This window comes from Rattus norvegicus, chromosome 18, assembly GCF_036323735.1.
Source record: "Rattus norvegicus strain BN/NHsdMcwi chromosome 18, GRCr8, whole genome shotgun sequence".
Lineage (NCBI taxonomy): Eukaryota > Metazoa > Chordata > Mammalia > Rodentia > Muridae > Rattus > Rattus norvegicus.
The window spans coordinates 85,996,179-86,057,126 of NC_086036.1; the positions used below are offsets into that span (position 1 = coordinate 85,996,179).

General features: G+C 37.5%; 1 protein-coding gene and 1 non-coding gene across 3 annotated transcripts; both read left to right on the forward strand.

Annotated features, from left to right (window-relative positions):
- Positions 1-20,388: 20,388 nt before the first annotated feature.
- On the forward strand, positions 20,389-20,518 carry LOC120098384 (small nucleolar RNA SNORA17). The gene has a single exon (XR_005496568.1). It is a non-coding gene; the product is annotated as a small nucleolar RNA SNORA17 (small nucleolar RNA).
- Positions 20,519-24,958: 4,440 nt separating this feature from the next.
- On the forward strand, positions 24,959-57,847 carry Tmx3 (thioredoxin-related transmembrane protein 3). Of its 2 annotated transcripts, XM_039097376.2 has the most exons (17): positions 24,985-25,137; positions 25,795-25,896; positions 26,009-26,063; positions 29,036-29,075; positions 31,009-31,132; positions 32,579-32,624; positions 33,879-33,959; positions 36,491-36,590; positions 37,241-37,318; positions 39,705-39,771; positions 43,072-43,170; positions 44,978-45,035; positions 45,210-45,263; positions 46,499-46,555; positions 51,627-51,756; positions 53,069-53,137; positions 54,151-56,406. In XM_039097376.2, exons 5-17 carry the CDS (start codon positions 31,075-31,077, stop codon positions 54,406-54,408), a joined length of 1,155 nt encoding a protein of 384 aa, XP_038953304.1. In that variant the 5' UTR covers positions 24,985-25,137; positions 25,795-25,896; positions 26,009-26,063; positions 29,036-29,075; positions 31,009-31,074; the 3' UTR covers positions 54,409-56,406. The 2 variants fall into 2 exon arrangements, with proteins under 2 accessions (NP_001387727.1, XP_038953304.1); NM_001400798.1 differs by lacking the exon at positions 25,795-25,896 and having other exon boundaries at positions 24,959-25,137; positions 54,151-57,847.
- The last annotated feature ends 3,101 nt before the right edge of the window (positions 57,848-60,948 follow it).

Here is a 60,948-nt window from a genome sequence, read left to right on the forward strand (position 1 = left end):
AACAATCACTATTGCTTAATATCTCTTAACATCAATGGACTCAATTCCCCAATAAAAAGATATAGACTAACAGGCTGGATACAGAAAGAAGACCGAGCACTTTGCTGCATACAGGAAACACACCTCAGTGTCAAAGACAGACACTACCTCAGAGTAAAAGGCTGGAAAACAATTTTCCAAGCAAACGGTTCCAAGAAACAAGCTGGAGTAGCCATTCTAATAGTAAATAACTGACTTTCAACCAAAACTCATCAAAAGAGATAAGGAAGGACATTTTGTATTCATCAAAGGGAAAAAAAACACAAAGATAAACTCTCAATCCTGAATATCTATGCTCCAAATGCAAGGGCACCTACATAGACAAAAGAAACCTTACTAAAGCTCAAATCACATATTGTACCTCAGACGATAATAGTGGGAGACTCCAACACCCCACTCCAATCAATGAACAGATCATGGAAACAGAAACTAAACAGAGACATAGAGAAACTAACAGAAGTTATGAATCAAGTGGCCATTTCCTCAATGTAGGGAATGCCAAGGCATTGAGGTGTGAGTGGGTGGGTGAGAGTGGGAGCATCCTCATAGAAGCAGGGGAAGGGGGAAGGGAATACAGGAGAGGGTTGGAAAGGGGATAACATTTGAAATGTAAATACATAAAATATCCAAGATAATTTTTAGAAAAATAGGCTTGGCACTGTATAATATCTTTTATTTCAATTAGGTGAGTTCCTATAATCTGGAAAGCAGTTTATCTTTTATCATCATTGCTTCTTCAAAAACTGGCTTGGTGAGAGCATTACTAAGTGGTGGAAATTTCCATTTATTACATGGTCTCTTCCTCTTTTTGAATTTTAAATTTGAAGACAAGGTTGCATAAGCTAACCTGAAGATCCTTTCCCTGTTGCCACTTGTGGGTTAAAACTGAGAAGTAGGGGCTGGAAAGATGGCTCAGTGGTTAAGAGCACTGACTACTCTTCCAGAGGTCCTGAGTTCGATTCCCAGCAACCACACAGTGACTCACAACCATCTGTAATGAGATCTGATGCCCTCTTCTGATGTGTCTGAAGACAGCTACAGTATATACATATACATAAAATAAACAAATCTTTAAAAAGAAACTGAGAAATATTTTTGATGTAATTTTAAAACTTTTTTCCTCCGGAAGTTTTATACATACCTTCAAGTTGAAATGAATTTTTAATTTTTGATCAGTAATATCTAAATTCCAATGAATATTCCAAGTTGAATAAAGGTAAGGAAATATTCAAATTTGATAAACACTACAATAAGTTTATATTGTGCATTGAAAATAGGTATTCAAATGACCATGTTACAATCTTCTTGAGAGAGATGTATTTAAATATAGTAGTGAATAAAATGTTTTTATTTTTTGTATTTCAAATCTATTATATCAAAAAGATACAGAATATTAAAATACAACCCAGAGATTTGCTTTCAGGAGCATTTAAGGAATTGCATTGTTGTAATATTTCTGTATACCTTCGTAAGTAGCATATATGTATGAAATTTCCTGTATAAACTTAAGACAAAGTTGAGTTACTGGTGTGTTTCCAACTCTGCTGTCATGAATAATCAGACTGACTATCACTACCAAACCCAAACCATCAATTTCATGACATCTGGATAAATAGCAAGTTTGCTTGTCTTTAATGACAATCCTAAATCGTAGCAATATACCTAAATCTCTTCTTTACTTTTCTTTCTCAAACAAGAGTATATAAGAATAATTTTGTTTGTTCAATCTTGTTAGTTGTCAGATTGTTGAGTCATTTCCTAGTATATATTATACTAAATTTAAAATGGTACATCATGAATAGTCTATTTTAATTTAGCTGAGTGAGTTTATGAAGTAACACTGATCTATAAGTGATTCTCTGGGTTTTTTTTCTTCAGTAAATATATGAACAAGTATTTTCATGTAATTTAAGAAACAAATTACTTCTTGTTAACTTTGGGGGACTTGTTCTAAAATTGACATCTAATTATTTTTTCAGACAACTTTAAACGTATGAGATTTCTTTTTAGCATTCTTGATTCTAGCTATCTAATGAAAGAAATTTTTGCACATTCATCATCATGCATGATGTATTTCTTTTTTTTTTTTACAGCACTAATGAAAAAGTGGGTTTTATTCTCTTTTTTTCCATCTTTATTAAATTGGGTATTTCTTCTTTACATTTCAAATGTTATTCCCTTTTCCCGGTTTCCATGCCAACATCCCCCTAACCCCTCCCCCTCCCCTTCTGTATGGGTGTTCCCCTCCCCATCCTCCCCACATTACCGCCCTCCCCCCAACAATCACGTTCACTGGGGGTTCAGTCTTGGCAAGACCAAGGGCTTCCCCTTCCACTGGTGCCCTTACTGGGCTATTCATTGCTACCTATGAGGTCAGAGTCCAGGGTCAGTCGATGTATAGTTTTTGGGTAGTGGCTTAGTCACTGGAAGCTCTGGGTGCTTGGCATTGTTGTTCATATGGGGTCTCAAGCCCCTTCAGCCCTTTTAGTCCTTTCTCTGATTCCTTCAATGGGGGTCCTGTTCTCAGTTCAGTGGTTTAATGATGGCATTTGCCTATGTATTTGCCGTATTCGGGCTGTGTCTCTCAGGAGAGATCTACATCCGGTTACTGTCAGCCTGCACTTCTTTGCTTCATCCATCTTGTCTAATTGGGTGGCTGTATATGTATGGGCCACATGTGGGGCAAGCTCTGAATGGGTGTTCCTTCTGCCTCTGTTCTAAACTTTGCCTCCCTATTCCCTCCCAAGGGTATTCTTGTTCCCCTTTTAAGGAAGGAGTGAAGCATCTGCATTTTGGCATCCTTCTTGAGTTTCGTGTGTTCTGTGTATTTAGGGTAATTCGAGCATTTGGGCTAATAGCCACTTATCAATGAGTGCATACCATGTGTGTTTTTCTGTGATTGGGTTTCCTCACTCAGGATGATATTTTCCAGTTCCATCCATTTGCCTATGAATTTCATAAAGTCATTGTTTTTGATAGCTGAGTAGTATTCCATTGTGTAGATGTACCACATTTTCTGTATCCATTCCTCTGTTGAAGGGCATCTGGGTTCTTTCCAGCTTCTGGGTATTATAAATAAGGCTGCTATGAACATAGTGGAGCATGTGTCTTTGTTATATGGGCATCTTTTGGGTATATGCCCAAGAGAGGTATAGCTGGGTTCTCAGGTAGTTCAATGTCCAATTTTCTGAGGAACCTCCAGACTGACTTCCAGAATGGTTGTACCAGTCTTCAATCCCACCAACAATGGAGGAGTGTTCCTCTTTCTCCACATCCTCGCCAGCAGAATGATATATTTCTTAATCAAGGTGTCAGTGAGTTCTGTCATCTATGGCAGCCACCATGTATTAGTGATTCAGCAAGATTACTATTTGGTTTTAATAGAAAATAATATAAACTATCACTGGTTTGTTTTTAAAAAGAAAGAAATTGATACCAATGACAGGAGCATTGCTGTGACAAGTCTGGCCATGTGTTACTTAAAGGAATAGGGAAGACTTTTGGGACTTTGGACTAGAAAAGTTGTTGAACCCAGAAATTAATGGGGCATCCTGATAGTGCTATGGGTACATTGCAGACAAGAGTGCTAAGGGCAATGTAGTTCAAAAGGTTTTAGAGGGGAAGAGGTAAATGTCTGATAGACCATTCTTGGGTTATGTTGGCAAAGAATGTGGCCACTTTTCTGTATTTATCCAAAAAAAAATCTGCCAGAGGCTAAGTTGAAAATTTTTGGATTGAGATCATTCATTTGTTTGGAAGAGGAGATTTCATCATAGCCTAGTGTTAAGTATTATGCAGACCAAAATGAAAAGGAACAAGTAGTATGAAGAGAAATACAAAATGTACAGTTTGAAGAGAAAAAAGAATGTCAAAAAATGTAATGTTGAAACCAAGTCCTGTGTTCAGGAGATAAAAATTTAAAGAAAAGACTGATTCAAAATGGAAGTAAAGAAGAAGCAATCTAGACCAGAAGTCTCAACTAACCTGAATCCCCGAGATCCCTCAAACACTGAGCCACCAACCAGGCAGCATACACCAGCTGATATGAGGCCCCAACACATATACAGCAGAGGACTTCCAGGTCTGGACTCAGTCAGAGAACATGAACCCAACCCTCAAGAGACTGGAGGCTCCAGGAAGTGGGAACATCCTCATGAAAGATGGTGGTTGTGGTGGTTGATGGGGAGAGGAAATGAGAATGTAGTCAGTGGCTATAAATGATATGTTATGTAAGATAAATATTTCTAAAGATCCTCTTTAAGACATAGAGCCTACAGTTAGTGAAGATGAGTAATGAACTTAAAGTAGCATCTCTGGCAGTCTTAAAAGTTCGTGCTCTAAAAAAGAAGTAGTCATAAATTAATAAATACATGATGATGGCTTCATTGATATTTGCATATATACAATTTATTCAATTATATACGTTAAATCAATATGTTAGTTTTTCAAAAGATTACAATCTAATAATGATATATAATTGGTGAAATTGAAGACAAATATCAGATAATTTACAAGGAAAATTTTGTAGCATTGTACTATAAAATTAGACAATTAAAAGGAAAAGTGTAATAAAATATTTCATATGAAAGTAATGTTATGCTTTTTGAATGATCCAAGAAGATAGGTTATTCCTCATTCTAATACAATACTATAATTGTTCATCTGTAATTATATCATGAGACAATTTTCTGTCCCTTTGTGAATCTAGATTGGATTATGAAGAAGTATCTCACATTGGTTAGCAGCCATTTAAGGTTCTTTTCTCAGATAAAGTTAATACATCTTCAACAGTCCTTTGAAATTTATTTTTGATAGAAGAGGACTCTCGCTCCCAAACCCCATGGGAGAGAGACCTCACCGCCTGATCAGGTGGGCACTCCTGAGGCTGCACAGCGGAGGAGACCACCAACACTGCCCACCCCTGCCCACATCCCTGGCCCAAGAGGCAACTGTATAAGGCCTCTGGATTCCCGTAGGGGAGGGCCCGGGAGCGGCAGGACCCCTGTGCCTGAGACACCGCCGGAACCTGAAGGAAACAGACCGGATAAACAGTTCTCTGCACCCAAATCCCGTGGGAGGGAGAGCTGAACCTTCAGAGAGGCAGACATGCCTGGGAAACCAGAAGAGACTGCACTCTGTGCACATCCAGACGCCAGAGGAAAACACCAAACGCCATCTGGAACCCTGGTGCACGGAGGCTCCCAGAAAGAGCGGTGCAGATCTTCCCGGTTGCTGCCGCCGCGGAGAGCACTTGGGCAGTACCCCACGAGCAAGCTTGAGCCTTGGAACCATGGGTAGGACCAACTTTTCCCCTGCAAGAAACCTGCCTGGTGAACTCAGGACACACAGAGGCAAAATTCCTCTAGGACCGGGCACTTCCTGTGTTTACCGGAAGTCACACACCCGCAGATCCCGGCCCGCAGCAGCTCTCTGCTCCCAGAACCCATGGGAGAGAGACCTCACCGCCTGATCAGGTGGGCACTCCTGAGGCTGCAGAGCGGAGGAGACCACCAGCACTGCCCACCCCTGCCCACATCCCTGGCCCAAGAGGAAACTGTATAAGGCCTCTGGATTCCCGTAGGGGAGGGCCCGGGAGCGGCAGGACCCCTGTGCCTGAGACACTGCCGGAACCTGAAGGAAACAGACCAGATAAACAGTTCTCTGCACCCAAATCCCGTGGGAGGGAGAGCTAAACCTTCAGAGAGGTGGACACGCCTGGGAAACCAGAAGAGACTGCACTCTGTGCACATCCAGACGCCAGAGGAAAACACCAAACGTCATCTGTAACACTGGTGCACGGAGGCTCCCGGAAAGAGCGGCGCAGATCTTCCCGGTTGCTGCCGCCGCGGAGAGGACTTAGGCAGTACCCCACGAGCAAACTTGAGCCTTGGAGCCACAGGTAGGACCAACTTTTCCCCTGCAGGAAACCTGCCTGGTGAACTCAAGACACAGGCCCACAGGAACAGCTGAAGACCTGTAGAGAGAAAAAACTACACGCCCGAAAGCGGAACACTCTGTCCCCATAACTGGCTGAAAGAAAACAGGAAAGCAGGTCTACAGCACTCCTGACACACAGGCTTATAGGACGGTCTGGCCACAGTCAGAGATAGCAGAACAAAGTAGCACTGGAGATGGTCTGATGGCGAGAGGCAAGCGCAGGAACCCAAGCAACAGAAACCAAGACTACATGGCATCATCGGAGCCCAGTTCTCCCACCAAGGCAAACATGGAATACCCGGGCACACCAGAAAAGCAAGATCTAGTTTCAAAATCATATTTGATCATGATGCTGGGGGACTTCAAGAAAGACATAAAGAACTCCCTTGGACAACAAGTGGAAGCCTACAGAGAGGAATCGCAAAAATCCCTGAAAGAATTCCAGGAAGGCACAATCAAACAGTTGAGGGAATTGAAAATGGAAATAGAAGCAATCAAGAAAGAACACATGGAAACAACCCTGGACATAGAAAATCAAAAGAGAAGACAGGGGGCTGTAGATACGAGCTTCACCAACAGAATACAAGAGACGGAAGGGAGAGTCTCGGGAGCAGAGGATTCCATAGAAATCATTGACTCAACTGTCAAAGATAATGTAAAGCAGAAAAAGCTACTGGTCCAAAACATACAGGAAATCCAGGACTCAATGAGAAGATCAAACCTGAGGATAATAGGTATAGAAGAGAGTGAAGACTCCCAGCTCAAAGGACCAGTAAATATCTTCAACAAAATCATAGAAGAAAACTTCCCTAACCTAAAAAAAGAGATACCCATAGGCATACAAGAAGCCTACAGAACTCCAAATAGATTGGACCAGAAAAGAAACACCTCCCGTCACATAATTGTCAAAACACCAAACGCACAAAATAAGGAGAGAATATTGAAAGCAGTAAGGGAAAAAGGTCAAGTAACATATAAAGGCAGACCTATCAGAATCACACCAGACTTCTCGCCAGAAACTATGAAGGCCAGAGGATCCTGGACAGATGTCATACAGACCCTAAGAGAACACAAATGCCAGCCCAGGTTACTGTATCCTGCAAAACTCTCAATTAACATAGATGGAGAAACCAAGATATTCCATGACAAAACCAAATTTACACAATATCTTTCTACAAATCCAGCACTACAAAGGATAATAAAGGGTAAAGCCCAACATAAGGAGGCAAGCTATACCCTAGAAGAAGCAAGAAACTAATCATCTTGGCAACAAAACAAAGAGAAGAAAAGCACACAAACATAACCTCACATCCAAATATGAATATAACAGGAAGCAATAATCACTATTCCTTAATATCTCTCAACATCAATGGCCTCAACTCCCCAATAAAAAGACATAAATTAACAAACTGGATATGCAACAAGGACCCTGCATTCTGCTGCCTACAGGAAACACACCTCAGAGACAAAGACAGACATTACCTCAGAGTGAAAGGCTGGAAAACAACTTTCCAAGCAAATGGTCAGAAGAAGCAAGCTGGAGTAGCCATTCTAATATCAAATAAAATCAATTTTCAATTAAAAGTGATCAAAAAAGATAAGGAAGGACACTTCATATTCATCAAAGGAAAAATACACCAAGATGAACTCTCAATCCTCATCTTCGATTGGTTTATATACAAGTGTGCAATTTCTAGGCTTGAAAGTAAAATGATGCTATCTGGTGCTGGATAGAGGAGCCTTATTTTTTATTATGGCAGCTTGCTATTTTTGTAACATGGTGATTTGGTTGAACACAATAAAGTACAGTAGTAACTGATCTCCCCTTCTTCCTGGATGAGTGAGGAGATGATTAAATGTTGATGTCAGCATCCTTGAGCATATTCAGATGAGCTTCTGCTTCTGTTGAAAAGGATGCTGTGTTTGATTGTGGTCCGAAGCTTTGAAGCACTACTTGGCATCTCCTTCCTTGGAGGTCTCACTGTTTAAACATAACAGATTTGATAGCTTGTTGGTAAGGTGAGGTCCAGCTTGTCTCCACTAGGTCATCTTCATGTGAATCCGGTGGTTATACGGTTTTGTTCTAGGGATATTTCATTTTTTTAATAACGGTTTTAGCTGACATTCATGGAGAGAATGAATCCTTAGAATTGTGCCACTAGTGAAAGGAAATCCTGTCTAGAGTATGTTTCTTTACAAAGCTGTGTCACACCATCCTTTGGGCCCTCTGCTGGAAAAGTAGAATCAAGTCTCAAATAATGCCTTTTAAATTGTATCCTCTAGTATTATAGATGTAGGACAGTACTGTATCATACCTCTGTGGATGTAAAATAGCTTGTACCTGCTTTATGATACGTAGTAGTGACCGTGCTTTATCAGAGCTGTTTTTAATGATGTTGCTCAGAATGTTTTCTTTCCAGATGATGATTGAGAAGCTAATTTAAAAAAAAATGGTGCCAGGTACCACAAGAGTAACAGAACTGTGCTGTTTTCTCGGGTTTTGTTTTTTTACTTTTTTTTTTTTTTAATGAACTGTGCTGGATGTCTCTACAGTTTTGTTCAGATGACTGCAGAACTTGGAAAAGCTGTTGCTGCTGTTGATGCATAACACACTGCTATTATTGGTCTTTTTATATAAATATAAATATATATATACAGATATATAATTTGAATTTTTTGAAACTTTACCTGTGCTGTCAACTTTGGAAAAAAGTATCCCCGTTTACTGTGTTGAGTTGGCACTGTACAGAAATTAACAGCCATATTGGTCTAGAAATGTTGAACTTAAGTTTTTTCCATTTGTACAGGGGTAACACACTGTATTAAATATGTAAGGTCTTATATACGTGGGTTTGATTACAAAAACTAATAAAGTATTCTCTAAATTAAAAAAAGGCACAGAGACACTTGCTAGGGGTGAACAGAGATCTCACGGACTGGAAGAATACAAGAGGTCAGCCAATAAAAAAAAAAACTAGTTCTTAAAACCTGAAAGTATTAGAATTATTTACAAATGGGAGTTTCTCACTAAATTGGCTAGAGTTCTATGGTGTCTCAGAAGTTTCACTCCCAAGTCACCCACAAACCTCTGCAAATTTTATAACAAGTTCAGGTACTGAAGTGTTAAGACTCCATAAGGCAAGTGTCAATCGATATGATTCTTTCAGATAAACTAGCAGAGCTCAGTCAAGTATTAGGAGTTTGAGGTATTTAGGTGCTACTTCCATAAAGTATAAAAATGAATCTAGGCCCCCAAAGAGCTCAAAGCAGAATTCCAATGATGTTTTCATGTGACTCTGGTCCCCAATGCTACACAAAAACTACAAGCAAATAAAGAATGCTAGAAGCAGGAGAAATAATCGTCCACATGGAGGAACACATCCTTTGGCTATCCAGTGAAAACACATACATATGAGTCATATTACACAGGCTCAGCATGTTGTTCTTATACATGTAGAAATCTATAACAATGCACAGTCATGTAACAACAATTAAATACAAAGAAGTGATGAATGTTTAAAAGAGAGGTTTGAAGCTTAACAGCGGCACCACCACCACCCCATGCCACAATGCACATCCTTTTTCCTTGTCTTGTCCTCATTCCTCATTGCTCTTCTCTTGAGAAGAGTGCCTCACTCACTAAACCAGTTTCACAAGAACTCTATCTCCATCATAACTAAGATGTTTCACATTTTCTAAATGAGGATTTCAGGGTTCTACAGTTATTGAAAGAATATAAATCATGAAAAGAAAAATATACCATAAACACAACACAATAATCTACATTATTGCATAATTAAAAGATTCTAACAAAAAAACATGTCTGACTCACTGAATTGGAACTCAGTGATAGAGGTGTGCACACGGCACAGAGACAATAATGAGTTTGACCATAAAGGTAGGAAAGTGCAACATATCAATCTTTGGTAGAGGATATAGCTCCATGGGTTTGGTACTTGCTTACTGTCTTAGTTAGGGTTTTCCTGCTGTGAACATACACCATGACCAAGGCAACTCTTATAAGAACAGCATTTAATTGGGGCTGGCCTACATGTTCAGAGGTTCAGTCCATTATCATCAAGGTAGGAGCACAGCAGCATTCAGGCAGGAATGGTGCAGGAGGAGCTGAGAGTTCATCTTTATCTGAATGCTGCTAGCAAATACTGGCTTCCAAGGCTGGACTCTCAGTGTACGGGATTGTTGTGGGGGGGATGGTAATGGGGGGGGTGGATGAGGAGGGGAACACCCATATAGAAGGGGAAGCTGATGGCCTGGAAACAGGGGAAGGGAATAACATTTGAAATGTAAATAGGAAATACCCAATTTAATAAAAATGGAAGAAAAAAAAAAGAATACTGACTTCCAGGCAGCTAGAATGAGGGTCTTAAACCCCACACCCAGAGTGACCACCTACTCCAACAGGGCCACACCTTCTAATAGTGCCACTCCCTGGGCCAAGCTTATACAAACTACCACACCTACCTTAAACAAAGCTTTGGGTTTGATCTGTAGCACCACATAATAACAAGTGTGAAGGTATTATTAAGAGGTGAAGGTAGAGGAATCATTTGTTAAGGCTATCTGTTTCTACAAAGCAAATTCAAGGCCAACCTGGACTACATAATACTCTATTCTAAAATCTAAAACAAAAACACATAGTCTTATATTAGCTCAGTTAACATTAAAGCACTGTCCAGTAAGAGCTCAGTATATCACAATATCATTGCTCCTTTTGAGAAACAAATAAAAATGTGTGTATTTTCTAAAAGATTAGTCATTGCAGATGTTATTGTGATTCAAATGTTGAATGATGTTACATTCAAGTCATTCTATAAAATGTCACACACTAAATAATTTTGTATTTTTTATTAGTCTGTGCCTAAGGCAGCCTTTGGAATCTACTCACTATATTTGTTTGTTAAACAGTTTTCCAAGAAGCCTAAGAGATCACATAAAAATGAGTTGCTATTTGGGAGTTCTGTGAGAATACTTGGTAAGGTCTATGAATAATTCAGGAATATCACAGTGAACATGCACTTGGTTTTCCTTGCCTTTCTATCAAGCAAGATGGCCAAAAAAACTCCATGCCTGGAAATGCTAGGGTGAAATTTGGATACATCAAAAATCTAGAAATTAGAAAGCTGTTAGTAAATCAGATCATGTACAAAGAGACAAATATAAGGACATCAGACCTAACAGTGAGATGGATGTAAGAAAAGAAGAATGTTTTGATGTCTTTGAGTAATGAATGTTTATTTCTACATAAAATTGAATCTAGACAGAAATGTCCTTTTACTATGACACATAATGTACATTGCTAATAACTCTTGTATCTATCTATAAATCTATTTCTCTATAATCTAAAAATATATCAGAAATGCTTGTAAATAAAAAAGTATTTTCTAAACACTCATGAAGTAAATAAAAATTACTTATTCTGAGACATACAAGAAGTCATCAATCAAATGACCTCATAAAGTATTTGTGCTCTAAAATCCAAATGTTGGAGAAATTAAAAAGAAAGATCATGAAAGCTCGGTCTGAATTTTTAGAAAATATCAGTAGGTTGAGGGAAAAGATGAAATATATATATATATATGAAGTATATATATATATATATATATATATATATACCATACATATGTATTGCCTCTATTTCTGCTAAATTGCCAAAAAAATACAATGGAAAATGTCTGGCAAAATGATGGCTGAAATTATCAAATATTCTTTCAAACATTGTAGCTAAATGACTGTAATCTTTATTCTGATAATATTCTGAAAGGCTTGATATTTATCAAACTATGAGAAGGATGAATAAGGTACTCATTTTTCTAAATGCTGAATTGGAAAGCACTGCTTTAAATCTGAAATAGACTCAAAACTCTGTGGCATTTTTGGATTTCTATTTGTGGTTTAAATATATATGGCACATAAAATGTCTCCTTAGGCAAAGTGATGACAGCAATATTCCCTTGGTATTGTCTTACTGTGGCATTCAAAACATTCTGTAGTGCTGACTAGAAAATGCACTTTTTAGTTTACAGACAGACAGACAGACAGACAGACAGACAGACAGACAGACAGATAGACATGTATCCTGCCCTTTGAACTAACTTCTATGCCGCAAAGATTATAAAGTGCATGCTTACTTACAGAAAAAACAATTGGCTCTTCAAAGTTAGTTCTCTCCTGTCACATCTGTCTCTTAATGAGCCCTAAAAACAGCATCTCTTGAGACAGGTGACTATTCTCTTCTGTTCTTCCCAGAGGACAGGTTTACATCGGCTACCATAGCAACCACTTCTAACTGTGTTCTCTGACTTTTTAAACTTAGCGTGATTTTCTTTGCAAAAATCTTGCTTTGGAAGAGCTTGGCTTTGTTCAAACTCAACTTTAATTCTAAATAAGTAATAGATTCTGTCGTTTATCCCATTTTGCTTGTATATCTGCAACCATTCCTAAAAGATGCAGGCATAACCTCCATGTTAGAACCATTGATGCTGAAGCATGTAATTCTAACGCATCACCATTTTTTTCACTAACAAAAAATAGGTAATTCTAGACTTCAAACTTAGTTTTATGAAAACTTTTAGCAATGAGTCATCACAAAAATGTAAACACAGTATAGCCACTAGTTTCAATGATCAGTTATACAATCACTTACAAGAGTGGTAAATACTCATTTGAGACCATTTTTTGGAGGTTTGTAATTTCCAAAATTTCACTTTACTCATCTATGAAGAAGGGCTACCAGCTCAATACAGTTGAGGTTATAGAGGTTTTTGTCGTTGTTGTTGTTTTGTTTGTTTGTTTGTTTGTTTTTGTAACCTATGCCGTGGTCTTATTCAAATGTGTTTTGTTTCTAGAGTATAAGGATTTTTGCCAAGGCAAACTATTAAGGACATGGCCTCTAAATTTGGTAGTGGTTAATATTTTAAGTAAGATAATTTCCACCACAAAACATCCTCAATGTTTTACTAGGAAAGCACTCTCACACTATATTCCATCAAAATCATGTTTTTCATGCCTCTTTTTAACGAGTTTTTTTTTTCAGACCTATTAGAATTATATTTTATTTCTCAATGGAGAGTCTAAATGCCAGAAGGGCTTGGACAGATGTGCTGCAGATGCCAAGCCCAGATTACTTTACCCAACAAAACTTTTTTTTTAATTTATTTAACTTAATAATAATTCTTTGGTTTCCGGGCAAACATCCCCCTCCCCCCTCCCCTTCCTTATGGGTGTTCCCCTCCCAACCCTCCCCCCATTGCCGCCCTCCCCCCAACAGTCTAGTTCACTGGGGATTCAGTCTTAGCAGGACCCAGGGCTTCCCCTTCCACTGGTGCTCTTACTAGGATATTCATTGCTACCTATGAGGTCAGAGTCCAGGGTCAGTCCATCTATAGTCTTTAGGTATTGGCTTAGTCCCTGGAAGCTCTGGTTGCTTGGCATTGTTGTACATATGGGGTCTCGAGCCCCTTCAAGCTCTTCCAGTTCTTTCTCTGATTCCTTCAACGGGGGTCCTATTCTCAGTTCAGTGGTTTGCTGCTGGCATTCGCCTCTGTATTTGCTGTATTCTGGCTGTGTCTCTCAGGAGCGATCTACATCCGGCTCCTGTCCATTGATGAGAGTGGGGTGTTGAAATCTCCCACTATTATTGTGTGAGGTGCAATGTGTGTTTTGAGCTTTAGTAAGGTTTCTTTTACGTATGTAGGTGCCCTTGTATTTGGGGCATAGATATTTAGGATTGAGAGTTCATCTTGGTGGATTTTTCCTTCGATGAATATGAAGTGTCCTTCCTTATCTTTTTTGATCACTTTTAATTGAAAATTGATTTTATTTGATATTAGAATGGCTACTCCAGCTTGCTTCTTCTGACCATTTGCTTGGAAAGTTGTTTTCCAGCCTTTCACTCTGAGGTAGTGTCTGTCTTTGTCTCTGAGGTGTGTTTCCTGTAGGCAGCAGAATGCAGGGTCCTTGTTGCATATCCAGTTTGTTAATTTATGTCTTTTTATTGGGGAGTTGAGGCCATTGATGTTGAGAGATATTAAGGAATAGTGATTATTGCTTCCTGTTATATTCATATTTGGATGTGAGGTTATGTTTGTGTGCTTTTCTTCTCTTTGTTTTGTTGCCAAGACGATTAGTTTCTTGCTTCTTCTAGGGTATAGCTTGCCTCCTTATGTTGGGCTTTACCCTTTATTATCCTTTGTAGTGCTGGATTTGTAGAAAGATATTGTGTAAATTTGGTTTTGTCATGGAATATCTTGGTTTCTCCATCTATGTTAATTGAGAGTTTTGCTGGATACAGTAACCTGGGCTGGCATTTGTGTTCTCTTAGGGTCTGTATGACATCTGTCCAGGATCTTCTGGCCTTCATAGTTTCTGGCGAGAAGTCTGGTGTGATTCTGATAGGTCTGCCTTTATATGTTACTTGACCTTTTTCCCTTACTGCTTTTAATATTCTTTCTTTATTTTGTGCGTTTGGTGTTTTGACTATTATGTGACGGGAGGTGTTTCTTTTCTGGTCCAATCTATTTGGAGTTCTGTAGGCTTCTTGTATGCCTATGGGTATCTCTTTTTTTAGGTTAGGGAAGTTTTCTTCTATGATTTTGTTGAAGATATTTACTGGTCCTTTGAGCTGGGAGTCTTCACTCTCTTCTATACCTATTATCCTTAGGTTTGATCTTCTCATTGAGTCCTGGATTTCCTGTATGTTTTGGACCAGTAGCTTTTTCTGCTTTACATTATCTTTGACAGTTGAGTCAATGATTTCTATGGAATCTTCTGCTCCCGAGACTCTCTCTTCCATCTCTTGTATTCTGTTGGTGAAGCTTGTATCTACAGCTCCTTGTCTCTTCTTTTGGTTTTCTATATCCAGGGTTGTTTCCATGTGTTCTTTCTTGATTGCTTCTATTTCCATTTTTAATTCCTTCAACTGTTTGATTGTGTTTTCCTGGAATTCTTTCAGGGATTTTTGTGTCTCCTCTCTATGGGTTTCTACTTGTTTATTTATGTTTTCCTGGAATTCTTTCAGGCATTTTTGAGATTCCTCTCTTACTTGTTCTCTAAGGGAGTTCTTCACATCTTTCTTGAAGTCCTCCAGCATCATGATCAAATATGATTTTGAAACTAGATCTTGCTTTTCTGGTGTGTTTGGATATTCCATGTTTATTTTGGTGGGAGAATTGGGCTCCGATGATGCCATGTAATCTTGGTTTCTGTTGCTTGGGTTCCTGCGCTTGCCTCTCGCCATCAGATTATCTCTAGTGTTACTTTGTTCTGCTATTTCTGACCGTGGCTAGACTGTCCTATAAGCCTGTGTGTCAGGAGTGCTGTAGACCTGTTTTCCTGTTTTCTTTCAGCCAGTTATGGGGACAGAGTGTTCTGCTTTCGGGCGTGTAGTTTTTCCTCTCTACAGGTCTTCAGCTGTTCCTGTGGGCCTGTGTCTTGAGTTCACCATGCAGGTCACTTGCAGCAGAAAAGTTGGTCTTACCTGTGGTCCCGAGGCTCAAGTTTGCTCACGGGGTGCTGCCCACGAGCTCTCTGCGGCAGCAGCAACCAGGAAGATATGCGCCGCCCTTTCCGGGAGCTTCAGTGCACTAGGGTTCCAGATGGCGTTTGGTGTTTTCCTCTGGCGTCCGAGATGTGTGTGCAGAGTGCAGTCTCTTCTGGTTTCCCAGGCGTGTCTGCCTCTCTGTAGGTTGAGCTCTCCCTCCCACGGTATTTGGGTGCAGAGAACTGTTTATCCAGTCTGTTTCCTTCAGGTTCCGGCGGTGTCTCAGGCGCAGGGGTCCTGCCGCTCCTGGGCCCTCCCCTACGGGAACCCAGAGGCCTTATACAGTTTCCTCTTGGGCCAGGGATGTGGGCAGGGGTGGGCAGTGTTGGTGGTCTCCTCCGCTGTGCAGCCTCAGGAGTGCCCACCTGACCAGGCGGTGAGGTCTCTCTCCCACGGGGTTTGGGAGCAGAGAGCTGCTCAACGAGTTTTTTTAAACGTTTTCAAACTTCTACAAATAAAATTGTTCTTCCTTTCTTTTTCTAAATATTACAGTAAGAACCCCAAGTCCTGTCAGCTCTTAGTGACCACACAAAACTGCCATGGGCATTTTAAAAAAGAGTTGTAATTTTGACATACTAAAAAAAACAAGATGTGATTCATATTCTTCCAATCCTTTTTTTCTCTCCATGTTTCTTAGTAAACCACAGTTATTGTAAATTCTGGAGAGTTATTCTTAAACTACAACACAAAGACAGAGTTTGTGTTTCTCTGGTCACCTGCTGTCTTTGGTGCCATATTGAGTTACTTAAATGTAGCCAACACTTGGGAATTCACACAAGGATCATAAACAGGGTGTGTTGAGCCTGCATTTCTCTCTGGTCCCATACATCTTTCCCTCAGTATTTACATCTTTTCTCTATAGTTCTTATAAATTGAATGCCTTTTTTATCCCTACATTTTTTATTCAATCTGTAAGAGGGTTATGGTTAAAAAAAATTGAAAGGACAGCCCAAGCCATCACTTGTTGTTGAACTGGCATGACCCTAATCTATAACCTTGTAACTGAGATGGCAATGATGAATTAAAATTATAGATTTATATCTATAGTTTGGGTAGTTGTTTGCAATCCTCCTTAATATGTGGTGGTTAAGGGATAGTTGCGGCCCTAGGCTGATATCTATATGATATCCTGAAACTTAAGGGGAAATTTGAGAATAGAGATGATGTCATATTATCTATGGTCAGTGAAAATTAATATGAATGTCACTTGGTAAAAAGCCTTTGAGAAATGCCACTCTTTCAGAAAATAAGATTTTAAGATATAATTACTATTACTGGGCCACTTGGGGGATCCTCCATAGAAGTACTAGAAATACCCCAACATGCAGGATACTCACAACATTCTGTTTGTTTAGAACACAAATAGAGATCAAGGTATCTTCTAGTAAGCAGTATATTACATCAAAATTAGTTTTCCCATTTTATAAATGTTCACATTTGAGTAACTAAGATGGTATCGAATAGAAAAAGCTTCTCAGGACTCATGCCTTAGGCTCAAGGCTTACATATCCTATCTGATATAAACCATAACATCCAAGCTGGCTGCATCTAGTTTCTAGGGTTCTCTGATTGCCTGAAGGGAGCAGGGTGAACTTAGATCTTTTTAAGACAGGATTCGACAAACATTTTTTAGTAACCTTAATTGTGTCCTCTTCTTAACTTCCTTAGGATTAAATGGAAGAGTGTATATAATTTTACATCTTCATATGTCCTCCTTGGAAGTGACAGGACAATATATTTCTGTGGGGAAGAGGAAAATCCAGCTAAAACTCAGTCAAATAGCCCCTTGTGTGGATGTTTGTAGCCCTCCTGAATCTGGGGGGTGGGGACCGAGGGATGTTGAGGCCTTTGCACAGCTAAGACCCCATTGCCCATACTTGCTAACAAAGAGGCTAGACCTGGGCCCTGTTGACCATCTGCAGCACTGTCTGAAGTATAGCCTGGGATAGAGCATGGCATGAGATGGAGGAACATCCTTGGGTAAACTCTACAAATCCAAAGTTCACTCTTTATCACCGGGCTCCATGTGAATCTGATCAGTGGGCTGTCTGTTGCAGACTTAGGAGACGCTAGAAACTGGGAGATACCTGCTCACTGAAAGAAGGTCTAACTCTTTTGGAATAACAAGCCTAGAACAGGCCCTAGCCTCTGAATGTGTGCCAGATCTCCACTGAGAGAAACTCTAAATCTCATTCTTTACATAAAACCATCTTGAAAAGAAAATGTTCACATGGATGGGGGAAGACTGAGGAAAATGGAGTCTGGAGAAGGAATGCATACAAAAGCAGAACTTTTCTCTAGAAAAGTCAGGCTGGAGAGTGAGTGACTCAGAGAATTTCCACAAAAAGTGATTTTTAGGCTTTCTCTCGGACTGTAGCCCTGTCTGTCCCCTTGGTGCTCTGGGCTCACCCAAAGGAGCTCCTTTGAGTGGTCCTTTCTGGGGTAGACAATCCAGAGCCTCGACTTGGGACAGTCAACTTCAGGGTTCATGCACTTCTGTGGAAGACTTTGCAGCCACTTGAGTTGCTGAAGGAGTTGTTGCTGGGGCTGCCACTGCTTACTGACAAATTTCTTGTGCTACTTGTACTGTATTAACCCAACTATCCTTAATAGAGTATAAGCTTGAGTCTGCATGTTGGAGAGCCTACTAATGTGATCCAGCTTTTCTTCCTTTTCCTCTTGCTGTGGATCTCCTTTCTCTACTACCATTCCTACACAGCAAGGAAAATCCCTTTTAGTGAATCAGTGCACTCTAGTCTTACTGAAGACTCCCTCACTGACTGGAAGATCCAAAAGTTTTCAAATGTACCACCATGTACTCACAGAAGCAGCTCTCTGTTTTACTTCATCAGTTAAATCTCTCTGAGTAGAGCTGGATGTATATCCACCCACATCTATTTATTGTACACATACCGTGTAAGTATTTAGGGTTTTTCTTTTTTAATTTTGGAAAAGTCAGCAATTCAAAAGTTATTTCTCATCCATGGAAATAAATGCTAATGGTAATATTCAGCAAGGCCACAGTGTAAAGGAATAACTCAATATCAAATGACTCAGGTAGGGGGTCTTTGTGCATTGGTCCCCCAATTAGAAAAAAAAGGATATATAGGGATACTCCTTATACTTTCACCATTTGGAACTTGACCCCCTCCCCAATTTTCTCCTTGAAAGGGAGGAGGATTTATGGGGACACACATTGATTATTGATTATCTCCCTCTACAACTGATAGCTGTGTCTTGTATACCATTGTTGACAAGAAATCCATCCCAAAGACCCATACATCTTTAGGTGAATAAGGAGAAATAAAATATTTCATTGTGCCTAGGAATATCAAAGTAGAAACATTTGATATCTAAATAAAAAAATTCTCATAATTATCTTAGAATAGATGATTATGAAATGATTAAGAAACTGCAAGTTACTTAAATGTTTTTAAAAAGTACTTAGTTGAATCTAAAGCATTTGAAATGTTTTTCTTTAATATTAGATATAATCAGTTTTATAATCAAGTTTCTTGAAAAGTATGAGATGTACTAATTTTCATAAAGTCTGTCCTTTTATTGATTGTACTAAGATTTAAAAATTCGAAGAGCATTTGAAAAGCATCTCCCCAAATTCATTTAACAATTGTCACATACCTGAATCAGCAGGATTCTGTAGCAGATGATATTCTGACTATGTAGCATGTAATCAATTTAGGACTTAATGGTTACTAATATAAATAATATAATTGTTCATCCTTATGTTCATTGCAATAACCTAAAAGCAATGATATTTTAAATGGCCCAACTTAATTTGCAAAAGGAACTTACATATAAAAATTTTGGAAAGATGAGTGAGTCCAAAGAAATACTCTAAGAAAATGTGTTGGTTCTTATATAAGAAGCCAAGGTTTTCTTTAAAGGGTTAATGGATTCAGGTTAAGAGAATATGACAAACAAATTATAAGGCTTTGACTAGGATAATATGGGTGTCTTAGGGTTTATATTGCCCCAAGATTGCACCACCCACAATGGAATGGGTCCTCCACCATGGATCACTCACTAATTGAGAAAATGCCTTACAGCTGCATCTGATCTCATAGAGGTATTTTCTCAACTGAGGCACCTTTCTCTCTGATGACTCTAGCTTGTGTCAAGTTGACACCCACAGCCAACCAGTGTAATAGGCATCACACATGCAATGTTTGTGAATAACACAAATATATTGAGTTTACTGTGGTTCTAAGCCCATAATGTGAAAAGAAGTTACATATACATACACATATATCATATGTATATGCATATATATATATATATATATATATATATATATATACACACACATATCAAAGAAGCGCAGAAGCTCAGAACATTTTCTGGGATATATTTTATTACTCAATCCTGTGGAATGTCCATACATTTATTCCAATGATAAAGAACACAGCAGTGACAACTCAGTGTTATATGTATCACTTAGAAGACATTGCATGACTCAATAGAATAACCCCATCACTGTGACATCCATCTTGATGAAATGAATAATACAGTTACTACCAGCAATCATCTTGAAACCAATATGAACTTAAACTTTCAGGAATGTGACCTACTATATGTTTATAAGTCTTTAACATTCAGAAGAAAAGATCATAGACTTTAGTAGTGTTGATCAGTAATGTGCAACTTAATTTCCATAAACTGCATAATCCTTTATGTGTAGAGACAAAGAAGACATGAATTGGACAGTCCACTGTAGAAACTATGAAAAAAGTTATAAAAAATAAGGCTTAAAGTGTTTCTTCATGATTATGAATAAGAATCTAAATTATTTGCTCCCTCTCAAACTTTTATTAGCACTTTCAAGTCCAGAGTGACTTATCCCTAAGTATTGCAGGTCTGGTTGCTGTGTCACATGTGCATCAGAAAGTGGCAGAGAGGAGAGAGGTTATGTCTACACTCAGTGTTGTGATCTATGAACATCTGAATGATTAGAACTCTAAAATGAGCCTGAAACAGCCACCATTGTGGCATGGGACAGGGGGGTGGGGCGTTCAGACAGGGAGCTAACCTGAGACTGTACTTAGTCTGCCACTATGCAGGTCCCCACACTTCCCAAGACTGGGAGCAAGCCAGAGAATAGAAGAACCCTGCATGGCACTGAGAGCATTGGGGAAGAGTGAGCCCAAGATAAACAATCCTCACATGGGGTCAAGTGGGAGAGAATTGAGCCTGAAATGACAACCAGACCAGTGTCATGGGATCTAGACAGGAAGCTAACCTGAGATGACTACCAGTCAGGTGTTGCATAGGCCTTGGGGGGTAGATCTTGATGAAAATGACCCCTGCCTGTTGTCATAATACATGAGAAGGGCATAGAGACTGCCCCTCGCTATCTCGCCAGCAAGAACACGTGGGGACACATGAATCCTACTGCAGCTAAAACGTTTATTGAATCTTAAAGAGAGGGCCAGGGGCGCCGGCATGGCGCGGCTTATATACACCCTAGCGAGGCGCATCCACACCTGATTGGTCGCTTACCCATGATCTCATTAGGCACGCCCTGGAGTGGGCAAAGACCTGGCACGAAGGCACTCTTGCACATTCGCACACAATTAACTTTCTGAAAGGAAGTCAGCTGGCGCGGCGGAGGCCAGCGCCATCTTGTAATGGCAAAGCTATCCCGGCTTTCCATGTAGGGTGCAGTGGAAGCCAGCGCCATCTTGTGGTGGCGAATGTTATTGTGGCTCTCCACAGAGACCACTCCTCAGACCCCACTCGGAAATCCCAGGCACCACTAAAACGAGCAAGTAAATGGTGGGAAAATGGAAGAGAAAGAGAAACAGAAGGATGTGGACACAAACAAGAGTAGCAGACTCTATTTTCCTCAATCTTCTCCCATCCATGTGAACATTTTCTTTTCAACATGGCTTTTCAAGATGTAAAGAATGAGAGTTAGAGTTTCTCTCAGTGGTGATCTGACACACATTCAGAAGCCAGGACCTTCTCTGAACTGGTTTTTCCAAAGAGCTAGGCCTTCTTCATTCAGTGAGCAGATATCTCCCAGTTTCTAGGGTCTCCCAAGTCTGCAACAGACAGCCCACTGATCAGGTTCACACAGAGTCCAGAGGTAAACAGTGAGCAAAACTTGAATTTGTCTACCCAAGGGTGTTCCTCAGTCTCACTAATCTAGCTTCTTTGGCTTTCTTATCTGTAGAACCTGTAAATCACAAATGGGTGCTGTTTCAATTTCACCAACAGAAAACAAATACACTGCCTTAGTATTAAGAATTAAGAATTAATTCTTCCCATGGCTGGAATACAGATACACCCTTAGTACACCCTTAGTGTACCTTTAATACCAGAACAGTGATGTCTAATTCAAGTGCAGACAAAATGATGAATCAGAAAAAGCTTTGACAGAATGAGTCACAGATGGGATATGCCGAACTCTAATGAGAACAGACAGAAAAGAAAAGCTACTTAAGAGCAGTGAAGGAAAAGGGTGGGCAGTTCTGTGAATGCAGTACAACTCAATTTGAGTTCAGTGGAGTTTGTGCAGTTCATGCAATTAGGGTAGTCAGTGCAGCTCAGTTCATGGAGTTCAGAGGTAGTTTTTCCAAATAAAGCAATTCAGTGAAACGCTGAGGGAAGCCCATTTGAACAAGTTAGCTTGGAGAGAAGCTTTGAGCCAGAACAGTTGAGTTGAACCAACTACCCAGAGTTCAGAAAAAACTAAAAAGGATGCGCTTACTCATCAGCAAGTCTCTGAGATGACAATTGCATCTGATGAATAAAAGTTGAATTTATACTGTCCTGTCCCTGTTAGGAAAGTACCGTTCCCTTGGCTCTTTCCTCCTGCACTTCTGTAATGATCCCTGAGGATCCCCCATTTGTGGATGAGCATTTCACAGTCTTTCGTTCTCTGCACCTTGATCAGTTGTAGGTCTCTGTCTGAGTCACTTTTACAGCACTATGAAGAGACACCATAACCAAGATAATTTATAGAAGAAAATTTCTAATGGGAACTTAATGTCAGAGAATAAGTCCATGACCATAATGGTTGGGAACATGACAGTAAGCAGGCATGATGCTAGAGCAGTAGCTGAGAGTTTTTATCTGAACCATAGGCAGAAGCCAGGAGGAAAACTAAACAGGAATGGCTTTTGAAACCTCAACGCCTACCCCTAGTGACACACCTCCTCCAACCTCCATACCAATGCCATATGTCCTAATCCTTCCCAAAAAAATTCTACTAACTGGGGAATCAAACATTCAGATGCACAAGCCTATAATCTTTCCTTTAGAACATCGTTTCTATTCTTCTCTAAAGTGAGTTATCTGTATAATTTTCTTTTTCACGTTTGCCTCTTCTTGGTTTTGTATCAACTTTCTACTAGCCTTATTGGATAAACTAGTGAATATTCTCTATTGCTCCTATTACGGGAAGTTTGAAACAATTTGATAGATACTTTTATGTGCCAAATAATTACTGCAATAAAGGATTTTCAGACAGGTGTTAAAATGGTATTCTGAGTTTATTCTATGAAAATGTTTCTGGAAGTCTTTAATGACTGAATAAGAAACTTAGCCAAGTATGCAGTCTTCTTCAATGTGGGTGTGTATCATGCATATTCATCTTAGATAGAACAAAAAGGTGATGGAACGGGTGGGGATCCACACTGTGTTGGGACATAACTGTGTTGCTACTGCCTGAATTCTTAGGTTTCAGAATTATATCACTGATTTACACCTTCAGAGCATGGGTCTTATTTTGTGAACCACCTCCAATAAAACTTTTCCTACTATTTTTGTTTTGCTGGAGAATTACCAGTAATAACTGATTTTTTAAAAATAAAACTAGATCATAGATCAGCATACTTTAATTACTGAGCCTTTCTTTATGGAATTATTTCAAATCTGAATTAATTTATACAAAGGCTAATTCTAAAATCAATTTTATTCTTGAATGTGTTTTCCCTGCTTTTAAGGTTTGAGCTTTAAACTTTTACATACCTATTTACAAAGATGTCCATCCTATTAACTGCCTCTGCATATATAGTTGTATTGGTTACTTTTCTCATAGCTGTGATAAAATACTTGAAAGAAGCCATTGATTTTTTTTAAATAGTTTGAGAGGATGACAACATGACTGGGGAAGGTGCTGAGGAGAGGCAGGTGTAGGGCAACTGGTTACATTGCATTGGCAGGGAGGGAACAGAGAGCCCAGGTTCAGTGAAATTTGGAAGTCCTCACCTTAAGGCTCTGTTTCAGCCAGCTAGGCATCATACATGCATTCAGGTTTTTAGAACTTCCCTAGAGAGCAAAACTAGCTAAAGAATAGTTGCTCGAATACATGAGCCTGTGAGAGACACTTCTCACATATTGCCTTGTCCCTTTCTCCCTCCCTTCTCCTTCTACTGCTCTGCCTTTGCATGCTCTGTCTTCATAACATAAACTCTAAGACCTAATGTAACCCAAATCTCCTGACGCTTCATTCTTATTTTTCAAAAAAAATCTCATCTAAGTCAGTGACTGCCACAGGGACCTACAGTTTTTTTAAAAAAATACTATTTTTATAAGTCATAATGTAAGAACGGATGAAGGAAGTTGCAATACAAAAAAATTATACTCAGGATTTCAGTCCACAAATAATCAGGAAACAGTAAAACATAACCAAGATGTTATAATTAACTTCCCCTTTTTTAAGTTTCTGAAGATTTTCTTTTTATTCTTTCACATTTTCAAACATGTTTATGATGAACTTGGATCACTTACACACACACACACACACACACACACACACACACACACACACACACACTCGTCCCCCTTGTCATACTAAAACTATTCTGGAAGACCTACGTATACTTTCGTGTCGGGTGGGATAGGAGGGGTGATGCTGCTTGCATAAGCAAGGCAACTTAAGAAAATGTCACATACACCACCAGAGCAGCTGTTAACTGTCATAGTTCTGTCATCCACATAGTAATGGACCAATTTATATGATTCTAAATAGGTTTACACACAGAGGTGTCAGAGCTCAGCAATCCAGTCTTTTAATTTACAGCACGATTTCCCATTTATTAGTGTACCATCCCGGTGCCCAAGTGTGTTCACTGGACTTGGTAGCAATCTTAAAACATGTGACAAAACCTAGGCTTGCAGTGCATGTCGGACCCTACCTCTCCTCAAGCACTAAGCTCGCCAGACAAGGTCATACATGCATTCCGGTTAGAGTCCTGTAGCACATTTGCGCCATCACAGGAAGAACCCCGCACGGATTCCCACGCTCTCCAGATCTCTTACTCAGAGAAGACTCCGTGAGAACTTGAATGCGCATGCGCACTGCTCGGGCGCATGCGTCGCATTCCGCGCATGCTCACAAGCTACCACCGCTGGGCTACCGGGATCCCAGGAGGAGGCCGGCCTACCCCGCCCCGCCCCGGTCCGGGTGGGAGCTGTCCTGCGTCCCCGGTCTTCCTCACTTTCCTTTCCGGAGAGGCGGGCGCCTGGCGCGGGCGATTCTATGTCTCTGCGCGCGCTCATCACGGGATTCACGCCGCGCTCCATGGCGAATGCAGCGGGGCGGAGGAGCTGGGCGGCCCTCCGGCTCTGCGCTGCCGGTGAGGAGCAAGCGGGGCGGTGGGGAACGGGTAGGAGGTTGGCCCGAAATGAAGCCCGACAGTGGGGGCCGCACCTCAGGGTAATTAGGATTTCTACTCTGCCTCCTCGGTGGGTCAGACTTCCTCAGTGGGACTCTGCGTGATCCGCCGCCCAATGCTGAGAGGCCACTGCTACCTTCTCTGCGACCAAGAAGGTTCCTTGAGTATGGATGGAAGGACGAGGATTTTGAGCCCTAACTTGACATAGGTTCTGAGTCTTGTTACAGTGGAAGGCTTTTCTTGACCAACCTAAGAGAGGGATGATGCCCAAGGGCAGATCCTGGTAAGATGTCCAAGACTGGTTTGAAGAGGCCAAGCATCTTTAAAGCTCTCAGCCATCTACTTTCAGCACGGAGTTTTTGGGTTCTCTGTGGTTCACCCCTGACTCAGCCACCGATTTAGAACCCCCTGTGAGCCAGGCACTGCCCTGGAATAAGAGTTAGAACTAGAGTCTAGTGTTTTCTTTTTCTACCTGTTCTGAGGAATTGCATTTGGATTTGTCACTAGAGACAAAAAGTTTTTATCTCTAGGCCAGCAAATTAGTGAAAAGGAAAAATTAAAACGAGTGGAAATATGTAGAATTGTGTAGAAATATGTATTATGTGTATTCACCTACAGTGCTTGCCTTTCGCAACATGATATTGCATGCAGAGTAAATTTTTACTGAGTGGATGAACTACTTATGCTTCTGTGTCACTTAAACCTTATAATGGATCGTTGGTGAGTGTTTTTGGTACATAGTAAAAAAGTTCAAACATTGTATAAGCAATTTAGACTTAAGGTAAAAATCAAAATAGTAAATCATTTATTTTCTACATTTTGTTCTTTCCAGTTATTTTACTTGATCTGGCTGTCTGTAAAGGATTTGTAGAAGATCTAAATGAATCGTGAGTATATATATATATATGTGTGTGTAAAATACTATTAAATTCTATTTAATTTTGTCTACCTCAGATGCCATCAAAATATCCACACATGAATCTAATCTTTTAATAATAGGTATCGTGGTGACTGATATTAACATTGACAATTTCGTTTCAGGAGTTGTTTAACATGCTTCCCGTTTACGTGCAAAATGGAGGGGCGCCCCAGAGAATTTTGCTAATAGTTCTAAGATGAAAAACCAGCAAATATTTCGATAGTGTTTCTTTCTTTTGGTTTAATAATACAGAGTTACTGCTGGAATTCAGTGTTTAATGAATAGTATAGCAGGTTTATTCACAAGACCTTGCTCGAAGTAGGTGGGAAGTCAAACTTCATTGCAAAACTAAAGGTCAGTCTTTTTGCCTTGACTGTAGCTGATAACAATCTCTTCCCTGGTAGGCCACATGGGTTCCTTTCCCACACCAGATTTGGTATACAACCAGTCTCTGGAGGAACTTGTTGTCAAGGACTCAGGCCTCCCATGCCAACCAAGCTCATGTATACCAGCACTTGTTAGTATCTTTATTAGAGACTTCACCTTTTTCATGCACTTTGCTACTAAAATGTTCTTATCAAGGTCTCTAACTTAGTCACTTTCCCACTTTCAGAGAGGCAGAAGACTTTTCTTCTGTGTTCCTCATAAGTGAGATGGATTTCCCTGTCCATTGCACCTGCCTGATGCTTGTATGGTTTCATGATGGAAACAAACAATACCTACCAAGAAACTACCATCCTTTTTATCTTATGTCTTTCATTGTTAAGAGTAGATGAATCAGGACTTGTTACTTCCAGTTTTCCGTGTAGGTGTGTGTTTGAAGTTTGTAGTGTATGTACATGTATGTGAACACAATCTTTGCATGCTTATGCAGAGGACAGATGGTTACTCTGATAGTCCTACCCTTGCAGCATCTAGCAAACCCCAGCACTCTTCCTGGTTCTATTCCTGTAACACTGAGATTGACGGTATAATGTTAGCTTTTTTTTTTTTTTTTCTTGAGGGTACTAAAATCTAAATCCTGACCCTGCTTGCACAACAAACTCTTTTACTCACTGAACAGTTTCTGCAGACAATTTCAACTTGTTCCTTGTGCCCTTCAATCACCTTGGCACCCAACTGTTAATAGAATTGCTGTTGTAAAAGCTTGATCAATTGAACTCTTAAGGATTACCAAGAAGTATGAACATCCCATGGGCTCTAGTCATAGTGATGAGCACTGAGGTTGTATTTGAAGATTGTTTGTAGAAAGTGTGTATTTAATACCTGTATGGGGGAGGGGGAGGGGATGGGGGGGCTTATGGACAGGAAACCAGTAAGGGGAATAACATTTGAAATATAAGTAAAGAAATATATCTAATAAAAATTTTAAAAAAGAAAGTGTGTGGGGTTGGGGATTTAGCTCAGTGGTAGAGCGCTTGCCTAGCAAGCGCAAGGCCCTGGGTTCAGTCCCCAGCTCCGAAAAAAAGGAAGAAAGAAGAAAAAAAAAGAAAGTGTGTATTTGAGGAAAATTCTTTGAAATCAGAAAAGTAGCTTTATTTAGCTCAATGATGGGGCTTGTCACTCTCAGCCACCTTTACACACTGTTCTTATAATGGTAACTCTGCCTGAGGAGAGGGAAGTTTCACCTTTGGTAATCATTTTGCTCCCTACATGATGCTCACCTAAAAGGCTCTTCCATTGGAAAATATTAATAGAGTATCTTGCTTGTTAGTTGAATGTGAAAACTGAAATATATCTTGTGATGGTACCGGCCGGTGTTGCCATTCAGATCCAAAAGACAGTACCCCATGAAAAGGGAATTCCAGTGTGATAAGGAACCAAAACAATATGAAAAAACATGTCCCATTTGTTGCATCCTGATGAAAGCTAAATAATACTATGCAGGGAGACTTCTGAAGCCCAAAGTCAAGCTGTTCTTATAAGATGAAACATATTGGACCCCTTGGGTTGTCTGTAATATCATCTAGACCTGAGCCCCAGTCTCTGAGTGTGTTTTGTCATCCCGTACTTTGGGCTGACTTGCTCCGACTCTTTCTGGGCCTCTGTGGCAGATTTGCTTCCTGTTCAGGTTTTCTAAGAGCATTGCATCTGATGGTGGCCCTGGAGTTATGAATGAACTAGCTGATGGCATTTTACAAGTTTATTATAGCCTGGAATGAATCTCAGACATGTGATCCCAGTGCAGCAATTCTGGATTTGTTTCACAGATATTTTATGGGAACTGCATTCTTTACCAGGAAATGATGGGACTCCTTCTAAAATCCAAGTTCTTAATATAAAGAAGGGACCAATCTTGTAAGCAGTCTTTTCTGAGCTTCACCTAGCCCCCTACATTACAGGTTTAAAATGGAATAGAGGAGTAAAGAACTGAGACATACACTATCATCCCTCAAGACTCATGGAGATTAGTTCTAGAATTTTCTGTGATAACAAAGTCTGGATGCTTAAGTACTTATTTGTATGTATTTTATATACATCTTCCTTTGTGTTTTAACTCATCCCTAGAGTTTATGTAACACCGAACAAAGTATAATGTTAATAGTTTTGCTGTATTGATACTGGAATAATGACAAGAAGTGACTAATACTGTTCAGTGTAGAGGAGCCCCTTGCTAAGAATGGAATACCAGATAAAGGAAGCAGACCACATTGGTGGTTTTCCTCCAAAATTCTCCTTTCTTTTGTTGGAATTTTTTCAATTCTTTTGTCATTTTTCAATTTTAATTCTTAAAATATTTACTAAATAGCATAAGATTTAGCAGCCACTGAGTAAAAATTTTATATAAAACTTTTATTTAGAGAATTTGTTCAGTATTGATAAATTCAGTATTCTTAAGTAAGTTGTACATTTGTAAATCATACTAGTTGCAATAATAACTACCATTGGCAGGGATATTGTTTGTGAACATAAATATAAAATCAGATTTTTTTTTTTTAGATTTAAAGATAATCGAAAAGATGACATTTGGCTTGTTGATGTAAGTATGTAAATTTAAGTATCATTTTTGGTCTCCCTTTTTGCAAAGAGAACAGTCTGTTTTCTCCGATATTGCTACTTGTATTTCCTCCCATATGTATGTAGGTGTGGTATGTGTGCATGTATGCATGCATATTTGCAAGTGTGTATTCACAGTGTACATAGCTGGTGTCTGTGCCTGTGAAGGCCAGTGGTTTATGTTGTGTTCTTCAGTTGCTCAGCACCTTGTATAACATGAGACAGGCTCTTTCACTGATAGATCTCAAGATTTTCTCTATTTCGCTATTTCAGTTAGGTGTCTTGCCCTGGGCATTCCCTTTCTCTTTCTCCTGTGGACTAGGATATGTAATCTAAGTGGCATGTACCCGGCTGGGTTGGACTTGTGTTTTAGTGATCCAAATTTTGGTCCTTAGAGGAGTATGGCAAGCTCTTTACCAGCCATCTTCCTACCCCTATTTAGATTTTTATATTTAAATGACCTTAAGAACTTTCAAGTTCCTGACAAAGAAATTTATTTTTGATGAGATGCTGAAAGTGAAGTCATTCTGTGAGAAGCTGGGACCATTTCTTTTTCTTTTTTTCTTTTTTCTTTTTATTAATCATTCCATTCTTTTACATCTCAGATGATATCTCACTTCCTGGTTACCCCCCACAAGCTCCCCCATTCCAATCTGCCCTCTCTTCCCTCCACTTTGCCTCTATCAGGGTGCTCCCCACACCCACCCACCATCTCCCACACCAGCCCTCCAGCATCCCCCTGTGCTAAGGCATCAAACCTCCACAGGACCAAGGGTCTCCCCTCCAACTGATGTCAGACAAGGCCATTTTATGTATCTGGAGCCATGGATCCCTCCCTGTACACTCCTTGGTTGGTGGTCTAGTCCCTGGGAGCACTGGGTGGTCTGGCCAGCCAGTGTCGTTCTTCCTATGGTGTTGTAATCCCCCTCTGCTCCTCCAGTCCTTCCACCAGTCCCCCCACCAGGGTCCCTGAGCTTAGTCTGGTGGTTGGCTCCAAGCATCCACATCTACATTGGTCAGCTGCTGGCCAAACCTCACAAGACCATTTCTTATAATAAAGTTGTGGATTATATCTTGAGATTATATTATGATTTCAGTATCGACTTAACTCATTTCTTTATTCTTTTACAGGGTTGAGTTATTTTAACATAACACATTTTTATATCAATACTGAGCAAAATTAGCAAACTTAGGGGTTTGCTTTTACATGTATCAGAAGAAAAAAAACCAGTATAACCCATGAAATGGAACAAGATAGCAAAATTGGTGACTGTTAAAGGTAGAAAATAGAGCTTGAAAATTTACCGCCTAATTTTTTCTCTTCTTATTTATGTTTGAACATTTCCATAGTGTTGAGTTTAAAAATAAGCCTCATTTCATGAAAATTCATAAATATTATGTTAACATCATATAACTCAAGAACCTAATTAAACTCTGATGATTCTGAAATTTGAAGTGCTGTGGTTGTAATCAATCTGACTTGTCCCTGTGCCTAACCTCTCAATGATCACCCATATCCTGCCAGTGAAAACAGAATTCAGCTAATGCACCTACCTCTGTCAAATTTTCGTACTAAGAACAGATGTTTACAGTGAACACAGGCTGCATATGGTATTGTGCATACATGTTTATCTAGTGGTCTTATCTTAATAAATATGGACACATTTGCATAGAATTAAAGATTTTAAATCAATGTTTCTATTCTAAATAGATAGCAATAGTCAATTAAAATGAAGTTAAAATATTAGTTTTGAGGTATGTATCTGGATTCATGTGTTTTATTTTGTTATATTGCCACTTAAAATTATCTTGTCTGAAACAGATTAATAGTAGGTTACTTAAATAACTTCTTTAAATTTATGGTTTATCTTCATGGTGATACAGCTTTTTAGTGTGTTTTCTTTATTTTTGTGTAGTTTTATGCACCCTGGTGTGGCCATTGTAAAAAACTGGAACCAATTTGGAATGAAGTTGGGCTTGAAATGAAAAGTATTGGTTCTCCAGTTAAAGTTGGAAAGATGGATGCTACTTCGTATTCTAGTAAGCTCGTAGTTAATAATTGTATTGTTCTAATAATGGAAATATTTTAATTATAACAATTTTTAGGGTAAGTAGAAGAGACGTTTTGTCATATAAAGTTATCTTAATAATTTAAGATTATATACTTTGAGTTAAATGAATTATCCATTAAAATTGTAATGCACGGTGTGAGCTTAATCTTAATCATAACACAGACATGTAAGCCCTAGGGCCAGAAAAGTTGAATTTGTAGGAATAAGCTGAGGAAAAAAGATAGAACAATAAGTAGGCATTTAAAAGATAGATTGAGAAAAAATATAAGTGAAGATTAGGAAGATACTGAAAGTTGAAGATGAGATTAATGAACGGGTACAGAAACGGAATGAATCTGAGACAAGTACATGGCACCTCATAAGCCAGATCTGCCCTGCTCCCTGTTTTGTATACTGCTGTGTAGACTGTTTTCATGCATCATTGTCAAAACTGAGTTGTGACAGAAACTATATGTCCCAATAACCAAATGTTTACTAGGTAGTCTTAAGGGAAGTGATAACAGAAGAAATTAAACTTAGAGAAGTCTGGGGTATCATAGCAAACTGAAGAGCATGGCTTCAGAGAAAGCAAGATTGGCACTGCCAATTGCTTTTATGTGTGACACTGAGAAAGTTTAAGACCTTAAACTTTTGCTTTATTGGTAAACAATTCATTGTGATCTTTCTTTTACTGGTTATTTTGAAGATTGAATGCTGTGACACATGTAAACTCCTTTGTGTTCAATAAGATTGGTTTCCTTGTCTTTTACTTATGAAAGCAGAATTATGTTATATGGCAATACGTATGCTTGCTCTCTTTAAAACAAAACAAAAATGAGACAGGATCTTTTCTCTGTAGTTCAAGCTGGCCTGGAACATTCTCTGACGTCCTAGGGTTCATGTCAGTCCTTTCCTCCGTGTCCCAAGTACTAGGTTACAAGAATGAACCAACATGGGGCTGGAGAGATGGCTCAGTGGTTAAGAGCACTGACTGTTCTTCCAGAGTTCCTGAGTTCAAATCCCAGCAACACAGGGTAGTTCACAACCATCTATATTGAGATCTGATACCTTCTTCTGGTGTGTCTGAAGTACAGCTACTGTGTACTTATATGTAATAAATAAATCTTAAAAAAAATTAACCATGATGGTACCCAGCTATTTTCTATGCACTTAATTATTATTTTAAACCCAGTTATAACTATTCCAACTCATGTGTACTCTGAATTTTGTTGAATTTTTTAAAAATTCTTTTCAAAAGTTCATGTTAGATTATTAAATAATTGTAAGAAAAATGTCATGCTTTTTTTCCTTTATGAAATTTTAATACTTAATACATTCACTCAGGTTTATATACTTTTCTTTTCTAAGTACAAGGCTCGTGTTACTTAGTTTTCTCAGTTTAAAAAGAACTATATTTATTCTTTTTCTTATCAAGGCATTGCTTCAGAGTTTGGAGTTCGAGGTTATCCAACAATTAAGCTGTAAGTCAAGTGTTACATGTTTAGATCTATATTTTTAATAGTCCACTTTGCTTATATTTTATTTATTCTAGTACTTTCTTTAGAGAGTGAAGGTTTGGGTTCAGCCATTGTTTTTAAGCCAAGTGCATGATCAAAAGTTAGAGACTACATCTCTACACATTTCATATTTAAGTATGTGGTACCCAGCTAATTCACTAAATGTGTTCTGAGGGTTTACTGTGTAGCATGCACTTACAGCATAAGGTATACACTCATTAATTATGAAAGGTCTCTTGAGTAGCCCCAGTCTGTGTTCTGCAAATCACATCTAACATATTTCATTCTTGTATAAAGAAACTAACTTCATTAAAAAGAAAGAAAGAAATCAAGAAGAAAATTGATAGATAATTATTTCAATCTGTGGGTATAGATCAAGTCTACTAGAGAAATTAAGTTGAAAAAATGGTGTGGTGATTCTAAAGAGAATTATTTTACAATGATTTTGCTGCACTTCCCTGTTATTTTCATTAACCATATTTTGATACTATGAGGTGCTAAGCAGTTGTTTTCAAGGTGTTTTTTTTTCCTCTGATATTTTAAAACCCCAAATTTTACAATTTTGAGTAAATATGTTATTCAGGGGAGGGGGTGTTGACATTTTTCCTTTGTGTGTGTGTGTGTGTGTGTGTGTGTGTGTGTGTGTGTGTGTGTGTGTGTCTTTTTTTTTTGAAAATTATTCTTCTATTACAGTGTATGTTAATGGTGCTTTCTCTTTGTTATTAGGAGTTCTGGTTTTTCTTATTGTTCTTTTTATCTGTACATTTTGCTAGATATAAATTTATTCATTAACAGGTTTTGTGGAAGATAATCTAAGTTTTAGGAAAGCTATTTTTATGCCTCATTCACGATGCAAATTAGAGGTTTTACCACCACCAAAATATTCTAGTTTTGTCTTTTTATTTTTCACTTGATGGGGAGTAATTAAAATTACTCTGATTTAAGTTCTTGATTGTAAATGTGCAAATTACTCACTCTCCAGAAGCTATATACTGTAACTTTTACACTACAAAGTAAAATGTATTCCTGTTGTGTGCGTGGAGTACAGCCTTTTCGTGTGCATCTCAATTTGCTGTTCCTCAGAAGACACAAGTGTGCAGCTCCTAAAGCTTTCTCTTATTTAGTGTTTTGTACATTTTAAGTTTATACTTTAGTAGAAGGAGATTGAGACTAGATATGAAGAACGTTAATTTCCAATTCTTACCTTTAATTTTTAAGATTAAAGGGAGACTTGGCATATAATTACAGAGGACCACGGACCAAAGATGATATAATTGAGTTTGCTCACAGAGTGTCTGGGTAAGTTCGTTTTAATATTTGAAAGAAAATGTATTTTAGTAGATCACATTGGATATACATATTTTAGATATTAAATGTATTACATGCAATTATGAAAAATATAGATATGTAGCATATACAGTGAAATTCTATAATGATATATCATAATTTGTAATATATATTAATTTTGTGTTTAAGATAATTTCATGTTTAGAATTTTTTCTCTAATTGTAATCCATTTTCAAATTTTTATTGCATATATAATTTATATGTAAATTTATTTATATTATGTACTGAATTTATTTATAAATATATGTCCTATTTATAAAAGACATCCTCAGCTGCTACTTCATCCCCCTCTCACAGATGCTTGAAACTGTGACTAGTACCAGATCCTATGAATGTACTCTTTTTCTTTCTCTCAAAATATCTTGTACTTTTAGATTTTCACTTAAAGGAAGCACTTGATTTCCTTCCTTTAGTGTCTAGATTTCCAGTATCACTAACTTCTGCACTTTGGGTCCATTGATGGTGTAAGGATTATTTGCCTTCAAACCCTGCAATTCTCTCATAAATGAGTCTGGCAACTCAAAGGGCTATAGAATTGCAGATGGGCAGGTTGTGTATACAACATGCATATACTAGACAAAGGGATGATTCACTGGCTTTCTGTGTACTCTTTGAGAGAACCCAGTAAACAGTAGGGTGCCCCATTACTCAGAACAGTGCACAGTTTAAATTATGAACTGTTTTCTGTGGAAGTTTCTAGTTAGTATTATCAGACCATAGTTGTTAATTGGAAATATGGAAAATGAAATTAGGAAAATCAGTTAGCAACTTCATGAATCTTAACTTTTAGAAATTTTTTTTATGTTGGGATGCTATATATCAACTTATGTCTCTTGTTCTCTAATTTCAGAGTCTTAAAAGAAACCCAGAATATTATTGTTCTTATAGACTTAGGATTTCATCCCTAGTTTGTGGTGCTAAAAACATTTTTAAATGCATCTAAACTAATTTTCTTTCTATCACATGTTTTTTTAATGCAATGTATTCTAGCAGTATTTGTTTAGTAAGTGACATAGCCAAACTCAGTGAGCCGTTTGCATTGAACTACAGATCTTTGACTTATTGCTGATCAGAAAGTAGATTTTTCCACTAGCAATTCCTGATGATTTGAATGCTATTTCTTTAAACGAAATGTCTGTGTCTTGCTAAGATGTAGAGAATATCAGTGTTCATAATTATATTTATAATATGTGTGTATCTTTTTGAAGAATATTTGTCAATATCAGTTAATCTATATTGGCTTTGAAGTTTATATAGGCCCTTTAATAGCTTGACAAAATATGTTAGTAAATAAATAGCTTGAGGTTAAAACAGGATAGGTTTGTTGTGTAAAATTATGCCTCAAAATATTTGTGTAAATGCACAGAATTATGAATGATCTTTATTAGAGTTTGTGATGCTTATACATATAGTTTCAATTGTATTTTTTCATTGTGGTTGCATGTTTCTCTTCATTTTCTTTGTGAATAAATAAATTTGAAATGAATTAATTTGAAGTAAGTGAGGCTAGTGGTATGCACTGGACTCCCATGGCTTCAGATAGCTTTATATTTTGCAGTTATTGAGTGCATTTTTTCTTAACCCTAGGAAGGGGTTCTCCTGGAGTGAAAGTACTCCAGAGTAGAGGCAATTTCGTGACTCGGTTCCAGAGTTGCATCACTTCCTGGTTAATTACGAAGGATTGAAGCAGAGGCTAGGGAAAGTGATGCAATGGCCGTAGCCCTGTGTGCTTTGAAGGTGTTCACTTTTACACAATAGGTTCTGTTCATTTTGTAAGGTTTGTGGACTGAAAGTATGACAATCTATACTAAGTTTTAAAAAAGAAAGCATTTATTCATTTAACTGTTTTATGAGTGATATATTTTATAGTAACTTTTAGTATAATTAATTTATCCACTTGTTTTTAAAATAATTGTATAATAAATTTTATGGCATAGTTTTCTCTTTGTGCTAGTGTAACTTGTTTCCATTTTATTTTTCTGAAAATAAATAGTAATATAAATTGGAAGTTTAGCTTTGACCTCTATAGGATACTTACGGAATATGTAATATTTAAATTGACACATGTTATATAAATATTAACTCTTGTTGACTCCCGAGATACTATTTCGTGATCCGTTTCTGTAAATATGCTTTTGAAGCTGAAAGAATTCTCAGGTGACTTGTCTTGCTTTTAGCCAAGGACTGTAAGCAGATGATCATTCTGTGTCTCACGCATCAAAAACTATTGATTAGTATTGATGAAGTCTAAAGAGATGTATTTGGAACTGGCAGATTTAATTTTGGGTACTACATAAAGTGTTACTGTGTAGTGACACACACCGTAGGCTGGAATCTTACCTGGATGGCTTTGGTGGTATACTTAAGTGCAGAAAAGCATGGCTAGAACATTAAATGTGATTAAATGTGATCAGATGTCACATAAATAGCAATCAGCTGTGCACTATCTTTGGCTCACACCCATTTGTTTTGTTTTCACACAGGGCTCTAATTCGGCCTCTTCCAAGTCAACAAATGTTCGACCATGTACGGAAGAGGCACCGTGTATTTTTTGTTTATATTGGTGGAGAATCACCCTTGAAAGTATGAAATTATCTTTTTCTTCCACATAAACAGACATGTTGTTGTAATTTTGTTTGCTGTGGAGCTGTGATTTTACCAAGACTTTAAAGCAAAATATTTTAGTTTAAGTATTTTTCACAATGAAAACACTTTCTTTAATCTCTCTTACTAAATTTGCAATTGTGAAATTGAAGTAAGTGAAATTTGGCTAAATATTGCCTGCCTTAGTATTTCGTATGTTACTGACCAGATTAATTAATTTTTCATCACTTTTTAACACTTTAAGTGAAAGACTGAAAACTGCAGTGCAAATGTTACCTTTTTAAAGCAAAGCACTGTGCTGTTTACTAAATGTGTGCGTGTGTTTGTGCACGCCTTTCTCACGGTCACCACCAGCATCGTTATTCATCATTGCGAGTCTCTGTTAATAAACCTGGGTCGGCTGTGTGTTATAATCCAGCACTCTGTGAGGGGGAGAATAGGAGCACTCAGTTGCAATGATTGTTTGCCTTGACAGCTGTGTGTTTGGTTTGGCTATAGTTTCTTCTTTCACTGAAAGCTGACGTGGTAGGAACTTCTTCTGCTGCTTACAGATAGCTTTAATTATTAAGTGAGAAATAAATTGTGATCTTTTATATTTAAGATATCTTTTTCCATTTGCATTATCATAGGAGAAATACATAGATGCTGCTTCAGAGTTAATTGTATATACGTACTTCTTTTCTGCCTCAGAAGATGTGGTTCCTGAGGTAATATTTAATATCTGATTTAATGATAATAATTTATTCTTAAGAATTATGATTTGATTTTACATGTCAGATTTATTCATAATGTTGTCTGAAAAGAAATTTTTTCACTATTGATGTCAGACTGTTTATAATTCATGAACCCACACTCATGGCACTTAGAGATTTTGATTACATTAGGGACTTTTTTTTCTCTGTGAAGTAATACTAGTAAGCAATGATATATAAATCAAACCCCCAAAGACGTTTTTAAGTATTAAGTTCTATGTATCCTGCAAATACAGCCTTTTCCTGGTTCCTTACACCAACATCAAATAAATAAATATTACAAAAACAAGATTTCAGAGATGCCACCAAAAAGTAAATGGACAGCATGAGAGTTAGGATATGTAGGGGTAGACAATTGATTTACATTTTTGGTCCAAAAATAAAGAAAGAAAGGGAGGTATGTCTAAGTAGAAATATTTGAATTGAAACCTGCCTCATGCAGGTCTGTGGATAGAACGTATCAGAAACAAGGAGGAGATAGTACAAGACAAGTACAAGTACATCCCCAAGACAAGAGCATGCCTTAAATACTTGAGAAACAACACAATAGCCAGTGATCCTGTAGTACTGTGAGAAGGGGTTAGAAGCAAGCAGAGGACAGTTCTGTTGTGTATATCATACTGTGTATGAGGAGGTTGAAGTTCATAAGGAACTCAAGTCTGTTCATTTGAAAATGCTTAGAGCACAGTGCAGTGGACAGTGTGAAAGTAGGTTCAGAGATCAGTGACCTTTGGGCTTAAGAGTCAATAAGCGGGAGAACATGAAATAACTTAGTGCTCCTTTAGCACAGTGGTTCTCAACCTTCCTTATGATGCAGTGCTGTAATATAGTTCCTCATGTTGTAGTAGCCCCCAACCATAAATTTTCATTGCTACTTCATAACTGTAGTTTTGGTACTGTTATGAACCATAAAATGTAAATATCCGATATGGAGGATATCTGATATACAACCCCTGTGAGATAGTAGTTCATCCCCAAAGGGGTCGCAGCCCATAGGTTGAAAACCACTGCTTTCTTACATATCTAGGTTTTTATATTATAAATGGAATTCTGAAATAATTTCAAAATGAATGTCAATCTTTGCCAGTCTAAACCCACTCTAATTTTCCTAGTTTGGTGTAAGACATTATTTTTCAAAGCAGATCATGTTCATACCCTTAATTTGTCATGTCTCCTTTTTTAGATGTAACTATTAATTTTTGTATTTATAGTCAGATCCATTTTTAGCACACAGGTGTGTGATTTTTAACAAATGCAAATAGTTGTTTAACCACCACCTCTGGAAGTTGTAGAATTACCTAGACAGGATGTTGTATAACTGGAGGCAGAGGCAGGAGCTCAAGTCCAGCCTATGCTACATGAGACTTTATATTTAAAAAGAAAAAACTGAAAACATGGAGAATAGTCCCTGCACCCATGTAAATGTGATAGCAAACATCTAGAAGAGAGAAAGAGATGGATCTGGATTATCTGCTTTAAGCCCTTCCAGGAGTGGCCACTTTATTCCTTTGAAAGGGAGCAATGCCTCATACTGAAAATAGAAACTTCATATCATTTTGGTGGGTGGGTGTCTAAGAGCTGGGGGATCTAGTCATGGTTGAAAGCTTTTTTTCACTATCTGAGGTAGTTCTTTTTATGACATGTAATTTTTAGTCACAATGCAGCATTATCATAAAGTCATTTATCATATTGCTTGCATGCTGATGTATACCTGAATTCCTTTATTTATTGTTATTTTCATGTTTCATGTACTCATGCGTAATTGCCTAGCCAAATTATTTGTCATCTAATTGTCATAATTTTACTCTTTGGAAATACATACAAAATAGAAGGAGGTTCTTTTAGGTGATTCCTTATGAATGACAGTTGTGTTTTAAAATGCAGTTTGGAGAGTACTTGTTACCTAATGTCATTCATAATTAACCTGTCGGTAGATACTGTCATAGGCTTTATGTTTCTAGAATAAGGCAGTTGACCCTAGATGAAGTGGTGAGTGGTGGGGCGTGACATCCTTAGGTCAGCTATTGAAGCTTTGGTCCTGCTGTCTGTCCTGTGCTCCAGAATCCATTCCATCCTTTCCTACTCAGAATGCTGTTCATGGTCTTTTAGAAACTCTTAAAAGTAGTCCTTGGTTTTTCTCATATCAAGCAGTATGCTTCCAGAGAGGTATCTGATATAAAATTTAGATATAAAATTCAGATATAAAATTTAGCTGAATTTAAAATTGTACTCTTTTTAGTCTTTGTTGTTGTTGTGAGTGTTTTTCCTAGTTTTCTTTCAGTGCTTTTGAAATTGTGATTACTAATGGAATTGCTAGTGTTAAACGTATGATTTTCTGCAGTACGTGACACTGAAGGAGATGCCTGCTGTGCTTGTTTTCAAAGATGACACTTACTTTGTTTACGATGGTAAGTTCCAAAGTTTTAACTCATATAAAGCCTTTCATAATTAGAATATTGTTATAAGGAGGCATTTACAAAAGATTTTGTAAGCACTACCAGTGTCGCCTTTGATAGAGTAATCTTTTAACCCTTCAGTAGTTTTCCACTCAGTGTACTTTCATCCCTAGTTGCTGCCAGTGATTTTGTGTGCATGAGCGTGCATGTGTGTGTGTTTGTGTGTGAAATTATTTGCCACCTTAAGAAATAAGCTGTATTCTATTTCTATGCATTAAAATGTTCAGACTTAATTTTAGGAGGATAGTTAACTTTCATCGTACAGAGATAAAAGAAAACATACTCAGCAGAATGAAACCTTTATACCCTGTTTAGGTTATTTCTCCCCCTCTGTCAGAAAACATTTCCTAAAAGTGAACATTTTATTTTATTTAAATTTTATTTTGGTATCTTTCATACATCATAAAAAGAATGACATAATAAAAACCTAATACTCAGTAATAAAAATGGTTAACAGAACCTTACTGCAGTTGCTTCAGTTTTATTGTTTCTCTTTTGAAGCATTTCAAAGCAAATCCTAATGGCATTTTGTCACTGTTTCATTAATCTTTTGTTTTTAATGTGGGCTATGTGTTTTTAGGTAACCTCTCAGTTATTAGACTACTGAAGAAAAAAAGTATTTTCATTGTTTTAGTCAAGGAACATGTTATTCTGATAATTCAACTGAGAATACTAAGCATCTCTATTTTTTACTGTGTTTAATTGAAACTGATTTAAGTTCCTGATATATAATTGTCATTACTGTATGCTATAAATTACTATACCTTAGGTGTGTTCTATTACTTAGTACAATACAATGACTACTTACTATTGTATTGTTATTTTTATCCTTTAAATGATTTATGCAGTGGATAGAATGGCAGAGAAATAAATGTCATGCATCACTAAAACATTAGCTAAGGAGATTTATGAACAACAAGGCTGTTCATAGGCTCATTCATTCAGGAGATAGTTATCGAATGTTTACAATTATCACCAAGCAGTCAAATGAACTTGAGAGGAAAGAGAGAAAGGAAACTATATATGTGTCTTTGCCTACCATCTTCTTGACTATGGAACTGCTAGCAGTACTGCTCACTGTATACTTGGCCACTGTAGCTATTTTATGTATTTTTAAAGTGGTTTTTTTCTCCCAAGTTAAGATCTAGCAGTATCTAGATTTGGCCATCAAATCTCTTATTCTAGTTCTGCTAAGAGGTTGGTAACTTAGAGAGCTACAGTTACCTTTGATTCTTTTTGGAAATTAAACACACACACACACACACACACACACACACACACACACACACACACACACACACACACACAACCTGCTGACACTTGTCTAGATTTATATATATTCTTTGTGCCTGCTCAAAGAAAGTCCCTCTTCTTTCACCTCACTTCTACTTGAGATGTCTTTTGTGCTTGAGAAAGAAGTAGTAGGTGCAGTTCCTGAGGGTATTGTACATGACCAGCTTTGTTGCTAAACCTTGAACCTGCCTGAATCTTTCAGGTGGACAATAGATCTCATAATACCTCAGACATTTATTCTGCTACTGATTATTTATGAATCTGGAACCTTTTGGATCCTACTATAGGGATAGTTTTTCTAAAGAGTTTTAAATTCATCACATACCATCCTTAGGAAACTTACTGTTGCCATGGAATGAAGATCCTGGCCCAGTGATCAACTTATAGGTTCAGTTTTCTAATTTCTAAATCTAGCTTTATAAATAATTTCAATTTGGCTTTTTTTTTTTTTTAATTAACTTGAGTATTTCTTATATACATTTCGAGTGTTATTCCCTTTCCCAGTTTCCGGGCAAACATCCCCCTCCCCCCTCCCCTTTCTTATCGGTGTTCCCCTCCCCACCCTCCCCCCATTGTCCCCCTCCCCCCAACAGTCTAGTTCACTGGGGGTTCAGTCTTAGCAGGACCCAGGGCTTCCCCTTCCACTGCTGCTCTTACTAGGATATTCATTGCTACCTATGAGGTCAGAGTCCAGGGTCAGTCCATGTATAGTCTTTAGGTAGTGGCTTAGTCCCTGGAAGCTCTGGTTGCTTAGCATTGTTGTACATATGGGGTCTTGAGCCCCTTCAAGATCTTCCAGTTCTTTCTCTGATTCCTTCAACGGGGGTCCTATTCTCAGTTCAGTGGTTTGCTGTTGGCATTCGCCTCTGTATTTGCTGTATTCTGACTGTGTCTCTCAGGAGCGATCTACATCCGGCTCCTGTCGGTCTGCACTTCTTTGCTTCATCCATCTTGTCTAATTGGATGGCTGTATATGTATGGGCCACATGTGGGGCAGACTCTGAATGGGTGTTCCTTCAGTCTCTGTTTTAATCTTTGCCTCTCTCTTCCCTGCCAAGGGTATTCTTGTTCCCCTTTTAAAGAAGGAGTGAACCATTCACATTTTGATCATCTGTCTTGAGTTTCATTTGTTCTAGGCATTTAGGGTAATTCAAGCATTTGGGCTAATAGCCACTTATCAGTGAGTGCATACCATTTGGCTTTTTATTTTATAGATTTGATTGCTTAAGATAGGTTATTTAACAATGTGACAGAAAGAAAAGGCACACCTTTCAGTCAGTGAGTACAATACAATCAATTAAAGATCTTTACTTTTAATAGTTTCTTCATGCCATTGTCCTGTTTCCAGAAGTATTTTAGAACTATATTTTTAATCAGGATGCAATATTTCCTGTCTGCCTAGAAAAGGAAGTATTTGACATTGAAATACAACTAATGTACTGTGTCTTGTGTGTGTGTTTAAGTTGTAGATATGAGAAAGTATAAATAAAATAAAATCTAATAAACAGGAGCAAAGAAATTACAATACAAATTACCCATAAGAACCAGGTAATAGCTTCACTAGGCTATCATTTAGGAAAATATATTTTCATTTGATCATTTTATCACTATCTTTTCAATTTTGTTGTCAAATGAATAGTCAGTCTTTAATAACTGTGTTATAATCTCTTCTTAAATTTATAAATGGACTTTCTTAATATGTTTCAAAACATATTCAGTTTTGATTTAGAGCATTTTAATTATTTTTTCATTATCCTTTGCTAATTTTAGTGATGGTATAGGAAATAATTGCTTTGTTTGTTAATCCTTTTCTACATCTGATTGAGTAGAGTAAACTACATAACAACCAGCCTAAGATTTTTTAATTATAATACTGTGTTAAGTACTTTATTTACTTTGCTAGATGGAGACATTATAACTATCTTGTACTCTGATGTATTTCCTTTGCTTTGTTTCAAGAGTATGAAGATGGAGATCTGTCCTCATGGATCAGCAGGGAGAGGTTTCAGAACTATCTTACTATGGATGGTTTCCTTTTGTATGAACTTGGAGACACAGGTAACAAGTAGATGGCCATTCCTGTTTTATTACAGAATTTTTCTTTAATTGAATACGTATCTACTGGCTCTTTTAAGGCTGCATTTCCTAACTAAGTAGACTTATGTTTGCTAGTTCTGCTTTCTAAGAATTGGGATGTATAAAGCACGGATATGCACTCTCATATGATGATCAGTGTAGCCAAAGAGAAGGCTCACTAATAAGTGATAGTGATGAGGAAGACAAGGAATGAGGGAAAGACAAAAGTCATGAGGCTGCTGGTTAAAGTGAAGCCTTCTCACCATCTCTAAGGTCTGCTGTTACTTGTGAGTGGGAATCCATCATATTGTTTATTCCTTAAGGTCATGTGGTAGAAATTGACAAAGCAAGAAAGTAAATACAAGTGTTTATTAAATAGAATATTAGTATAAATAGAAGCTTAAAAGTTATAAGAAGCATCTTTTCTTAGGGGAATATTGTATAAACTTAGACTAATTAAAAGTGGGACAACTATTAGTTGTTATCACGTGTGTCTCTTCTCATGGTTTCATGGTCATGAAGTAGAAATGCAGTTGTAGGAAAGAAATATTTGAAAACTAAGTAAAAATAAGAAAAATTAAGCACTGTCTAGTACCTGAAATATTTCAAGGAATAGTCCTTATGGACTGATGTTTTCAACAGAAAGCTAACAGTCAGTTGAAATTATATGGTTGTATTAGAGATAGATTATGCAGACTGAGATTAGGAAAAGCATCAAAATAATGTACAATGACACTATTTTTTTTAACTTAACCCTACATTTGTATTCCTGCCCCAAGTAGAATAATATTCTAGTATGTTTAGATATATAAATTCATTTAACTTTCCTCATAAATCTGAAAACCTTGCTTTCCTAAGGTAAGTGGGAGTTTCCTGAAGTTCATTAACATAGGTAATACACAGTGGTTATCTCACCTTTGTTCTCCAGGATTTGGTTCAGTGCTCAGCACATAATATCTTTAACCCACATCAGTACCACCAGAACACCACTGATCTGGTATTACATTATTCTACTCCTGAACGTTATCAGTAGGCATATGAATTACTATTTTACTTATACTTCAGTTTTATTGACAGTTTATACTTGTCATTCAGTTTTATTCTATATGCCATTATTGGTGAAATTGTAACATAAAAATTGCCACACAAAAATCATCTCCTTAGTATTACAAACTGTTGGGATTATTTTTTAGCAACAACAATTTTTAGTAAGCTTTTTAAATCAGTGTCTTCTTTATGGTGTAGCTTTCCACAAAACACTGTCAGTCTGTGGTTGCATAAATTTTAATAGAGAAATTATAGCACATTTATTATTATTTTCCTCCTAGAGGTAAAAGAAATTTATCATCTGCAATTAACTAATTCATTGGTCCAGGCTGCAAGCATTGTACAATAAGATGTTGGATTAAGGGCTAGAAAGATGGCTCAGCAGTTAAGAGCACTAACTGCTCTTCCAGAGGTCCTGAGTTCAAATCCCAGCAACCACATGGTAACTCACAACCATCTGTAATGAGATCTGATGCCCTCTTCTGGTGTGTCTGAAGACAGCTACAGTGTACTCATATATAATTAATAAATAAATAAATAAATAAATAAATAAATATCAGTCTTTTAAAAAAAGATGTTGGGTTAATTTTGTACAACACATAAATGATGATTGAAGTAAAAGTTTAGAAACATATTATGATAATTCACATTTACAGGAGATGTAATATTTGACAAGTAAGTGTAATATGAGTTATGTCATGTTCAATTTCAAGAAAATGAAAGCTATTATTCTTAATTTCAGGAAAGCTTGTGGCCATTGCAGTTATTGATGAGAAAAACACATCACTCGAGCATACCAGGTACAGTTGCTTAAAATGGATTTAAGCTTCAAATGTCATCCAGATCAGTTCTTTCTGTGATCTCCTTAGAGTATCTTTTGTCTGTAGGACCTTAGATAAGGCAACAATGTTGTAATGGGATAATTAAACTTTTTAATTGAAGAGTGAAATGTTTATATATTTCTTCTTCCATAGATTAAAGTCAATTATTCAGGAAGTTGCTAGAGATTTCAGAGACCACTTCCATAGGTATGTGTATGTGTTCTAAAAAGTTGTCTTTGTTTGAAAGGTTGTCTTTGTTTCATTTGGCATTACAGTGAGGTAAATCAAAAGTGGTAAGATAAGTTGAGGATCTCTAATCTCTAAAATTTAAATCCGACATCTAAGATGCTCTAAGGTCTAAATGCATGGACTCTGACATGACACTAAGTGGAAAATTCCACACTTGCCTTCCCATGATAGTAGTCAGAACACAAAGTCACTTTTAAGGAATTGTGTGGGGGTTGGGGATTTAGCTCAGTGGTAGAGCGCTTGTCTAGCACAAAGCCCTGGGTTCGGTCCTCAGCTCTGGGGGCGGGGGGTGGTTATGAAATTTCTTTCAGGATATGTGTATAAGATATATATGGGGGAAAATGAAATCTGTAATTAACACTTTGGTCCCTGCCCTAGGGAGCTCATTGTTCATGTGAAAATGTTCCAAACCATGAAAATTTTCAGAAATTTCAAGCACATTTGGCCCTAGGCTTTCAGATAAGACAGTCCATATCTTATACTTTGACAGGTGAATCAAGAATTAACTGACCTGGAGCTTCCGGTCAGCATGAGGATACATGCATGCCACATCTTTCAAGTTAAAGTAGCTGCATTTATAATTCATCCCATTCCTGCTTCCTGAGAGAGTTTGGCATATGTTTTATGGTAGAAAAATATATACATAAATTTGTAAATTGGAAACAATTTAAGTGACAGTCACATGTCAGGTAGATGATGGTAAAAATAACTCAAAAAAATTAAAAGAATAAAAATTCTACTTAGGATTAAGAATTTTTGCTGTATTTCACATATTTGGGTTTGTTGTTGCTATCAAAAACAGCAATAAAAACTTCTAGAAGTCATTATTTTCTTCATATTTCAAATCTACCAAAAACTCATTGTGTAGTTCTCCTGGTACATGGAATCTGACTTTTCTGAGTGGTCCTATTTCATAGTAAATCAGCTTTCCTAGTATTTTACTTGTAGCACATTTCTTTCCTGCCTTTTAAGCATGGTTGCTACAATGAGGTGAAATGTCCAGTTTGTTGTTGCTGCTCCTGTACTTGCTTATCAGTAGAACATACTCTTATTAAATATCATAGGGATTTCCATGTTCATTGTTGAAAGTTTATATGCTTACCAATTTCTAGTTTGTATTGTGTCCCTTTTTTCTTTTAATCTAATATTGTGCTCTTTCTCTTCTTTCTCTTTGTTGTTGCTATGTTTCAAAGAGATTTTCAGTTTGGCCATATGGATGGAAATGACTATATAAACACCTTGCTGATGGAGTAAGTAAAGTGTTGATGATTTTGATAGCAATTTTTCCACGTTGATATCTCTTAATTTTTTTTTTTTTAGATTTATTTATTTATTATATATAAGTACACTGTAGCTGTCTTCAGATACACCAGAAGAGGGCATCGGATCTCTTTACAGATGGTTGTGAGCCACTATGTGGTTGCTGGGAATTGAACTCATGACCTCTGAAAGAGCAGTCGGGTGCTCTTAACCGCTGAGCCATCTCTCCAGCCCGATATCTCTTAATTTTGAGAGATAGAGAGTGACTTAATTAGCTGGAAAAAACATACCAAAAACTACTTGTCATTTTCTGGTGCTAACATTCTCCCATTATATGTCTTATTTTATTTTATAAATCCTGAATTTTGAATTCATTGAGATTTAATTATATTATTTTTTTCTAAAATTTTGTTTAGATTTAATTATTTTATATATATGAGTGTTCTATCTGCATGTATACCTGATTACCAGAAGAGGGTATCAGATCACATTATAGATGGTTGTGAGCCACCGTATGGTTGCTTGGAATCAAACTACATCTGGAAGAGTAGCCATTGCTCTTAACAGCTGAGCCATCTCTGTAGCCCCAGAGATTTAATTTCATTCTTTAGTGTAGAAGATAATTTGTCACTTCATTATAACTTAGTGTTCTCAAATCATTCTACAATATGTAGTATCTGTAGTTTTTATAATATGAACTTTAATAATTTTAAAAATTATGGGCTGGTGAGGCACTTGCTCACAGGCCTGGCAACTTGAGTTTAATCCCTATATAGAGACCCAATTCCTGAGGGTTGGCTTATTTCCACATATAATTATTGATACTTGAAGTAATTGACACTGGTATTTTTTCAACTTTTAAAATTCATTAATAGGTTGATACCAGTGTAGAATAAATTTTAGTTATTTTTATCCCCATTCCCCCCAATTTTCTCCCACATTTCCCTCTGAAACACTTCTGCCCAATATGTCTGGCCCAACTTAATATGAGTTATTTGCATGAGTATATGAGTAGGTTATTGCCTGGAACATTTATAACATCAATGAAGAAAATGATAACCTCCTGACCCAACAGCTATTAACTGCCAATAATCACACAGGGAGGGATAGGACTTCATAGCCCCTACCACCACGCCCCTCCCCTGCCCAAAACATGGTACAATCTTGACAGACTCAGATGCAGATAACTATGAGTTCATACTTGCAATAGCTGTACTGTGTGCAGAAGTCAACTTTTTTGCTGCACATTTCCCTGTTCTCTCTCTCTTTTTATCTCCTTTCCCTGTTTCCCTTCTGGAAACCACCTATCCCATCCCCCCCACCCCCTTCTATGAGGGTGCTCCCCCATCTACCACTTTTCTCCCACCTCCCCACCTTGGCATTCCCCTACAGTGGGGCATCAAGCCTTCACAAGACAAACAGTTTCTCCTCCCATTGATGCCCGACAAGGTTATCCTTTGCTACATAAGCAGCTGGAGCCACCAGTCACTCCATGTGTACTCTTTGGTTGGTGGTTTAGTCTCTGGGATCTCTGGGGTGTCTGGTTTGTTGGTATTGTTGTTCTTCCTATGGGGTTGCAAACCCGTTCAGCTACCTCAGTCCTTTCTCTAACTCCTCCATTGGGGACCTCATTCTCAGTCCCATGGTTGGCTGAGAGCATCTGCCTCTGTATTTGTCAGGCTCTGGCAGAGTCTTTCAGGAGACAGCTATATCAGGTTCCTGTCAGCATGCACTTCTTGGCATCTACAATACTGTCTGGGTTTGGTGACTGCATGTATATGGGCTAGATCCCCAGGTATGACAGTCTCTGGATGGCCTCTCCTACAATCTCTACTCTACAGTTTGTCTCCATATTTCCTCCTGTGAGTATTTCTGTTCCCCCTTCTAAGAAGGGCTGAGGCATCCACACTTTTGATCTTCCTTCTTGAGCTCCATGTGGTCTATAAGTTGTACCTTGTGTATTCTGACCTTTTGTGCTAATATCCACTTATCAGTGAGTGCTTAACATGTGTGTTCTTTTGTGATTGGGTTCCCTCACTCAGAATGATATTTTCTAGTTCCATCCATTTGCCTAAGAATTTCATGAAGTCATTTAATATCTGAGTAGTACTCCATTGTATAAATGTACCACATTTTCTGTATCCATTCCTTGGTTGAAGGACATCTGGGTTCTTTCCAGCTTCTGGCTGCTATGAGCATAGTGGAGCATGTGTCTTTGTTATATGTTGGAGCATCTTTTGGGTATGTGCCCAAAAGGAGTGGTATATCTGGATCCTCAGTTACTACTCTGTCCAATTTTCAAGGAACTGCCAGACAGATTTCCACAGTGGTTATGCCAGCTTGCAATCCTACAAACAATGGAGGAGTGTTCCTCTTTCTTCACATTCTCGCCAGCATCTGCTGCCGCTGAGCAGCAGATCTTAGCCATTCAGACTGGTGTGAGGTGGAATCTCAGGATTGTTTTGATTTGCATTTCCCTCATGACTAAGGATGTTGAACATTTCTTTAGGTGCTTCTTAGCCATTCGATATTCCTCAGTTAAGAATTCTTTCTTGGGGGCTGGAGAGATGGCTCAGCGGTTAAGAGCACTGACTGCTCTTCCAGAGGTCCTGAGTTCAATTCCCAGCAAGTACATGGTGGCTCACAACCATCTGTAAAGAGATCTGATGCCCTCTTCTGGTGTGTCTGAATAAAGTGATAAATAAATCTTTAAAAAAAAAAAATTCTTTCTTTAGCTCTCTATTTTTTTAATAGGGTTATTTGATTCTCTGGAGTCTAACTTCTTGAGTTCTTTGTATATATTGGATATTACATCTATTGCATGTAGGATTGGTAAAGATCAGTTGCCATTTTGTTCTATTGACAGTGTCCTTTGCCTTACAGAGCCTTTGCAATTTTATGAGGTCCCATTTGTCAATTCTTGATCTTAGAGCATAAGCCATTGGTGTTCTGTTTCCCCTGTGCCCATGTGTTTGAGGCTCTTGCCCACTTTTTCTTCTACTTTGAGTGTATCTGGTTTTATGTGGAGGTCCTTGATCCACTTGGACTTGAGCTTTGTACAAGGCAATAAGAATGGATTGATTTGCATTCTTGTACATTCTGACTTCCAGTTGAACCAGCACCGTTTGTTGAAAATGCTGTCTTTTTTCCACTGGATGGTTTTAGCTCCTTTGACAAAGATCAAGTGACCATAGGTGTATGGATTCATTTCTGGGTCTTCAATTCTATTTCACTGATCTATCTGCCTGTCTCTGTACCAATACCATACAGTTTTTATCACTATTGCTCTATAATACAGCTTGAGGTCAGGGATGGTGATTCCCCCGGAAGTTCTTTTGTTGTTGAGAATAGTTTTTGCTATCCTGAGTTTTTGTTATTCAAAATTAATTTGCAAATTGCCCTTTTTTAACTTTATGAAGAATTGGATTGGAATTTTGATGGGGATTGCATTGAATCTGTAGATCGCTTTTGGTAAAATGGCCATTTTTACTACATTAATCCTGCCATCCATGAGCATAGGAGATCTTTCCATCTTCTGAGATCTTCTTTGATTTCTTTTTCCACTTCCATCCCCCTTGCCAATTGTTCCCCAAATTACCATAAAGTTTTAGTACCAAAAGAAAAAAATACAGAACAACAATTCATATATTTCTTATTGCCCATTTATTGTTTATAGAAGTTATAAGGTTGATCTTGTATAAATCTAAGAGAAAAGATATTCTGTATAATCCTATAATAGAAATACAGTTTTTGCAGTATGTATGATAGGAACTTTGATAAGACCATTTTTTTAAATCTTTTGCAGTGAGTAGATAGATTTATTTAAAAATAGTTTTGCAACATTATGCAGCAGTTTTGTTTCAATAACATAATCTGAGATGATAGTATCTAACAGTGAACATTTAATAAATAGTTTAATCAGTTGTGAAATAGAAGGTCTGAGCTCAAATTACAGTCACAAGATCATAATGAACTTAAGTTGTTAGGTTTGAAGGGTATGATAAGTTTTGGCTTTTTGGGTTTTTTTTGGGGGGGGGGAGTTGTCTCTGACAAATACCTGAGGGAAACATTTTAAAGGAGGTAAGTTTTATTTTGGGTCCAGTTTATAAGTCTCAGACAATGTTAGTGGATTCCATTGGTTTTGGTTTAAATGAAGCAGAGCATCATGGCAGTGGAATGTGTGGCTGATACTCCTCACCTTAGGTGACTAAGAAGTAAAAGTAGAAGAAGAAAAAAAGGAAGCAAGATAAACCATCAAGTGCACGTTGCCAGTCACATCTAGCTAGGCTTAAACTGTTGAAGATTCCCTGCTTACAAGGATAATATCACCAGCTGGGGACCAAGCCTTCTACACATGAGCCTGTCCAGGCCACTTCATATTCAGGCTATAACAATAGGGCTTTCTGTGCTAGGATGTGATCCTCTTTGATGAATGTTTAAGTACATTGGAAAATATATGTATCCTGTTGTTTGGTAGAGTGACAGTAGACTAGAGATTTCACAATAGTGTTTATTCACCTTGTATATGTTTGCTCAAAATATAAAAGATGTCATTCTGAATGTTTAGCTTGAATATTCTCCTGTAATTGTATGAAAGTTAGGAATTATTGGTTTCCATATTTTATAAGAAAAAAATTTGCATGTAAGAAGCTAAATTTCTGGACTAACACCTGGCAATGTTGAGAGAAAGTGCCAGAAACAAACAGTATGGGTCTAGAGACTATCTTCCTGCCTATCTGGGTTTCTGAGTAAGGTAGGGCTAAACGTTATTAGTATTCCATATAATGCTATTAAGAAATTTATAATTTGCAAAGCATAAATTTTATTCTCATATTTAATCACTGTTATTCAGGTGTTGATTTTTAGAATATTTTCATACAATCTTGCATAATGATTAATTTTATGCAAACTTTGAACGGTTCCTGTAGACCACAGTGGTAAAGATATTAAAAATCTGTACCTCCTGTACAAACTGTAGCTCCTAAGATATAAATGAGCAGTAAGGTATTCGTTATTGCTGTGCTTAATATGAGTTTTGATTTCTTTCTTTTTTTTTTCTAGCGAGTTGACGGTCCCAACCATAGTTGTACTGAATACTTCAAACCAACAGTACTTTTTGCTAGATAGACATATTAAGGATGCCAGCGACATGGTCCAGTTCATTAACAGCATTTTGGATGGTACAGTACCAGTAAGTGATTCAGATCCATTTCAGAGGGATAAAAGGGAGGAGGCAGAGGAGAAACTAGCAGTCCTTCACCTTTGATCCTGAAAAGAAAAGGTATTCACTGCCTGGGGGGAAAGGAATCCACTTCAGCCCACTGCTTTCTCCTGTCTCAGTCAGCCACAGGTGCAGATGTCCCTCAAAGCCGTATTTGAGATACCTTTGCTTGCACAGTAATGGGAAAAGTGTTCTTAGCCTCTGGTGTGATATTAAGAGATATTAAGAGATTGTGATGTGGGGTAGTGCTTTTTAGAGACTTTATCTGGCACTAAATACACTTTTGGGTCAGTTGAATTAAGGACAACGGAAATAAGTTACCAGAAATTATTTTTTATTTCCTAATAAAAACTGTGAACAATCACAGTTTTTTAACCATCAAGAAATGTTTTGAGAGTCAGAGGTCCAGCAAAGAGTTCTAAAAGTAATCAGGCAAGAGAATTGTCATAAAGACTATACGATTTTAATTTTCTTATTGTAGTATTTCTCAACCTAAGGTACAATTCATATTAACAGTTATAAAAACCTGCTAAGGTGTGACCAGCACACATCTTAATTAAGTGGAAAAAAATTGAGAAGGATCTTTGTTGCTTCAATGATAATTTAATTACCATTATCTTACATTTTTGTTTTAAGTTTTATACAAACTTTGAAAAGTCAGTATTGCATACCTATCATGGTTTAAAGTCAGTAAATTTGGGAAACTCCCTTAGTTACATAAGTAAGTAGCAATATGGTACTATGTAGAAATAGTATTTTTGATTGAAAGAAATTCAGTTGTAGTGGTGAGAGCCCTTTTGTAAAACCTAACCAGACTTTTATAACAGATTTCATTGGTCCTGTAGTTTAACAATTCAAAGAATAGGCCAGACTTCTGGGATAGTTAGATGCCAGGGTTTGATATCCCCAGGAACTTTTCTCTGCTTCTCAGCACTCCCTGTTGAGCTCTGTCTGCATGAGGATATTTTTAAGTAGTAGAAAGTTTCTCCCTCAATGTGGCTAAGCAACGGAGGAAAACCCAAAGCTTGTCCAAGCCTGGGGAGGGTGGGCCTGCTTCAGCAAGCTACAGGATCATGAGTAAAAGCAGAATGAATGTTTAGAGTATGTTAACATGATAAGATGGGAATATAAGACAAAAGAGGGTATAAATATTTACCATAAATTTGAGGGGTTACATATGTAATATTTTATAAGTCAACTTTTACCTCCTGTTACATGATTATGTAACATAAAATGAACTACTAATATGTGCATAACATGTTTTGTTCTTATTAAATTGAAGGCCCAAGGAGGTGATAGCATTTTTCAGAGATTGAAAAGAATAGTATTTGATGCCAAATCTACAATTGTGGTAAGTTCTGACAGTTAATTTGGTGTCTTCAATAGTTGAAAAATTTGGGGTTCTCAATCTGCTCTCTCTTTGTACTTGCTTTCTTTCTTTTGTACTTTATTTCTTTAAATGGCTGACTTAAATTGTAGAATTAAAATGTGACCATAACTCTCTAACAGCTCCTTCCTTCATTTGTTCTTCCCACCTGTCTTGCTAGCAGCTCTATGCTGCTTTTTATTTGTTGAGGCCAAAGCCACCATGAAAATGTGCTAGCCTTCTTTATTGATAAAGGAGCAAATTTGAGTAATCTGAATGAACCCATACATAGCATCCGTCTATTTATCAGTCACATTCATTTTCTTTTTTCCACCCAAATGGATTGGCCACTTGGTATTTTGTCCACCAGCTGCCCTCATTTTCACCCAAGTCCACACCTTCTCTCAGCAGTCTACACAGTGTCACAACAGCCATCAGTTCCGAGCACTTAACCCATGAATACATCTTATGGTAAAACTGATTCAGTAAAATTATTTTTCTGAGAACTGAGGAAATAGCACATAACATAAAATTAACTAGTAAGTTAATGTGGCTTTGCTAATAACAACATCACTCATGTTAAAATGTCATGTGAAGAGTAAATGGCTCTATTGAGAGCTGGTACCTTTTTGCAAGACCCAAGTTTACTTTCCAACACACAATCTCCTCCTTCTCCTCTTCCTCTTCTTCCTCCTCCTCTTCCTCCTCCCCCTCCCCCTCCTCCTCTTCTTCCTCCTCCTTCTCATATATATCCCACCTAAGAGACTATTTGGTTACTTTTCCTGTTGCCCATTGCCAATTCTGCACATATGCACACCCACTTATGAGTATAGAGTTTTTGTTTAGTCTTTAACATGGTAGGAATTACTCGGGTATTGTCATTAAGTCATTGAAACTGAGTTCAATAGCAGTGAGGGGAATCTGTTATGGCCTTAAATTTATATCATGTGTTTCATGTCAGAATTCCATTCAAATGCAATTGTATTCTCTCCCCACAGTCTATATTCAAGAGCTCTCCACTTATGGGCTGCTTTCTTTTCGGGCTGCCACTGGGTGTCATCAGTATCATGTGCTATGGAATCTATACAGCTGACACAGATGGAGGCTATATAGAAGAACGATATGAAGTGTCCAAAAGTGAAATGGAAAACCAGGAACAGATAGAAGAGAGCAAAGAGCAGGAATCCAGCAGTGGAGGGTCTCTAGTGCCTACTGTGCAAGAGTCCAAAGATGTATTAGAAAAGAAGAAAGATTGAGACTTCACAGATAAAAAATATTTGATAGAATTTCAAGTTATTAAAGAGTATTTATTGAACTTAGAGATTTAATCATGATCTATTTACAGAAGAGAACATATTCTTTGTATTTTGCTAATAACAACTGCATGAATTAAAATAATCTTTCCATAAGTAGGAAGCTGTTTGGAACAAAGTGATGAACAGTTTGTTCAAAACAAAGCCAGATCATTGTATCACTTACCTTACAGATCCGTTCTGTGCACACTTCTCTATGTGCATGTTCTATGACAAAGTTAAGAAGCTCGGACAGAATATTAAATTGCCCGTTAATGTGGAAGATGTGTTTTTTGCAAAGAGAAATAGTACTTTCACCTACTATATTAATTCTCCTATATTTTGGATAAAATTTATATAAACAAATAAAGTCTTTAAAATTTAGACATTTTAAGAACTGTTAACTTTTTCCGTGTATCAAATTTAAGGTTCTGAGTTTGAAACTAGTAATTTTATATATAGCATAGTGATTTTATTTTACTAGTTGTTTTTAAAGGAGAAATGTTACTTTTTTACTTATACTCTGTTGCATTATTATGATATTGGCATATGGTCCCATGAAGTGGGGGAAGAATCTTGTAATTGACCTTTTAAAATGACCGCTGGTATGCGGGGAGTGATGGCTTCAGCTTTTACCTATGCTGTTTAGAAGAGTGCACTGTCCACCACTGGAGGAAGGAGTGGCCCTCCTAATATATCTTGATTTTAGCCAAAGCAGCCTAGTATTTTGTTTTGTTTTTATTTTATAGCTTCTAGTATTTCTATTAATTCAGAATGTTTTCGGAAGTAATAGAAATCATGTTTTTATGATATGTAAACTAATAATTAAAATTTACTGCCACACCTCTATTGTGGAAGGCCATAACATGTTCACAGTACAATCAACATGTTCAACTCAGATGTCACAAACAAAGGGAGAGATCCTAATTCCCTTCTCTAGACCCAGCCTTGCCTCTTTGACAGTCACAACCTCTGTCTTTCATCAGAATGCAGTCATGCCTCACAGTGGGTGTTTGTGATAATATGTTTACTACAGATCAGTTTGTTAATTTTGAAGCTTTCACGTTATCTAATCTCAGAATTTTTATTAGCTAATGTTTAGGTCCTATTCTTTGAGTATTCTAGAGTTTGTTGAAAGGATCCGCTGAACATTTACAAACATGGTTTGTAGCACTAACTCTGAAGTTACTTGGGGCTTCTGCTTTGGTTGCCAAGGGAGCTTCTGGTTTCTGATGCAATACTAATCAACATTGCATCATATTAATGAATTAAAACATGTATATCTATAGAGCAAGAGAATTGCTAATCATAGTCTGTGTCCAAATATTCTTTTTATATTTAAAAGCAACCATTTTTAATATTTAATCACCCATCATTAACTTTATGGATAATGGTGTACGTATGTAGTCATGGGGAATGTTCAGAAAATAAAAGAATATTTTCAGGTGGAAACTGGAGATAAGCACTGTTAAAATTACTGTAACAAACTCCTCCATAGAATAAAGATGACTCTTTGGGAAAGTTCATGGTAATGGTCCCAATGGTCAAGCCTTTTTGCAGGAGAAAAGCCTGAAGTCCATATGGATGCCTCATTAATGATAATATGTGGTGAAGAGAGAGACATAAAGAAATAGGAAGTACCACTATTACATTTATTACTGTTTATCACTACCAAATGTTAAATGTATTTTGTCTTGTCAATCATCCTTGTAAATAAGTTCTCAGTAGGAAAAAAGAGTAAAGCACAGCTTTGCATTAATAAACATATGCACAGAGGTAATTCATTGTATCCTGTAATAGTTTTCTTTTTGAATGAGTGCTTTGGTTCTCTGTTGTGAAACAACTTTATATTGATCCTCATATTCTATTTGTACTTTTAAAATGTGCATCAGGGGAAAGAACGTGTAAGTGGTTTGTAAGTAAATAGTTTTATTTCTTTTTGAATTAAACTTTTAATTTTTACATGTTTCTTCTTGAGGATATTATTTGCATTATTAGATTGCTCACATAAAAAAAAACTTAAAATTTGTTCACTCATGTACTTTTCTTTTCAGTGTGTTATCAGAGTACCGTTTGCTTATCAGGAGAACATACTTTAGAATCAAGGCAGCTCTATTCATAATCTAGGAAAAGGTCGATCCTCTAATTCCCTTGGTTAAATACCAGAAATAGAATCCTTTCAGGAAATTGGGATTCTACCTTTCCTTTCATGTGTCAAGTTCTGATTTCTGAAATTCAAAATTATAGCTCATTGGTGCTCTACCAACATTTAAGAGTATTTCAGAGAATGTGCATTTAAACATGCCCAACATCCTCAGCACCTCTGTCCCGAAATCTCTCTTTGTTGTGTTTATCAATATTTTTGTAGTTTCTTTTGTTTGAAATGTCTTTGAAATTAATTAGATCTAGAGGTTTTTACTCAAAGGACTTCTGAAACCTGGTTTAGAAATAATGTAAAAGATGCCAAATGAGTAAAGGTGATGGAAAGGTCTCTTGAAGAGCTGAAGCAGTCATGAATGTTGTTTCTGTTTACTCAGTTTTATTGCCCATGATGTTTCTAATGTTGACTTGGTAGGTAGCTCTAAATTTTAAGAAAAGAATAATTCCAGCATTGGTATCACAGAGGCAGGCAGATCTCTGTGAGTTCGAGGCCAGCCTGAAATGCAGAGTGAGTTCCAGGACAGCCAGGGCTACAGAGAAACCCTTTCTTGGGGAAAAAAATATATACATTTTTCATCAGTCTTTCATGATGAAATGAACAGAGGGGAAAAAAAATCACTCAGCTATTCTTACGTAGAAATTGTTAAACAAGTGTAAGATATTAACACTTAAACGACTGAGTTTGCAATTTTATTTTTACAAATATATATTTTTTCTGAATGTATAAGTCCCAAGAATGAGGAGAATAATAATAATGACGATAATAAATTTTCTAGTTTGGACTAAGTTATAATGGTTTTTGAAAGTTTTTATTACTACTAACTTGTTTAATTGTGATACTCTGCCTTATACACCAATTGGAAACCTTTGTTTTTCTAAAATAAAATAATTAAAAACATCATTGCATAATTGCTACCTTTAATATGTTTTTCAGAAGTTTGCCACATGACCAATCTCTAAACAAACTCAGAAGCTACAACTATTATTCCACACAGTACTTTCCTTTTATTAAGGCATAGTTTATTTATAATTACAGAAACACAATTTTAGATTTTAAGCAGGCTTGGAAGTGAATTGTAGCTTAGTTCCTTATACCCAAAACATCTCTTGGTCTAGTTTTAATTGTATAAAACCTAATATGTTTTTTAAACATTTCTTTTTAAAAGGATACCTCAACTTTTCTACAAAATTTAAAGTGTGGTGGATTTGAATTTTGTATTAATAAATTATGATCCTGGACACCATACTCTCCTGACCTCTCACTTTGTTATCAATGAACAGAGGATTTAAAGCCTTAAAATGGAGTGCGGGTGGAAGGCACTGTTTGCATTTGATTTTTAATTATTTAAAAGAGTATACATTATGAAAACATTAAATTAAAAGAGTATTACATTAAATAAAAGAGTATACATTATGAAAACATAAGTTTTATGCAAGTGTTAATTTTTAAATTTCTTACATCAAAGAGATGTGTTTTCATGAGATGACAGGAACAAGAATAACAAGTGAGCCCAAAATATGAACTTACACTTGATTTACAGGTTATGAGCGGAGACTGCTCAGCTGTGTGAGGGAGGCGCCCTCCGTGTTGGGTGAATGGGTAGAGCACCCTCTATATAAGACTCTGGTTTTACGTCATAGTTTATGTTCTTGCTCCAGCTTTGTGAAGATAGAGAAGCCAGCTAACCTCTCTGTAGTTTGAGGATAATGCCACCTATCTCTAAATTACAAAGATTAGATGAATTCATGACTGGCACACATCCACAGCTCTAACTAACATTTAACTTAACTGACTTCTCACTTCATTTAGAATCCTATCATTGACCTCAGGGAGAAGGGAACAATTCAGTGTCATGTGAAGTCCTGATATGCTTAATATTTGCGAAATTTTTTAATTCTAGCATTTTATATAGTGACAGGAAATATTTTAATAATAAAATTAAGTACAAATACTTAGGTTTAGTTACCTGTGAAAATTCTTAGGCCTTTGTGCTTTTTAAATGAAAATGATTACACACAAAGTGTAACTAACCAGATATTAACATATGTGAATATCTTATTTAAACTTCTATGCGATGTAGGCAGTTAGAGGTAGGTATATCACTGGAGGTGAGGGGTGAGGCTTCCAAAGCTGTGGATCAGGGTGTTGCTCTCAGGTACTTCTCTAGCACTATGCCTCTGTGCCTGCCACCATGCTCCCTGTGAGGATGTCTCCTGAAGCTGTAGGCCAAGCCCCTGGTTAAATGCTTTCTTTTTTAAAAGTTGACATGGTTATATTGTTTCATTACAGTAATGATGACCCTAGGATGGTCTTGTTCTGCCTCTGTCTGGGAGAATACTTTGGACAGGTGAGCTGGGGAAGTGGGTAGAGAACAGATTCCCATATAGAAGTACAGGCATTTGGAGTGCGTGTGTAGCATGATATTTGAATTGCTTTAGAAGAAAACTTGCTGAAATGACATTTTCCTGTGTTTGTGGAATAGAAGCAAAATAGTTTGTTCCGGGTGGAAGGAAATATGTAATCTAAATTGGACTGGGGACTAATGTCAAAAGTAAGTATGTGGAGGTTAGAGACATCTCACCATGTTTAAGAGCACTGGGAGCATACTGGGAACGTACGTAGTTCCAGAATATCCAGGGTCAACACTCACGTGGTTGCTCACCACATTCCGTAACTGAATGGGAGGCCGTATGAAAGAGTCCAGGGTGGACGTACCCTGAGCCTTGTAAGGAAAGAGGAGGGGAGGAGGAAGAGCCAGACCAAGAGGCCAGGAGAGTAAATGTTTGATGAAAAAGACCGGGTAACCAAAATGTTGTATTACATAAGGAAGGGCAGCCCGACACCTAGGCTAGAGGGCAGGATGTGCTAGCCCATACTCTATAACAGTAGGGACTGAGGAATGCTAGGAGAACCTGATGTGTTACTTAACAATAGGGAAAAATAAGAAGGTTGAAATTAATTATAATCTCAAAGGTTATTTTAAAAAGTTGAAACAGGGGAGGGAAAAAATAAAAAGTTGAAACAGGTTTTATAATAGTCCTATATCTTTCAGGGCTTAGACTTATGTATTAAACACACCAAGAATTACACCTTTCTTTCAGGTTGTGCCTTTTCAGACAAGATAAATACATATCTGTTAGACATAGCCACACCAGTTTGTCCAGAGGTTCTGGTTCTGTGCTGGTTGAACTAGTATAACTACAAAAATGTGGTTTCCAGTAAGTTTAGTTCCTCAACCAGATTCTTGATTGCCCTGGTCTGTGAACCTTCCAAACTAGCCACTTTGGACTTTTACTAATCATCTAAAATTGATTACCTGACTACTCATTGTTAATGTCGACTATTGTCAAAGCAGGAAGGCTATTACCCTCCTTCCTTCCTCCATTTCCGTCCTGTGACTACACTACCTTCAAAGTCGGTCAGGGAACTCAATTCTTACACAGGTCTTCAATTACCCAAAATGTGAGGGAGATTGGAGGACACTCATTCACTGGTCTCTTTTCCTTCACACTGACCAGTCAGGGCCCAGCCTGGAAGGATTTGCAGGCATGCCTTCCAGGCACAGGGTAGCAGAGACAGGATTAGGTGTACAAATGAAGTCTACACAGCATGAGGAAAGGCACACTTGAAAAATAGGAATGGAATTCTTAATGACCGGGGAACATTGGAGAGTACAAACAAATAGAACAATGATGCATAAAGAAAGTGAAATTTAAAAAGTAATACCAACAATTAATTTTTAAGAAGATAAATAAAATTGAAAAACACATAGGAATACTCTGACTTTGAAAAAGGGCAGTTCATTCCCTGGTAGAGGAAATAGCAAGATTTGATGCTGAGATCTGTAACCTGTATCAGAGAGGATTATACATATATGCATAAGACAGTCCCTTAATTGGAAATTCAATATTCACTGGCTCAAGCTAACCTACTCAAATTGTACATCCACCTATCTAGTCTATTTTCATTCAAATGTATGGATTAATACATGCTGAGAAATTGCAAAATTACTTGCATGAATCAGGTCCTTCTTAAAATGGTGACCCATGCAGCTGATGGCCTTAAACTTTAGTCTGTGATCTAAATCCTGTAAACACCTTTCTAGGGGCTAGTCAGACTGACCCAGACAAAAGGAATGCCACACACATCCCTGTCCCCGCTGAGCCAGCTCTGACCTTTGCATTAACTCAAATGTTCTTAATCTGGGCCTATTTCCTAAATCCTGGCCCAAAGCTTACTTCTTTTGTCCTGGCCAAATTCCCACCCAAGTGTCTAGAAGCGTGTGGCCCCAAAAGGCTCTCCACACTCTTTTAGATTCAGGCTCCAGGTTGTTTTGAACAGTT

What these genes read in the sequence shown, in the direction of transcription:
- Tmx3 (NM_001400798.1), top strand. Translation starts at nt 25,041, where the DNA reads ATGTCTCTGCGCGCGCTCATCACGGGATTCACGCCGCGCTCCATGGCG. An exon ending in CAGAAGATGTGGTTCCTGAG is followed by an intron (nt 37,319 to 39,704) that starts GTAATATTTAAT and finishes GATTTTCTGCAG; the next exon opens with TACGTGACACTGAAGGAGAT. An exon ending in ATGCCAAATCTACAATTGTG is followed by an intron (nt 53,138 to 54,150) that starts GTAAGTTCTGAC and finishes CTCTCCCCACAG; the next exon opens with TCTATATTCAAGAGCTCTCC.